General features: G+C 37.8%; 4 protein-coding genes across 5 annotated transcripts; 2 read left to right on the top strand and 2 right to left on the bottom strand.

The window, feature by feature from the left end:
* Nucleotides 1-18,962: 18,962 nt before the first annotated feature.
* LOC121974305 (dual specificity protein phosphatase 1-like) lies at nt 18,963-24,858 on the bottom strand. Its single transcript, XM_042525297.1, has 5 exons — nt 24,587-24,858; nt 24,343-24,478; nt 22,011-22,131; nt 19,632-19,777; nt 18,963-19,265 (listed from the first exon to the last, which is right to left on the bottom strand). Exons 1-5 carry the CDS (start codon nt 24,692-24,694, stop codon nt 19,258-19,260), a joined length of 519 nt encoding a protein of 172 aa, XP_042381231.1. The 5' UTR covers nt 24,695-24,858; the 3' UTR covers nt 18,963-19,257.
* A 406-nt stretch (nt 24,859-25,264) lies between these two features.
* On the top strand, nt 25,265-30,384 carry LOC121974304 (protein trichome birefringence-like 10). Its single transcript, XM_042525296.1, has 4 exons — nt 25,265-26,031; nt 27,058-27,447; nt 28,096-28,254; nt 29,546-30,384. The coding sequence occupies exons 1-4, from the start codon at nt 25,586-25,588 to the stop codon at nt 29,904-29,906; spliced, it is 1,356 nt and encodes a 451-aa protein (XP_042381230.1). The 5' UTR covers nt 25,265-25,585; the 3' UTR covers nt 29,907-30,384.
* Nucleotides 30,385-33,218: 2,834 nt separating this feature from the next.
* LOC121974307 (putative methyltransferase C9orf114 homolog) lies at nt 33,219-41,900 on the top strand. 2 transcript variants are annotated; one of them, XM_042525299.1, is made up of 11 exons: nt 33,219-33,483; nt 33,580-33,627; nt 33,923-34,096; nt 34,208-34,274; nt 36,413-36,477; nt 37,822-37,900; nt 38,485-38,600; nt 38,675-38,754; nt 40,090-40,159; nt 41,273-41,350; nt 41,443-41,900. In XM_042525299.1, the coding sequence occupies exons 1-11, from the start codon at nt 33,268-33,270 to the stop codon at nt 41,515-41,517; spliced, it is 1,068 nt and encodes a 355-aa protein (XP_042381233.1). In that variant the 5' UTR covers nt 33,219-33,267; the 3' UTR covers nt 41,518-41,900. The 2 variants fall into 2 exon arrangements, with proteins under 2 accessions (XP_042381233.1, XP_042381234.1); XM_042525300.1 differs by having other exon boundaries at nt 33,220-33,483; nt 33,926-34,096.
* On the bottom strand, nt 41,896-44,913 carry LOC121974306 (ABC transporter G family member 12-like). Its single transcript, XM_042525298.1, has 8 exons — nt 44,447-44,913; nt 44,274-44,353; nt 43,705-44,181; nt 43,500-43,625; nt 43,286-43,417; nt 42,662-43,219; nt 42,480-42,587; nt 41,896-42,406 (listed from the first exon to the last, which is right to left on the bottom strand). Exons 1-8 carry the CDS (start codon nt 44,682-44,684, stop codon nt 42,047-42,049), a joined length of 2,079 nt encoding a protein of 692 aa, XP_042381232.1. The 5' UTR covers nt 44,685-44,913; the 3' UTR covers nt 41,896-42,046.
* Nucleotides 44,914-72,089: the final 27,176 nt, after the last annotated feature.

Raw genomic sequence — 72,089 nt, forward strand, 5'->3', positions numbered from 1 at the left:
CATGGTAAGTTAACACAAATAAAATACCTAGATTACCTATCTAAGTATCCTTAATCTCTTAGTTAACTTAAATTCTAATCCTAGATTGCCCATATATCCCTAAGAGAAAACCAAAATCCCAATTATGGTTTTTCTCTAGGTTTCCTTAAATTGTGCCAAATAAGATTAAAATATTCTCACTTTGGCACACTTTACTCTTCCAAGGAGTGAATGATAAAGATTATCCCCTTTCATTTTCAAAGGTTCCCAAAACCTTGAAAATGCTCCTTGAGTGTCAATTTCCTCAAAGTTGGGTTAACTACCCTTCTTATTGGAGTTGACACTCTCTAACCCATCTATGGGGTAGAGAAAATGCTCCTAGGAACCCAATACCTACTTGAGCTCATTGGGTTCACTAAAAATTCACTAGGGATGACTTCCCTAGCAACCCTCCTAATGACCCTCTTAGGCTTTAAAGCCTTGGTCATTTGGGTCTCATCAAGATCAACTCTAGGGGTGACTCCCCTTGTGACCTTGGTGGTGATCTTCCTAGCCCTAGGTTTTGTTCCATAATCGAATGGAACATTATGATAGGTGGGCTTGACCATTTGGGACTTAGGTTTGTGACCCAAACCTTTCTTGTCCTTGGGCTTTGGTTTTTGACCCTTAAACCCTAGAGATGACTTCTCCATGTTTTTAAGAGCCTTTTCTAAATTATCAAGTCTTGACCTCAAGACTTGATTTTCCCTCTCTAATACCTCAAGTTTTAATTTGTCATTTTCTCTTGAGATATTCCTAGGCATGTGTCTAGTCTTTTTGGGATTTCTACCTAGGTTTTCCTTAACTTTAGAAGCGTTAATCCTAGGGTTGGTATTTCTAGTGTTATCCTTACCTAGGCTAACATGTTTAGCTCCTAAGCACATGTATTGGTTCCTAAAGTTAACATGCTTATCATTATTAACAATTGCAACAAAACTACTAGCATGAGTTTTATTAGAATTGCAATAATGAACCTTAGAGGTTACCTTAGGGTTTGCCTTAGCTCCCCTATCGTTGTGCCCGGTCTCTTGCCCTTGTGAGGTTGCCTCACCCTAGGCCAATGGCACCTATAGTGTCCCCTTTGCTTGAATTGGAAGCACACGATGTGCTCCTTGCCCTTGCGTTTCGGGACTCCGGCTTCCTTGACCTTTGGCGCCGGTGGAGTCTTTCTTACCCTCTTTGGACACTTACTCTTGTAGTGCCCAAATTCTCTACACTCAAAACACATTATATGCAATTTACTTGAACTTAAAGTGTTTGAGTTACCTAGGATTGAGGATGAATGGATGTTCTCTTCTTCATCCCTCCCGGAGGTAGAAGCTTCTTCTTCGTGCTCCGATCTTGAAGAAGAACTCACTTCCTCTTCTTCCTTGGATGTTGAGTAGCCCTCAACTCCCAACTCGCTCCCTCCATGATGTGAGCTACTTGGCTCACTAGGCTCCTCTTCATGGCTTGAAGTGGAACTCTCCTCATGGTACTTGGCCAAGTTATCCCACAACTCCTTGGCATTGTTGTATTCACCTATCTTACGCAAAATATTAGTAGGTAATGAAAATTCAATTGTTTTAGTTACCTCATTGTTGATCGTTGATTGATGGACTTGTTCCTTTGTCCACTTGTTCTTCTCTAGAGGCTCTCCTTCTTTATCCATTGGAGGAGTAAACCCTTCTTGTACACAAAACCAATTCCACATATTAGTCCTAAGAAAATACATCATCCTTACCTTCCAATATGCGAAGTTGTCGTTGTAGAAGGGTGGAATGGTGATGTCTTCTCCGAATTGATCCATCTCTAGCGCTTGTGCTCCCACGGGTGTGAATCCGATGAAGAGCGACCTCGCTCTGATACCACTTGTTAGGATCCTTGGTACTCGGCTAGAGAGGGGGGGTGTGAATAGCCGCCCCAAATCGCTCGTTTCTTTCTATAAACTAGGGTTAGCGCAGCGGAAAAATAGATGCAGAAAGAATACAGGAGAAGAAAGACAAACCATATAACGAGGTTCGGAGATGAACTCCTACTCCTCGGCGTGTCCGTAAGGTGGACGAAGCCTATCAATCCGTCGGTGGATGAGTCCCCGGAAACCCGGCTAATAGATACTCCTTGTGGGTGGAGAAACCTCACCACAATCTTTGCAACAGCAATAGAAGTACAAATAGGAACAAGAAAACAAGAACAGAAATGTAAACAACACTTGCTTGCCTTCTTGAAGTCAGCAGGAACCCTGGTGAAGCAGCAGCTTCTCGGATCCAAGCCTAGCTAGAAAACCAGCAACGGGAAGAAGCTCACGCAAAGCTTTAGCACCCAACGAGCTCAACAAAGCTCAGCAGGAAGAAGAAGCAAAAGCTTCAGGCAGAAGAGTACTTCCAGAAAGAAGAAGAAGAAGCCCTGTAGAAGCCCTCAGCCCCTTTATACCTGCGAAGAAGAAACAGCGAAGAGACTAGCCGTTGCATCGCAACGGCTAGGACACTGATCGGTCTGCAGACCGATCAGCCTAGGCGCGTGAAGCTTCTGTTTGTCACCTGATCGGTCCCCAGACCGATCAGGTGTCGCGATCGAAGCCCTGATCGGTCTGTGGACCGATCAGGGAACCTCCTGATCGGTCCATAGACCGATCAGTCTTCGGCTCCTCTCGCCACTGATCTCTTCCTGATCGGTCTGCCGACCGATCAGGACATGGGTGGATCGGTCAGCAGACCGATCCACGGTTTTCTTCTCGCAAGGTTGCGTTGTCTCCAGACCGATCAGATTGCAATCAGTGAGCCACTGATCTAATTCTGATCGGTCACCAGACCGATCAGGGCAAACGCAGTATCACTGGATCGGTCACCAGACCGATCCAACTCCTCGGTTTAGAGTGCCCTCTCTAACCTAGTTCGGAGAACGAGCTACCGAGCCCTCTCCGACTCCATATGCCAAGCTTCACTCACTTGGACTTCTCAACACCAGATGTCCGATCACCCTTGATCCATCTGGATTTTCCCTTGCCCGGCTTCACTCACCAGGACTTTCACCTTTCACCTAGCTTCACTCACTAGGATTTTCACCTGGCTTCACTCACCAGGATTTCCATCTGCCTAGCTTCACTCACTAGGATTTTCACATCACTTGGCACTCACCAGGCCTTTCCGATCACCCTTGATCCATCTGGCTTTTCCCTTGCCCGGCTTCACTCACCAGGACTTCCCAACTGCCTAACATCCCAGTTAGGACTTTCCACTGCCTGGCTTCACTCACCAGGACTTTCCAACTGCCTAACATCCCAGTTAGGACTTTCCACTGCCTGGCTTCACTCACCAGGACTTCTCCGTGCCAAGTCTTCATACTTGGACTTTTCCCGTGCCAAGTCTCCATACTTGGACTTTTCCCGTGCCAAGTCTCCATACTTGGACTTTTCGCGTGCCAAGCTCCCTGCTTGGACTTTTCCCGTGCCAAGTCTCCATACTTGGACTTTTCCAGTGCCAAGCTCCCTGCTTGGACTTTTCCGTTGCCAAGTCTCCATACTTGGACTTTTTCCCGAATCAGGTCAACCAGGTCAACCTTGACCTACGGTTGCACCAATAATCTCCCAAACATCTATTCTTGTCCCATATCAAGAATAGAACTCTCTCACGAGTGTCAAACATCAACATGCAACACAACTAGGTCAACCTTGACCTAAGGTTGCACCGACAATCTTCCCAAGTCAAACATCAAAATACAACTCGAGTCAAGTCAACTCGAGTCGGGTCAACCAGGTCAACCTTGACCTAAGGTTGCACCAACAAGCCTGACGTTGAGATAAACAAAACCAACTTCATCTTCTCGGATGATTTACCACCCCCCATCCACAACGAAATCGTGTATGAAATCCTAAAACCCTAAACATTCACATAGCAAGTTTTTTTACCCTAAAAAAGAAAGAAAACTCTATCGCACAAACTGCGAAAATTTAGGGCAGAACCCTCCCCCCTGTTTGAAACAAAAATAACAATACTAATAAAAATACAAAAATTAAGAATTTACAAAATCAATAAAATAAAAGAATTCAAAAATTCTAATTACAAATTAAACACTCATGCATCATCATCAACATCATCGGCGACATCATCATCGTCGTTGGCATCATCACCAATACAGGAGGAATATAACTTGGACCCAATCTAAATCGTTGCAAAAGAAAAGCTTGTTGTTTGCGCATTTCAATCATATCCAGATCTCTTTGTGAATTTTGTTGTTGAATTTCTAAAATTTGTTGATCCCTTTGAGATATTATGTCTTTCAAATTGTCAACCTCTTTAGTTAAGTTATGAATCTGTGTCGTTACTATGGGTGAGGTAGAAGAAGATAAAGATCTTCGTGGAACATTATGGATTCTGCTCATAAAACTCATTCCTATTATCCTTCCCTCTTTGACTCCCCCACTGGCCTCCAACCATAAATCTAAATTATTAGTAACAGACGGCTCAGATCCTTCAATATTATCGCCATCACCTGAACTTCTCTATGATAACACTAGCTCATCATATCTATCCTATGAAAAATAAAAACCTTAATTAGAGCCAATAGATAAGTAATAAAATCTAAGTTAAAAATTAAGATTAAATCAAACCTTAATTATTCTAGCTCTATCTCCGCTCCAAGTCTTGTCTTTTTTTTGAAAAGTACGGACGAAAGTGTCTATAAAATCAGGCTCTTTTCCCAAATCCTTAGACTAAAAATAATATGGTTAGAAATATGGTTGAGTCTAAGTTAGGTAGCTTTGGTAGTCCTCTAACTAATTCATTTAGTTTGTTTATATTTCTGAAATTCGTGTGTGGCATTCTTCTATGCCATAACTAAGTTTTTTCTTTTTGTGTTAAATAACACTAATTGAATAAGTGGTTAAGTTAATTGCATAAATGTTGTCTTTTCTAAAGCCTTTTAGACTTATAGTAGGATTATCTAAATGTTTGATTAAACATTCTGTTGATAAGAATTTAACCTTATACCTAGTGTCACACAATTAACTTATACTTAGGAGATTATATTTAAAATTTTCAACAAGTAACACATTTGTAATAATAAAATCTATTTTTAATTCAATATTACCTATACCAATTACCTTGAGTTTGCCGTTGTTTCCAAAGGCAACTATTCCTAGACTTTTGTATGTAAGTTGGGTGAACTTGGTGTGATCTCCAGTCATATGTTTGGAGCAACTACTGTCCAAAATCCACTTAGTTTCCTACAATCGGTAGAAATTAAGGTTAGTATAATTTTAGTCTTTTAAGATCATTTTTAGAGTTGTTAATTTTCAAGAAAAAAAATTAAGTTTAATTTTAAAAGGATTTTTAAGTTTTTTTTAAAATAAGTTTAAGTTTTGAAATGAATTTTTTAAGTTTTAAAAAGATTACGTTTAAATTTTGAAATGAGTCTTTAAGTTTGGAAAAAAATTAAGTTTAAATTTTAAAAAGAATATTTAAGTTAGCAAAAAATGTTAAAATGTTAAAATGAATTTTTAAGTTTAAAAAAAAATTAAGTTTAAATTTTAAAATGAATTTTTAAGTTTGAAAAAAAAAATAAGTTTAAATTTTAAAAAGAATTTTAAAGTTTGAAAAAAAAATTAAGTTTAAATTCTAAAATGAATTATTAAGTTTAAAAAAAATTAAGTTTAAATTTTAAAATGAATTTTTAAGTTTGAAACAAAATTAAGTTTAACTTTTAAAAAGATTTTTTATGTTTAAAAAAAAAAATTAAGTTTAAATTTTAAAATGAATTTTTAAGTTTAAAAAAATTAATTTTAAATTTTAAAACTAATTTTTAAGTTTAAAAAAATTAAGTTTGAATTTTAAAATGAATTTTTAAGTTTGAAAAAAAAATTAAGTTTGAATTTGAAAATGAATTTTTAAGTTTGAAAAAAAAAAATTAAGTTTAAATTTTAAAAAAGAATTTTTAAGTTTTTAAAAAAATTAAGTTTAAATTTTAAAAAAGAATTTTTAAGTTTGAACAAAAATTAAGTTTAAATTTTAAAATGAATTTTTAAGTTTAAAAAATTAAGTTTAAATTTTAAAATGAATTTTTAAGTTTGAAAAAAAATAAGTTTAAATTTTAAAATGAATTTTTAAGTTTGAAAAAAAATTAAGTTTAAATTTTAAAAAAGAATTTTTAGGTTTGAAAAAAAATTAAGTTTAAATTTTAAAATGAATTTTTAAGTTTAATTAAGTTTAAATTTTAAAAAGAATTTTTAAGTTTGAAAAAAAAATTAAGTTTAAATTTTAAAAAAGAATTTGTAAGTTTATAAAAAAATAAGTTTAAATTTAAAAATGAATTTTAAGTTTTAAAAAAAATTAAGTTTAAATTTTAAAATGAATTTTAAGTTTAAAAAAAATTAAGTTTAAATTTTAAAAAAGAATTTTTAAGTTTGGAAAAAAGTTTAAATTTTAAAAAGAATTTTTAAGTTTGAAAAAAAATTATGTTTAAATTTTAAAATGAATTTTTAAGTTTAAAAAGAATTAAGTTTAAATTTTAAAATGAATTTTTAAGTTAAAAAAAAATAAGTTTAAATTTTCAAAATTTAATTTAATTTAATTTAATTTAATTTTAATTTAGTTTAATTGTAGTTTAATTTAATGTTTAATCCTTAGTCATCTCACCTGATCTATGTTCTCAATCAGGGAATCTTATAATTTTGTGAGATGATTAGGTTTAAATTTAGGGTTTGGTTTAAAATTTGTGTTAGATTCAGATTTAGCTTTCGGTTCAACAAATTGATATTTTTTTAGATAAACTTCTGGGCTATGGTGAGTCACTTGGACATCATTAGAGTAACCATGTCTTCGAGATTTTCCAAATAGTCATATCCACTGGACTTAGTACAAAATCTTAGTATAACTGGTTAGGATCCATAAATGGTAGCTTCAGTCAGTTCCACTTAGCCAAATGCACTAGGTCGAAGTCATATCTTCCTAGACATGCATAGACTAAACTTTCCTGACGTACTATCATCCAAAACTTCACCAGTACCATTTTTCAAGTTTAAACTTGAGCCCCTTTCTAATTAGTCCTAGGTTAGTTTTGGAGGTGCCAGCTATTCTGGAGCCTCCCCTGAATTATTGGTCTTTTAATTTAATTTTCAGTTTTAGGTTGATGTCTATTTCTTTTATAGTTGTAATTTACTTGATGATAGTCTAAGTTTTGGTGAGTTTTAGAATACTTGGATTTTGAATTTTTTGGTCTAGTTTTGTATTCTGGCTTTTGATTTGATTTAATTGATTTTACATAATATATTTTGTCTTTGGGTATGTAAAATTGGTTAAGTCAAACTTGCGTGGTTAAGCACGCTTTCGGGACCCAAGCTTTACTAGTTGGTTTGTGTTGAGTTATTAATGATTTAAATGTTTTATTTAAACTTGACTTGTAGCCAAGTCTGGTTTTGTTATAGATTGCTTTTTGGTTATTTAAGATTAAATCTAAGTTCTTAGATCTTGTTGTAAACTTTTCTAATATTTCTTTTAAATTATTAATTTCTGTTTTTAGTGATAAATTCTCCTCCTCAAGCGTTAGATCTTGAGTTGATTTTGAATTTTTGATTTGTTCCTTGAGATTTTGATTTTCTTCAAGGAGCAATTCATTTTCTTTTTCTATTTTAACTAATTTATTATTTAAGCAAGAAATAATTTTAAAAAATTTCTTATTTAAATTTAGGTATACCTCTTCGGAACCTTCGGAAATAAGTGCGGACTCATGGCTCGATTCGAGTTCGGACCCGTCTTCCGATTCGTCCTCCGACTCCGTTTCTCGGGCCATCAGCGCGAGGTGACTTTGGTGCTTCTGATCTTCGGCCCTTGATTCGTCCGAGGAAGATTCGTCCCACGTCGCTTTGAGAGCCTTCTTTTTGGTCGTCTTTAGTTTGTCGTTCTTCAATCTTGGGCACTCGTTCTTGTAGTGGCCCTTCTTGTTGCACCCGAAGCACGTCACATTCCTTGGTTCGACTGGAGAGTTGATTTTTTGCAGGTCCTTCTTGCTAAAGCTCTTCTTCCTCCCGGTGAACATTTTCCTTACCAAGTTCACCATGTACTCTTCGCCTTCAGAGTCCTGGTCAGATTCATTTTCGGGTTCAGGCTTGTTCTTCATTCTTTCCTTGGAGGAACCTGCAAGCATAGCGATACCTTTCTCGGTCCCGGCGTTAGTTTGTTCATGTAATTCTAATTCACAAAATAGTTCATCTAATTTTAATTTTGATAAGTTTTTAGAGATCTTGTAGGCATCCACGATAGATGCCCACAAGGTGTTACGAGGAAAGACATTCAACGCATACCTGATTAAATCTAGATTTTCCATCTGGTGGTCTATTGCGTGGAGTCCGTTGAGGATATCCTTAATCCTCGCGTGAAGTTGACTCGCCGATTCTCCTTCCTGTATTTTGATGTTAAATAATTTATTTAATAGCAAGTCACATTTTGTTACCTTGGCGTCGCTTGTTCCTTCGTGTAGCTCGATCAATTTGTCCCAAAGTTCTTTCGCGTTCTGGTGTGGTCCTACCCGGTTCAGTTCTTCCTTCGTCAGTCCGCACTGAAGCGTGTTAAGTGCCTTGAAGTCGGTTGAAGCCTTCTTCTTCATGTCTGGTGTCCACTGTTCCAGGTCCAATGGAAGTCTGGAGTTGTCCAAAGGTGCTCTGTATCCTTTTGTGACGCTGAACCATTGGTCGAAGTCCTTCTTTAGGTAGACTTTCATCCTCTTTTTCCAGTACGAGAAGTCATCCCCGTTGAATAGGGGAGGACGTATCATGCTGAAACCTTCAAGTTGAGACATGATCACCTACACATAAGAAAACAACTAGACAAGGAGAGTCCCAAGACTTGGTCTTGGATTAGTAGTGTGGGAAGAATAGAAAAGAAGAAACTAAATCAGTGTTGCACCAATTTAGATTTAATTGCAATGAAAAAATATTTCAAAAAAGGTAATGATACCAGTTTGGAATTATGCAAAAAAAACTGAAAACCGAAAAAGAAACGAAAAAGTGAAAGGAAAAGTTTCACCCCCTTGTCTGATTGGTGGTTGCACCAAATCAGAGTAGTACCTGCTCTGATACTACTTGTTGGATCATAGAGTGTCGCTAGAGGGGGAGTGAATAGCGTTTTAAAATTTTTGTAGAGACGCGCAGCGGAAAGAAGAGAAGACACGGAGGACAAAGACACCAAGGTTTTTTACTTGGTTCGGAGCCTAGGTCGACTCCTACTCCAAGGCCCGTGGTCGTTGACCGCTTACGTTGGGCAATCACTATCAATTCATAAAATAGTTACAAATTGAAAGTACAAATGCGGAATAATGAAATGTAATACCGACAATACAACAGAATTGAAAAGGTGAGGTCGTCAGTTGTCGGAGCAGCAGGGCGTCGTTGTTCGGAGCAACTTATAGGAGCACAAGATGTTCTGTTCAAATTGTTGATTGAAGCTGCTTCCCGAGGTCCCTTTTATAGCCTCTTCAAGGCTTATCTAGGTCCTCGATTCTCGCGATCAGATTTGACCCGAAGCGGATAGGTCGACCGATCCCCGGTTCGGTCGACTAATCAGATGACTTCCACCTTATCTGATCTGTTCGCTCCGCTTAATCTGGGTAAACTCCTATCCCGGTTCAGTCGACCGATAAATAGGTTTGGTCGATTGATCAGTCTTCTCTGACCCGATCAACTCGGCCTGATCCAACTGATGATCCTCCTCGGTTCGATCGACCGATCCCCTGGTCGAACCCGGTCCATCTGCTGGAGCTCTGATCTGCTGCTTGGAGGTTCGGTCGACTGATCCCAGGGTTCGGTCGATCGATTCCGGTCAGTTCTAACCCTGCGTAAAAATGTTAATCTCCTGCAAAACAGAGTTAGAATAGAAAACAGAATAGATATGAAATAGTAATTAGATTCCGTCCCATGGAGACCGGAATCTAGTCAGGATCTCGACTTAGAGTTTCGAAATGGCTCTAAGTCAGATCGGCGCCTAAGTTCCCTTTTCAGGAACGCGTCCTCACAGTCACTTCCTCCAGTGACTTACCTTCACTTACCTGCCAGACATCCGGTTAGCCCTTCGACCCATCTAGACTTCACGCCAGCTATCCGGTCAGCCCGTCGACCTAGCTGGACTTTGTGCCAAACGTCCGATCAGTCCGTTGACCCGTTTGGACTTCGTGCCAGACATTCGGTCAGCCCATCGACCTGTCTGGGCTTCTCCTGCACACTCGGTCAGAGTGTTAGATCAACACCAAAACTAACTTAACCTATTTTATCATTCATCAAAACCTGGGTTAGACCGTTAGTGCTAACCGCACCAACAGAAGACACCCTCTACCTCTCTTTTATAATCCTTGGTGAATCTAAAAAAGGAAAGTTTTAAAATAAAACTTCCTTTTCTATCATGATATGGCCCGCCATAAACTTGTGCTCCAAGCAAGGAAAGATTTTAAACAAAAATTAAAATCTCTTTTTTAAAAATTCCTTTTGTGAATAACTATAAAAAGAAAGTTTTATAAATTAAAATATCTCTCTTTTAAATCCTTTTTATGGATATCTATAAAAGAAAAGATTTTAAAATAAAACTCCTTTTATATCATTGTTGCAAAAAGGGAAAGTTTTATCAAAAATTAAAATCTTTCTTTTAACTACAAATAAGGAAAGATATTAAATCTCTCTTTAGTTTTTGTAGAAAGTTATAAAAGGAAAGATTTTAAAATTTAAAACTCTATTTTAAAACCATGTGGATGACATCATAAAAGGAAAGTTTTTAACAAAATAAAAACTCCCTTTTATTTCTTTTTGTGACTGATCTAAAAAAGGAAAGTCTTGTAATTAAAATCTTTCTTTTTAAATCCTTTTGTGGGGATAGCTATAAAAGGAAAAATTTTAAACAAAAATAAAACTTTCTTTTCTATTCTCATGTGGTCAGCCACATCTTGGACACCAAGACATGCTTGGGTCGGCCACCGGCCACCTCTTGGCTCAAATAATAACTCATACCATTAAAAAGTTATTATTGAACTACCGCATCAATCCCATATTACAATATGAGCTCCTTCTTATCATGAGTGCGCTAATCTCCCTGTGTTTAAGATATCGAATGTCTATTAATTAAATGAGTTACTGACAACTCACTTAATCAATATCTAGCTCCAAGAGTAGTACCACTCAACTTCATTATCATGTCGGAGTAAGTCCACTTGCAGGGTTTATATGACAATCCTTATGAGTTCTTCTTGGTGATATCATCAACCTAGATCACTAGCACACAGTTTCCTTCTATAATCAACAACACACCATATAAATAATACCATTTCCCAACTTATCGGGTCTATTGATTTAACGAACTAAATTTCACCCTTTGATAAGTCAAAGAAATAAACATTAAGTATACGTGTTTGTTATTATATCTGGATTAAGAGTATGCACATCCATAATAACAGAGGTTATATTCTTTTATTTAGTCAGTATAAAAAGAACTACCTCAAATGGTCCTGCTCAATACACACATAGTGTAATTTTATAGTTAAGATAAACTAATACCAAATTACACTACAACCACTCCAATGATTTGTCCCATTCCATTTTGGTTGTGAGCTACTATTTATAATTTATAAGGAACTGATAACAATGATCTTCTGTGTGTGACATCACACACCATGTTATCTACAATATAATTTAAATGGACAATTACATTTATCATAAATGTAGACATTTGACCAATGTAATTCTTATTTCTAAATAAATGTTTATACCAAAAGCTAGACTTTTAGAATACATCCTATCAGTTACTCTTTAAGGACATGAAAATTTATTTTTCATACACCTTGGAAGGTGGTTAACTTTCTTTAGTGAAAATACTCAAGGTTGGATATTTGAATACAATGGAGAGTGGATATCTTCATTGTGTAGTTGTGAATGCTCAAGGATGGGAATTCAATGCAAATGAAGGGTATGAGACCTTCATTTGGATTGTTGGATTTGTCAATGCTCAGGGGTTAGCATTGGATACAATGGAGGGTATGAGACCTTCGTTGTGGTGTTGTGCACAATGAGTGAAGTTGCAAACAATGTTGGGTAACTCTTCAGGGGGAGAGTTTTTGATGTGTGCCAATAGGGGGAGAAAATGTAGGGTTTAAGTTAGGTCTTCATTACCTAAAGAGGGAGTTTGCCCTCTAGGAAAGGGGGAGAATGAAGGGAGCCCTCATTCATACATTGACATGAACAAAAAGTTGAGGTTATGGGATTAGCCTAACTTAAAGGTATTGTCAAACATCAAAAAGGGGGAGATTGTTGGTGCAATATTTCCTATGTTAAGGTTGACCTATTTGACTAAGCTTGAGTTGACTCAAGCTTGAGTTGACTCAAGCTTGAGTTGACTCAAGCTTGAGTCTTGATGTTTGAGTTTCGATATTTGACAATACATAAAGACTGACAATACGTGGAAATTGCAGGTGCAATCGTCCGATTGGGGAGATTGTTGGAGCAATTCCCCTCTGGTTAGGGTTTGACCAGATTAGTGTAAAGAAGAGTCAAGTAGGTCAAGATTGACCGGATACTTGACTGGGAAGTCCTGGTGAGTGAAGCCAGACAATTAGTGGTGAGTGAAGCCAAGTAAAAGACCTAGTGAGTAAAGCTAGGCAGAAGGGAAATCCTGGTGTGTGAAGCTAGGTGAAAGACCTGGTGAGTGAAGCTAGGCATAGGAAAATCCAAGTGGGTCAAGGTTGATCGGACATCTAGTGTTGGTGAGTCCAAGTGGGTTAATGTTGACTGGACACTTGGCACGAGAAGAAAAAGTCCATGTGGGTCAAAGGGATTGACCAGACACTTGGTGAGGAAGTCCTAGCAGGTCGAGGGTGACCAGATGCTAGACATGATGTCCCAACAGGTCATGATTGATCGGATGTTGGGTTTTAAGATTTTTGGACTTGATTAGGGCAAATCAACGTGGCTCAATCGATCAACCGATCGATTGAACCATGTCCAATCGATCGGTTGATCGATTGGATAGGTGCCGCGACAAATCTTCCTCCCAACCGATCAGTGGATCGATTGGGAAGTTGTCGCTGATCGCACAGAAGCCCTCCCAATCGATCGGGTGATCGATTGGGAGGCTGGAAAATCGCACGAGTGCTTTGAATCGATCGGGCAATCGATTCAGGCGATTTCTAGAGAGCACAGAGGCGCTCTGAATCGATCAATCGATAGATTCAAAGCCTCCCCAATCAATTGAGAGCAATTTAATCGATTAGAATCCGACCGTTGCGCAGGTTATAGCCGTTGGCGAGCGATTTTCTGCGCAGAACTTCGACTTTCTTCTCCACACGACTTGAGTGACGATCACAGCTTCTTCTCCGCTCTCACAATTAAATCTTAAAGGCTCTTGGGGACAAGTGTAGCCACACTTCCAAGGTTCAAGAGGCGACAACAAGCAACAAGTAAGCAAGAAGAAGAAGTTTTTGTTTGTATCCTTTGTATTTTCTTCTTGCGTGAGTTGTATTTGTTGTGTGGGTTTGTATAAGGCTTCTCCGCCTTCGGTAGTTATCATAAAGGAGTGTTTTTACTTAGTGGAGTGTGTGTCACGTGTGAATCCTTGGATTAGTCACTTCTTTTTGAGGTGGATACCAAGTAAATCCTTGTGTTAACGTTGTATTTTTACAGCATATTTGACATAGAAGCCAAAATGTAACACTACGTCATCTCATTTGCCCTAACCCATTTCTTATGACACTCAATCTCCTCTTTACTAGAATTGCTATTAGGCAAGCTTGGACAAATCTAAAAAAGTACAAACTTATAACCTTCAGCAGTTAAGATAATGTCCAGATTTCATTTACAATCAATGTAATTGAGACCAGTAAGTTTATTTTCTTTTAATATAACAGTAAGGGGATTGAAGACCATCCTAAGAATTACAAAATATTTGGTCAAGACTTTAGAATTAAAAATAATATTGATTTCTCAGACAATATTATTTAAACTCACCAACACCTCAAATACCGTGAATTTTGTATGTTATGTTAGTGTGGACGTATACAAATTCAAACATTTGTAAGAGAAGGGGTTTACCTATTAATTATCTTGTCAACCTAACTTTATGACAAATAAAATTACCTCAAACACCGTGAATTTTGTCTGCCACATTAGTGTGGACGTATACAAATTCAAACATTAGTAAAAGAAGGTTTTACCCATTAATTTTATTATCTTGTCAACTTAGGTTCATGACAAATTAATAGTTGGTTTTACTTCGGTCACACAAATAATAACAGTGACTCCGTTAGAGAGGATACTATTAAATGCACCTAAGTGTATACCATTACTTGATACTAAGTCCATTAAATAGGATAATGCCCCTTCAGTTGGAGAAGATCACACGAACCTAAATAATTTCCTATAATCATCCATAAAAGAAGTTTGATCTAGTGATCCGCAAACAAACTCATCCGTTGTGGAGGAAGGCACTCAGAGCCAACACGCAAGTTTGAATGCATCACTTACAAACCAGTAATGGAGATCGTGAAATTTAAATAAAATTTCTCTCCCACTTAGTTATTTAGGATGAGGAATTTTAACATGCAAGCACACATCACATGCACACACACACACACATCACAGCAAATAAAAAGCAATAAATATGGAAAAAATCATTTCCAACTATTATAGCCTCTTCCATCACTATCCTTCATGTGCCGTCAGCCCTAGCAGTCGTCAACCCTAGCCGCCAACCCTAGGGCTCATGTCGTCGCATCCATCGAGCTTCATTTTCCGCTGCGCCTCTGGTCCTCCAATAGTACCATGCCTTGCAAGGATACAATCCGCGACAAAAATAAAATTTTACATTTATCGATCCTATATTCCACGAGGGAATGTACATTTAATCTAGATCTAATAGAATGTAAAATCTTAATAACTAATACAGCTCCTGCTGTATTTAATAATTACAATCATGCACACACATAAAATGCCCTCGACATGTTCGAGGGTTCAATCATACACAAACACAATATTGCCATAATAGTTGGAACTAGGATGCCTGCAACCACAGAGTTAATCTATTTATACATCCTATTATTATCCTGGCTAAATATCATGTTTCGCTTACAACCCCGCGGAATGATGAACAAGGTCACGACTGTCATACTCCATATGCTCGCCGCAGCTATTGAATGACCTGGAGTAAAGGACGGATGGAAAGTTGCTTCCATCCATTTTTGGGTGGACGAAAAACATATCAAATTTGATCCACGGATGTACATAAAATCCATCCGTCCATCTTTTTTATTATGAGTAAACAATGGAAAATGTATCCATTGACGCGTAATCCATCCTTTATATCATCCGCGCTCCGAAATAAATCCATCCTTTATATCATCTGTGCTCCAAAATAAACAATGCCTCAGATTAATTACTTGGGAGAGCATAAAGTGAAATTAAAAAAAAAGATTTTGTAGTAAAAATGTTTTCGTCATTTACTTCATTTAAATTTTTAGATGGAAGAGAAACGCAATCCATCAACGGATAGTTTTAGAGCTAAAATCGATCACCACAAAATCAGATGGAAAATAGTGGATGAAAAAAATGATACATGTACCCCTTTTTATTCATAAAATCATACCGTATACTTAAAAAAATAATACATGTACTATTTTTAACTCATAAAATTATACCATGTATCTAAAAAATGACCCATGCACTCTTTTTTATTTATAAAATTATGTCACATGTATCCACCTTCCTCTATCAAAATAAATAAGCATTCAAAGGAAGAGATTTCTTCACTCTTTTTGTTTTTTTCTTCCAAGGATAATTTACCACCATAGATTTCTTTCCCTTCCTCATTCGCACTTTGGAGTAAATAGAGAATAAGAGTTCACCTTAATGCCTTACCTCTGCATCGTAAATGTGGAGCAAAAATTATTATTTTATTTTATCTTATTGAAGTAAAAGTTAAAATCATCACCTTAACAACTCCTCCAAGGTGACCCCACACTCTCTTAAAGTGGATAAATTATGAGAATATTTGCTTTAGCACAATAACTCTTTACTGGAAGGAAGTCATATTTTATTTTAACTTATTTCAGCAAAAGGTCATGTGTTAAATCAACCCTTACCCATTCATACAAATCTACCATGTAGTGACTAACTCAGTTATACCCTTAGGGTATATTTTATTTTATCTTATTTTTATTTTGCATTAAGTATCTAGTTCTTCGAATCCACTAATTTTGGGACGATCGACCTGACATCATAGAAAATTTAATTAATCTTATTTTATCTTTTTTAGTTGACACTAGTTATTCAACTCTTTGAATCGACTAATTCTAGGATGACTGGTCTGACCCTAAAAGAATTTTTCATCGACGACCAAGGTAAATTGGGAAGCGCCGAGGCCCATCTTGATGGAGTTCAGATCCTCTGGTTTGCAATCTCTGATCCCTTCCACAATTTGCAAGTCGAATCACGGCCAAAATCCAGCCAAAATTGGCTGCAATCTCTCCTGGATTCACCTTCTCGCCTAGGTGGCCGAAGGTCGCTGGCGGGGGCAGGTCGCCCCTGGTCGATGCTATACAGTCCGCCCAACCACCAATAGCCTCTGGCTGCTTGGCTCAACCCAAACTATAACTTAGGTGAGAAGGTGAACCTAGGGGAGATCACAATCAATTTTTATCAGATTCCGACTGCGATCGGACGTGCAAATTGCGGAAGATACCAGGGATTGCGAACTAGAGAATTAGATCTCATCTAGATGGCCAGCATTCTTATGTCCGCTTCTCACTAGAGGGGAAATCCCTTGTAGTGTATTGCAACTTAGACTTGAACCTTAGTTTTTTTAGTTATCCATTGAATGACCTAACCATTGCACCATAACTTGGGACAATCATAAAAAAAATATCGAATTAGGTAACACTAAACGTAGGGTGAGAAGGTCTAATCCCACAAAAGTTTCCTATCGACCGTTAAGGTAAATCAGGAAACGCTTGTGGTGGACGATCTAGAAGCCGAACATCCATGGTTACATACTCTATTTGGAGAATTTTTTTTATAAATGTATCATAACTGAGGATAGAATCATAAATATTTGAGTGACAATTTAGTATCCTTCCATTTTAGTGTAGTCATGGAGTTATCTGGGGCAATTTTAGATTATACATTAGATTGACTTAGTAAACCAGCTCTATCGATTGTTGTGGATCCTCCGTGAGTGTTGCCCTAAAGCATGATCATCTGGGGTGATGATTGATTAAATCAAATTAACCTGAATCGATCAAAATAAGTTCAATAGGTTAATTCATTTTTTTTTAAAAAATATTCAATTCGATTCGATCAATAACTATACACGACTGATAAATCAAACTGATTCTATTGTTTAATATCAATTGTCAATCAACTGATAATGTCTTCAACGGATTGAAAAAAAAAAATAATAATAATAAATTGAAATAATGATTTTGGATTTTCATGGTAAAATTTGGATTCAATTTGTCAAAAAAAATAAAAAATAAATTTAATCAATTGTTCGATCCATTTGATTTTAAATTGATTGCTCATCTTTATACATAATAAATCAAATTATTCAGAACATTTTGTTATAAAATTAAAGATACAATTCTATATACCTCATGTTAAATTACGGTGTAACAGTGAAACACTTTCAATTCTCAATTGATCAAAAACACTGAACACTTTCACAATTAGTCGAATATTCACAAAAATAATTAATCATATTAGATAGCGTTGATTAATAGGATAAATTGAGAAGTACTCGAGACGGACGTCTTAGAAGCTTAGCATTCTTTAATTATAAGTTTTATTTGAAGAAATTTTTTTTTATAAATGTGCTATTACTGGGAGTTGAACCATTGATACCTGGGTAATAACTAAGCACCCTTTCGCTACAATCATAGTCCCAAGGGCTATTAATCGGATATTTATGAATTGATTTTTAGTGGAAAGATAATTCTAAAATTTTGGTTTCGGATAGACAAGTCATTTACCTTTGTAAATTTATTTGGATGACTAATTAAAATTTTTTTATAGACCAAATTGATCATCGTTAAAATTAGTTGATTCAAAAAAATTGGATAACTAAATTAAAAAAATACAATTTAATACGGCTCAAATTTAAAATTTCCTCCTTTTTCAGTTGTTTCCTTTCCGTTCGTTTGGATAGTTTTTCCCTTTCCGTTCGTTTGGATAGAGAGAAAAGAGCTTCCGTTACAAATTTTCATAGATCGAAAAAATATATAAGCTGTTCCGAGAGGTAGATACTGGATAAAAATAAATATATAATGTTCAGTCCTTTCATTTCGGTTCTTTAGGATAGTCTATAGATAAAAAAACAGAAGGAAAAAACAATATGTTCTTTAGGATAGAGAGAAAAGAAGAAAATCATTATAAAATCTCAATAAAAAAAGTGATAAATCGAAGATTGAATTTGAGAGACGTAAAGTTTAAATATGGATCCAATCTATTGAGGGTTCTGCGGAATCATAACAAGTCAATTAGGCAACATTAGTTACCTTGACAATATTATTGCTGTGTTTATTGTATAAAAAAATAACATTTTGAAATCTTAAACTTAATTACACCTTTCGAGTAATAAAATCTTATTTTTACATAAACTTTTTTATCTTCATAGAAAAACTAGAAACACTGTTAAAAACGACGAAAAATACTCAACTATTTTCATGAACAAGCAAGACACGGTGTGTATCTGAATTTACATCGAAAAGTGTAATTTTGTGCATGCAATTGATTTGAATGAAAATTTTATTATATAGAGCAAAGACATTAGTTAGATACAACAAGTTCATGATGTGGTAACCTTTATTGAACCCTAAAAATTTGATGAGAAGATGGAACTTCATCATGCATTAATGCAAATATATACGTGCTGCATATAAATGCCATAGAAAAAAAGTTACATTCTAGTTAAATCCCAATAACACCTTATTAATTGCAGTAAAAACACACTATGAGAAATAAGTAGCCTCATGAGCCACAAACTGATAAAAGAAAATACCAAAGTCAAAACTGTTCCTGGTGTAAAATAGAACTGTTCCTGGTGTAAAATAGAACGACTTGACGATACATGAGATCGCTAGTTTGTATTACGGTGTAATTACAAAGTAAATCATAAGAACAACTGATCAGATGCGAATACCAGCTCGTGAAGCTCTATTGGAAATGCTATGCCATAATCGTTGAGCAAAGACCAGTAAGCAAAAAGCGACCTAGGCTTGCTCTTTTTGTTCAACTCGGATAGAAATACCTCAATTCACTGTTTCAGAGAACTTTTCATCAGCTACTTTCGGTTTTGGATCAAAGTAAAGAAATCTTGTATCAAAATGAATCATGCAACCAATAACTCGGGATTGCCTTGAGTGTCTGAACTAATTGTACAAAAACTCTATCCTGACAGTTGTCTATTGTTCTATCAAACATATATTGGATTGAAACAGTCAATAATAATACCAAAAAAAAAATCAACATAAACCTATCTTTTCATAATCATTAGTCATGTTTAACATCCCAAATATCATTAAGTAAATATATGACCATTTTGGAAATATTAAACACAATTTTTAATTCATAATATCTTCAAATGCAAAAATAAAATAAAAAAAGGAGTAACATTTACTATTACCTCGAAGGGATTTCTCAAAGTTCTCCAATTGGGTCAGAAAACCATGATTAGGAGCTACACGTGGGCGTTTGCCCCTTACAAGTGACAATGCCTCTCGCAGAGTAATATGATTCTTCTTCATCAAATAAGCAAGAACAATAGTAACACTGCGAAGAAAGAAAACTAGTTACAAGCTAGTTGATTGCATGGCAACCATAAACATAATGTGTAAAAATGTCCAAGTTTTATAGAACTTGCACATTACACTAATAACTATTTATTAAGAGAACACTATCCTTAAAGTGCTAAAGCACCAATTGTCTACTAATGGTTGACATTGTATATTCTTTCAAGAAACACAGATATAATAACCATCCTATGTGCAATTCATAGTTGAAACACAGTTAATGAAGATAATTAATTTTGTAATTGATCATCTTGTGAGTAAATTGACAAACTGGCCTAATGCAAATTGTAGGCCTTCCAACTTGAAAGCATAATAAAGACATTGTTGGCATGACCAACAAAAAAAAAACTGTGATATATCCCAGCTAGATCTCAATCACAATCAATATGTTCCTTAATTTTGGAATATTTTTGTTTCATATTATTCAATCATTGTTTATCTAAAACATATAAAAGCTTTTGTCTATTGTGTTTGTCTCTTCAATCAAGATAAAGCGATAGATAACATACGACATGATTCATGGTTATTACCAACCATGACAAATGAAGAACACAACCTTGTCTTAATCTCATAATTGCAAGAAACTTAGCAGAAATTCTTAGTTCCACTTACTGGATCAATTTGACAATGCACATTATTTATAGGAGAGCAAAAATGATATTTCTTAATATTCATTTGATCTATTTTTCTTTAACCCCACCACACTAGCAGTGTCAAGGAGAGCTATCACAAATTCACAAGTTCTTCTAGATCAACAAAAATTATACCCAAAGCATTCTTATCTGAATTTGTTAATTACCATCTTAGTTAATAATTAACTTCTATGCAACATACCAAAGGAAACAACAAAAATGATAAGAGAAAAAAACAGAATTGAATTTCCATATAAGCTTATAATTAAATATAAACAGGACAAGAGATACTTATGCTTCTATACCACATTTCTAATGTCACAACGTATATCCTTTAATTTTCTGTTGACATGTCTGCATCTTAATGACTTGAATGTTAGTCTACAAAAATATTTATACATGTGGTGGATAAAAGAAGGGGATTCCTCTTCAAGTGTGACAATGTGACTAAAGATATAGAAGATTTGGCAAGTTTAAAAACCGCTCAATATTTTAGGTCTGGACTCATAACATCACACATCCTGACAGTTGGTAGTGGAAAGTAATATGAGAACTTAATAGATTAGATTACATTGTTAAGCAATCATATTAGGAAAGGTTAATACAAGAATCAACAAGAGGGGGGATGAGGGATTGGGCAACCTCAAGAAAATCAAAAGAATATTCCAATTGAGCTTTTATAATATAGGTAATGGTGCCTCAAAATTCTAATTTTTTTCTGGACAAACAACCATAGTCCCACCCATACTCTAGCAGAAACTTTTCCAAACATGTCTCTTGACTTCAACAATCAACGGACTAAGGCAAGGCAAATGTCTCCATAATCAAGTAGTTCATTTCAGGTATCAATCGAAAAGTAGACAAACTGATAATAATTGCATATTTTGTAGAAGGGCAGAAGAATACACTTTCACTCAATGTGATTTCACAAGACATACATGCAAATAAATTTATAAACTCTTCTCTGCAGCTCTATGCTCAAGATGAATGAAGAAAGGCAACAACCAAAGGTAACAGAATGACTATACATTGCCCTGATTTGCAGCTGATAAGGACTGGCCAGAATGACAAAATCTTCAATGACATAATCACTAGATCACAACAAAGGTCCAAACCTTTATAGTTATCTGTCTCAAGTAGTTCCATCATGTATGAGTGCAAAAGATAGGCATCTTAATGTTTCTTTTCCACTTTCCCCTCCCCCCTCTCCCCTCTCCCCTCTCCCCTCTCCCCTCTCCCCTCTCCCCTCTCCCTCTGATATGAATCCCTAATTCAGTCCACTGAGCTTAGTTTTCTTCAAAAAGTTTTAATTTACATAGCAAACTCGTGATTATTAGAAATTCCCTTCCTGTAGATCTATTAGGTACTATAAAAATAAGAATACTAATAAAAACAAAGAGTAGACTGTAATTTTAAGTGAAATTTAGTTTCCTACCAAGTAATAAAAACATGAATTATTCTATAGTCTAGTTTACTATGTAAACTATGTAACTCAATATCATTATTCTGCCTTCTCTTGGATATAAATTTCATCCCATAGATTACAAGACAATCAAAGAAAGAAACAGAGGGGGAAAAAACCTTCTAGACATCCCTGCAAAGCAATGAACCAGTACACTACCACCTGAGCTTCTGGCTTCATCAATGAAATTAAAGCATTCATCAAAATGCTTATCCAATTCCGTCCCCGGTGTGTCAAACACTGAAAATACAGAAGAATGTATAAACTAATAGAATGTTCTAATAAAAATAGTGCAATCAATGCATCTGTAAAGGAGAAATATATGCAAACATGAACATGTTAGTTTCAGGAACTTTGTTATTCTAGTTATTGACCTGATCACCTAAATATATAGATTACTGATCATTAGTAAAGCACCTTCTTTTGTTCGTCTCAAGAAGGATTGCACCTTCATACCTAGAATGGCCTACACAGCCTTTATCAGAAAGGCAGATCAGATTATGTTTGGGAAGAGATAATTAATAGTCAAAGACAAAAAAAACAGCTTTTCAAGGTAAGGTTTGTCTATGTCAATTTGGCCATGAATTTGTGTACATACATTTGCAAAGTATCAATTCAAACAAAAAATTAAGTCATATTAAGCGACAAGAAAAAATTTGATTTTTTTTTGAAGAATTATTTTCAAATAGTAAATAAAAAACAACTCTACCCACAGTGAATAAACTATTCCATGGCTGGTCCCAAGCTTGGATAAAGGAGGGTTTGCCAACCAATGCCAAACAAAGATAAATATTATGTTTGGATCCATCAAACTATTGAGCAACTCAAAAAAAAAAAAAATAGAAGAACAATCTAACAACAAAATGGGAAACCGTAAATTACCAAAAGTTGAGTCAAACCAAAGTAATATAATGATTGGTTGTTATAATGCAGGTCGGCCTTGAACCTCATCCGTCAGATAAATCAATTTGTCAAAGCACCAAATACATTCACTAAAGTATGAGTATTGGGACCTAGATTTTCCTTAATATTAATTACTTAAATTTTGGGCCATCAACAAGAAGAGAACATAAGCCAGATTGAAATTCTTTAGATAATTAATAAATAAAATATTTGAGTCAATTGTTTGAATAAATGTTTTTATAAACCTTTTGAATAGGTAGATATATGTGATAGGCTCATCAAATCATTACAGTAATCATGATTATGTGTTGTTTTCATCAAGTCACATCTGTCTCAAATACCATTTTCTAGAATATTGCAATACTCATGCTTTGGTAGTTGTTCGATTAAGATGAGAAACTGATTTGAGCATGCAAATGGTTTAGCAAGCGGCTAGAAAGGTTGACTTAGAAGGGGTGTGGTTCAACAGTCTTATGACTTGCAGAATTGTCACCATCGGATCTCAGTGCATACACTCTAATGCTCAAGTCAAATTGGATTTGAGTTGGAAGCCAAGCAAGCTTGAGAACAAGTGTTATGGATCTCCAAGATGATAGCTTTGGTTGGCAATTTAGCTGGCTTTTAATTGACCTTTGTGAAATGACCTTGGTAGTCCTCTTCCAATTGTCAACATGGCCTAGACAAGAGGTCTGCAAGTATCGCAAGGTGGAAGGATTGTGCGCATGGAGGGACTCCTCTTCAAATCGCTGAGATGGTGGGCTTCCTAGTAGCAGAAACACAGGAGTGGTGGGAGGCCGCTGCAGGCTCCCCCCTAGAGGGAATATCTAATTGGAAAGACCCTAACCCCATAAAAGGGCTCTAGTATAATGTAGAACTTGGGGAAATAGAAATAATTTTGTATTACTTCTCAATGAGAAAGATAACAGCATATATATGAATTTAAACCCCCTAAATTTAGAACTTAATGTGGGACTAAACTCACCAGACCAATAACCTTCTTAACTAATACAACAAAGATAAAACAGCTACTTTCATATTGCATACTCTTGATGGAATTTCACATAGTTCCCATAATTAGTGGAGTGGTAAGATATTAGATCAGTAAAGAGAACATCGAGAAGAAAAAAACTTCTGCTGAAAAATAAAAAGGGAATAAATTCTATGGGAAACAGTAGCAACAATGAAGGAAAGGAAAAGTAAACCATAAAAGATTAAATTGGAAAGATGGAAACATCCAAGAAAAAATTGAAGGGACGGAACACAATGAATGCCTGAAATGAAAAAAATGGCACATCAAAATCATGGCTACAAAGTTGACCTGGATGAACGCGCAAATAAAGTAGAGAATTCAAGCGAGAAGGCTCGCCAATTAATGCTAAACAGAGAATAAGTAGGAAGTTCGGAATGTCTCCAAACAACAGAGACATGCAAGATTACATTTTCAGGTCAGTACTCATATCAAAGATGACGATACGAACATAATAATCCATCAATTTTTAGTTTCCCATACAATCGATAAAGATAAATTGCACAAAGAATAAAACGAACCGTCAATCTTCTTATAGATGAATTCATCAGGGAATGCTGGATCCAGCGACTTCGCGACCGTCAATATATGAGTGATGTTCAGATTCTTCAGCGCTGGCTTATTGAGAGCAGCGCCCACCGATCCCAAGAACAGACCCTGGCACATCAGGAACCGATCTTAGACACATAATAACATATCAACTGTGGAATTCCAAGAACAGATGGTCAACTCAATAATTTTTTATTCTTATTTTTGCTCGTTTACCTCCTCGATCTTGCACGGGACGTTGTCCTCTCTTGAATATCTTGCAGCACATAGTGCCTGGACGCAGGCAAGGAGCTTGCTCCTTCGAACTTCTTCATCCTGCGACATGTTCGATCAAATGCCAGCAATCACTGCTAGAAGATAAAATAATCAATCGAGCGGAATCGAGAAAGGGACGAAGGGAGAGGGCCAAGATCTACGAAAGAGAGCGAAGGAGGAGGAGGAAGCCGAAACGGTGATGAGGATGAACAATCGAGACGAGTCAGAGTCGTCCAAGTGTGTGGTTGTCATTAAAAGTAGCAAAGAAAATTAAATTTCATTTTAAAATAATAATATAGTCGGCAGAAAATTAATAGAATAATTTAACATCCAAAATATCGTTTAAATTGCCTTTTTTTAATAAAAAAATAATTAAACAATTTTAATCATAAAGTAGCTTTATTAAAGCTGCTTGCTGTTCTAAAGTTATTAAAGACATTATTCTACGAGCTTAGCGACTTTAAAAAATATTTTAGATATTAAATTATAAATGAAATCCTATTATTTTAATAAATTTTAGAAAATCCTTTAAATATAAATGCATTGCCTTGTACTTATTTAAAATAATAATAATAATAATAACAATGACTAATTGGGCTTCCCCGGTTTCAGTCCCCGCCATAAGAGACAAAACAAGACGAAGAATTAATAGCTAATCGCCATGGCAAAACACCACGAGGAAACGAGGAGCAGCAAGGCGACAGCATCAACACTGTCCAAGGCTGCTCTGTAGTCCTTCCTCCCCCTTTTTCCTTTGCTTCAGCTCCAACCAACCTCCTTCCACTTTCATCTCCTCCGTTAACTCCCCGATTTATTTATTTATTTATTCACAAAAAGGAGCGATCTTTCCATTATCGATTTCCCCATCTAGGAATCCTGCTGTCACGGGCAGATTGCGAGCGCTGGTGGAGGTGTACCGCTCCGCCTCGTCTACTAGGGTACTCTCGCTGCTTTTCCCCCATGTCCGCTTCCAGGTGGAGGGCCGGCGATGGTGGAAGTGGCGGAGGACCGGCGGAGGAAGGTATGGAGTCACTCCGGCGGCTCGTGAGGCGAGTGAAGCCTTTCGAGCATGCTGGCCTTCTGGGTTTCCTTGTCTTAACTGCTCTATTGTTCGTTTTGCTGCTCTACTTCGCCCATATGGAATACGGCTGGGGTTGGATTAGCCGGGGCGAGGGAGGATTGCGGAGATCTGTGACGGTGGTTGGCGGCGGGGGGAGAGGGAGAAGCCTCGACGGCGGGGAATGCGATTGGTTCGAGGGGGAGTGGGTGTGGGATGAGAGGTACCCGTTGTACGGGTCCAAGGATTGTGCTTTTATGGACGTGGGGTTCCGTTGCTCGGAGAACGGAAGGTCCGATCAATTCTATACGAAGTGGCGGTGGCAGCCCGCCCGCTGCAGTCTCCCCAGGTTTTCCAACTTCTGTTTGGTTTTCCTTTTATTTTGTTCTTCTCATTCTCGTTTCAGATGTTTTACTTCGATCACACTTTATAGTGCCAATTTAGCATCTAATGCTTGCCTATTAAGATATTCTTGTGCCATACTGCTCTTTCAACCGCATTCTTTCATGGCTTTCCTTTTGATGCTACAAAGCTTAAGTGGAAAGAGAAAATTACAATCTTGAATTAAGCTTGCCCTAAATTTGTTGATCACATTGCCTATCTAATACTCAAATTTTAGAGGATATAATAATCACATGTTTCAATTTTTGAAGTTGTCCTCGGTGGATTATTCACTCGAATCATTTGGAATATCTTTACATTTATGTGTTTGAGTCACTGAGAAGGTAGAAATAGGAAGCAGCAACTCGTCTTCTTTCTTAGTAGTTACTGCCCTTTTCGGTCAGCCAATTTATGATCGTTGCATGTTAACCTGGGGTAAGTCTTAATGACAACAGGTGGTGCCTCTTGTTTGTTGACATTGGCCAGGAAACTTGAGCTGTTTTAGCCGTAGCTGGAGAGAGGAGTAAAATCTTGCTTGTTTGTGTTTGTGTTTGTGTTTGTTGACTTCAAACTTATTTAATTGTTAATAGCATTCCAATTTGCCCCTTTTATACCCACCTTTATGGTTTCCTACCACTCGTTCTTCAATGCTAACTATTCATCCTGAGCTGCAGGTATGATTTAGAGCAGGATGACTAGCTTAACAGTCAACAAAAATATCTGAAAAAACAACCTTTTAGAAGTCCTTGCTGTTGCTGTTTTCCTTTGTGCTACATGTTGTCCAAATTGAAATCAAGAAGCATCCTTGACCTCCACCTTAAAATCAGATGCATCAAAGTAATTAGCAATGAAACCCCGGAATTCTGCAACAATAGGGTAGTTGCCCACCAATTTTCTCCAATGAGATCTACCTGGGCGTTAACCATTACAAGAGACTATTTTTAATAATAGAGTATTTATTCTACTACTACAATTTTCTATAACTCATTTGTAGGTTTAATGCCAAGAAGATGCTAAAGAGGTTGAGGAACAGAAGGTTGGCTTTTGTTGGTGATTCCATTGGTAGGAACCAGTGGGAGTCCCTTCTTTGTATGCTTTCCATGGCAGTTTCCAACAAAACCTCAATTTATGAAATTAATGGTAACCCAATTACAAAGCACATGGGCTTCTTGGTGTTTAAATTTGAAGAGTACAATTGCACAGTCGAGTATTATAGGGCACCGTTTTTGGTTCCTCAGAGCCGTGCCCCACCAGGTTTACCAGAGCAAATTAAGACTACACTCAGACTAGATATCCTGGATTGGTCATCTTCCAGGTGGAAAGATGCTGATGTGCTTGTATTTAACACGGGCCACTGGTGGAATTACGAGAAGACTCTCAGAAGGTAAATATGCCATTGTGTATTTTTGCCTGCATAATCCTACCAAGCTTCTATTGTTATTAAGGTGGATTTTAGTCTACAAAGAACTATTATGGCCTTGCCTTGTTGTTCTTTCTTATCCAAGGAATTTACTGTTTTGTGTATATATTTTTTCTGTTAACTTGGAAGGAGAATGAAGCCAATTAATTTAGGTTCTTAAAGTCCAGCATTAATCAATTCATTTATTTTATTTTCTTGAAAACAAAAGGGCTGCCCCTTTTAAACTGTTTACTTGTTTAGTTGAAGGTTTTGTAGACTTGTAGTTATTTGATAATTTTTATTAAAGATCAAAATAGACTATTACCCGATTGGTGTATCATCTTTAGTCACAAGCCTGCTTTTGTTTGTTTACATGATATAAGGTCTGATTTTCACATGTACGTCTTCCCTTTTTGTACAACCTAGATTGAAATCATGAAGTATGGTTAATAGATCTGCATTAATATAGTCCTTCACTCCATAAAATATGTTTATACATCAAACTCCTCAAGCTTTAAATTTTCCACTGTAAGTAATATAAGACTAGAATTGCATCTATTAGGTCCTTCCTGCGATTGTTAAGCATGAATACTTGACTATTATTTCACTTATGTACCTAGTTTTCTTTTTTAGTGGTTGCTATTTCCAAGAAGGGAGTGATATAAAGATGGAGATGAGTGTTGATGCTGCATATCGAAGATCAATTCAGACATTGTTTGAATGGATCCATAAAGAAATAGATAGGAACAAGACTCATGTTGTTTTTCGCACTTATGCTCCTGTTCATTTCAGGTTTGTGCTGATCAACTCTTTTCTTTAAAGACTTTTTTGTCTTAGGACTAGTTCCTATCCCATCCCTCTTATGTACCTTCCCGTGAGAATTGATGAAAAACTATATTAGATTGCTGATTGATTTACACTTGTATTAACTCATTTATTATATATTTTGACATCAAGCTTGCTAACAGTAACCTAACTGTCATTTGGATTGAGCACTCAAATTGTTTTTATCAAATAACTGTATTTGTGTGGTTCATTCCTCATTGTGTAGGAAAATAGTTGAATGCTACCCTTTGAGACATTATAAATACATAAGATCACAAACATGTGGTATTGCAGTCCAGGTCAATGTAACTTCTGGATAGATGACAAGATACATACCACTATACCAGTGTGATTATGATTAATTCAATCAATATGGATAAATAGTTCTTTCCATTCTGATGGATTTCTTTGTTTGATTTCCATTTTATGTGTTGTTGCTGCTGTCGTTGTCTTATCTCTTTCGCATATATATATATATTGAGTTAATTATTTGCATAGGCTCACGTAGGTTTGAGTTGGGTTCACGTCACATAAGTTATGGGTTGATAAGTTTTCATATCTCGATAATCTTTTTCATTTCTGTTAACCACATTGCCTATGCATGTAACTGTGAATGAGATTTCCTAATGTAATTGCCATCTTTAGGTTAGGCCTTCATTGGAATTGAGATCTGTCAGTATTTGTTTTTGGCTGTAACACTTTTTTTGTTAATACAACTTGATGTTTCATGTTCACTTTTTGTTTCTTCTTGTTCACTTCTAGAAAACACTCCCAAAATTCACATGATTAAGGCTTTCCTCTCCTCTCCAGAGTAGGAACCAATCAGTTGTCATCCCAGAAGAACCTCTGGGAAGCAGCTTTTCTTTTGCAGTTAGTTTGCCATCTATGTTTTTTTGTCTTCCTATTATCAGATCAAGAGGCAAACTTAGCTTATCTTCTAAGCAAACTTCCTAATTGATTTGGAATTCAAACTGGCAACATGTAAACAGCTGATGAATATAGTGAGGACCTCATGCTATCATCTTTGTTTGGGATAGGAGCTATCAATGACGGAATCAGAATGTTTTCTCTACATCACTATGCTTCATCACTTCGCCTTGCTGGAAATGAAATTGATTGCATTGTTTTGGTATTTTGTTTCTCATTCTTTTTTGAACTATGAACTTTCACGTTTAGCAAGATAATCACCACAAAGATGCTTAATTGATGTCTTGTCTAGTTTACGCAATTGTTCACTTATTGTGGTCTATGATTGCAGGGGTGGTGACTGGAAAAATGGAGGGAATTGCCACTCAGAAACATTTCCTGATCTAGCTTCACCTATGATCCCGGAAGAAGCATGGGCACATTTATTGGAACCATTCAAAACCTTCCCACTGGAAAATCCATACACAACTCAGGATTTTGAGTTGGATCTGCTGAATGTGACCCAGATGACAGCTCGAAGAAAAGATGGTCATCTGTCTGTTTTTTATTACGGTCCCTCGGCTACTGCTCCCCGCTACAAGCAAGATTGCAGCCACTGGTGCCTACCTGGGGTTCCAGACACATGGAATGAGCTACTCTGTGCTCTCATCCTAAAACGGGATTCTTCACTCAGTCGAGATACCACTGTTTAAGCACTACTGTCTACTGCCTAACTTGCGTGGAACTCATACAGGAAAGGTTTGGCATTCCTTCTGCAGACATCGTCTTTTCCTATGACCAACTTCAGGTCCAAACACGGTTAGATCCCGCCGCATCAACTGCATAACTGATTTGCGATCCAAGAGGCTTGCGGATTAACTTGATAGAACTGCTATTGAAGCAAATTAAATGTAAATATTATAGCCTATCTTGTAAATTGGTGATATCTGTTCTGATTGTAAAGCAACAACACATTATACAGAGGTACACAATAGGAACAGAATTTTTGAAAAACTTAGGTATGATTCTGTCAACACCTTATGCTTGGAGCTTGAAAGCCCTTTTTAACTAGCTTCATTTATTTTTCTGTTTATTGTATTACATTTGAAACAGAACCTAAAACTCCAAGGTAGGATTTTGTTGTACATCATTTTCTGAATATGGATGAGTAGAGATTGTGTTTGTTCATAAGGTGCTGAAGGTGCATTACATTTATTATTATTAGTTGCAGTAAAAAATGTTCTAAATCCTTCAAAGTATTATATATATTCCTCATTCCTACTGGCGTTTTACACATCACAATTTGAGGGCCAACAACTCATTGGAGACTCCTACCATTATTCCATCAGCATGTGTATTTCTCTGATATGTGATGATGTGATAAAGGGGATTCATTAAGTGTGAGTCAAACAACAGAGGTAGCAGTCCACGGGAAGATCAACGGCAAAGGGCCGGACGTTGAGGGCTCAAGTGGATCTCTTTAGCAGTGGTCGATCGGGTATGTATTTGCTCGATCGACAAAGGGCAGGTCCAAGTGAAGCACCCGTTCAATTGAGATCATCAGACGGTCGTCACAAAGCAAAGGAGCGTGCATATGACCGGAGCATTAGTTCGATCGGGCGGAAACAAACTATTGAGACTTGTCGTCACGCGGAGGAGCAACTGAGTCCTGCCGAGCAGAGGAATACTCAGTCGAGCAGCTATCCGACTCGATCGAGTAGATGGATCACTGACACAAGACTTGGTCAACGAACGGATCGTATGACGAAAGTTTTTACTGTTTGGGCGTGGATATGCATGTCCTGTTAAGGTTTGGTGTTGCATTTTCCTGACGTGTCCTTTTATAGGACAAATTGGAAAAAATGCCCACGATTAATTGGAGAACATGCTCACATCTAGAGAAAAGTACGCACGTCGCACACCAGAATATTATATAAAGGGGGTTTATACACTGACGGAGATACGCATGATTTATTATTCATGTTTATGTCTATTGTTGCTCCACCTTTTTCCTTTTTCCGGTTTTTAACTTGAGCGTACGCTAGGAACACTTTTCCTGACTCGACACTGACGTTTCTTGTATTGCAGAGCGAAAAGGATTCTATATCCAGATTCCAATTAATGCAGTAGTTATATCCCAGCTTGCTATCTTCATAAGTTTTGGACATGGTCGATATGTTTAATGCTTCGGACTTTAGATCAAGAAAAAGAAAAAATTGAGTAGAAATCGGCGATGAATTAATCATAAGATTAATGGCATTTGATACGATGAATTAATCATCTGTTTAATTACTACAGCCATTGCCGTTTCCATCCTCGACGACCTCATTCATTCGTGGCGTCGGGCGCCGGCATCTGCTGGTCCGGCGTGGCCTTCCGGAGCGGCGGTGCAGATTGAACGCGACAGAGCTTCACCCTGTGCAGCCGGCACTTGAACGATCCAGCGTGCGTGGGCGGTGCGCACACGCACTTGGGCGCGCCCGCCGACCAGGACGACCGCGGAGCTACCTGCTGGCCCATACGGCGGTGGCTCCCCTCCTTGTAACCGCCTGCTTCTCCGGCGGCAACGAAGGTCGATGCCATGCTCTCAAATTCGTCCGCAACCAGGTTTTCTGACGACTAATTAACTACAGGCGTCAAGACAGACTGCAGTCTGGAGTTTATATAGGCATTAGGCAAATTACGAATCTCAATTCCACTGTAAAATTATGAAATAAAGGTGCCACTGCAACTTTTTGTTAAGGCCACCGAACTGATTAGTGGGTGGTGCGTCGAAAACACGCGTCGCGGCGGCAGATTTGAGATATGGCCGGTAAGTGGTAACACAAAAGCTTGGTCGGTTTGTCGCAACGCCTGGGGTCGCATGGGACGGAAGTTGCACCACATCAAACTCATCCGTCGTCATATTTGACGGAATTTGGCTGGATAGAAAGGCACAGTGATTGTACGAACTATTTATACGGCACTATGCAGTCCATAGTTTAATCCGGAATAAAATTTGACCACTAAGTACAGCCGTCAACGTAGATGGGATTCGTCGAATTGATCCGTCTCATCAAATTAATTAAATGAGTTGAGTTGAAATTTTATTAACTCAAGTCTACCGTGGGCTAACCCACATATGGGCTGATCCATGCGAATCGGCCCACGATGAACTTGTGTTAATCCATGGGTTAAGAAATATATGTTTATGAACGTGAAGAAGGACACAATATGATTTAAGATATGAAAATTTTTCTAGCTGGTTGTCGACTTTATTGATCATGAGATTGAGGTTATAGATAGTTGAATCTATTTTTATTTGAAACATTAAAATTTGCTTATGTTTGTCAACAACTATCAACTCTTGCATAACTCATAATCCATCTATCTCATCTTTCGCTACCTTGTTCTTCCTAATTATCTCTCGCAAACCATAAATCTCTTCTTCAAACAATGTTTTATGTGAATTTATCTCAAGCTATAATTTTTCATTCTCCTTTTAAAGATTGCATATTAAGCTATAGAAGTTTGCCGAAGATATGAAAGTTTTTTTAATTTTTTAAAAAAATTTATGAGTCCGCGGGTTGGTCCGTCAAACCCGCAATCCGCCTTCGAATGAGTTGAGTTGGAGATTTCTCAACCCGTCAAGTTGAGCGATCGGCCCGCCTCACCCCACTAAATAGTTGGCCCACCACAGGCTGACCCATCCCACCGGGTTGATCTGTTTGACAGCTCTAACCACGAGTTTGTTGATTCAAGCTGAATCGAATTATAATTCAGTTCAAATTATTTAAACCTCGTAAATAATTAAATAAAATATTATAAATTTAAATTTGACTTAAAAATTATCAAATATGTTTTTTAGCCCATTTGAAAAGCCCACGAATCGTCCATTGGATTGCAGTCCTAACTGCAAGAAGAGCTGCCGTAGTTGGGTCCGTACACCTGTTGGTGTAATTTAAACAGGTCGGATGTAATGGGCTGGGCCCAATTCGTCGCTTCATTATCACGAGATACAGCCCGACCCATTGCAGTCCAAGTCAAAACGGCGCCGTAAACCCCTCCAGTCTCGGAGCCCTATCGCGACGAGCGATGAAAAACGACGCCGCTACGGAGAATGACCACGTCCGTCTACGCGATGGGAGCGACAGCACCGGAGACGGCGTAAGGAGGAAGAAGAGGAAGGAGGGGAAGAAGGGGAAGGGGGAGGAGAAGAGGAAGAAGAGGAAAGAGAAGAAACCGACCGTCAGCATCGCTGTCGCAGGGTCTATTATAGACAACGCGCAGTCTCTCGAATTGGCGACACTTGTATGTTTAGTTGTCTAGCTGAATTTTGTGTATGATTTCTTCCTGGAGACCCTTCCATGACAATCCTCCTCCTTTTCTCACTTCTCTCATTTGTAGCTGGCTGGTCAGGTCGCTCGTGCTGCCACCATCTTCCGGATTGATGAGGTTGGTGCTGCTCTTTCGAATAATGTCTCTTCTTCAATTCTATGAATCCCGCAAAGCTTGCATTTTTAATTTAGTAGCAATTCCAAACTACCATCCTCTCATGGATGTTAGTGTGGCTCGCTTTTGTAGTAGGAATCTCTGTTCCACTCCACTAAGTTTATTAAAAGAGAGATTGGTAATCCTCCGGATTTTATAAAACTTGAACTTCAGCATTAACGAAATACTCTTTTTGATATTATTCGGATTTTTGCATCCGCTAACTACTCTTTCCTGAAGTAGCACTCTTTGTTTTAAGCAGGTTGTGGTGTTTGGTAACAAGGCATCAGCAGATGACGATTCTATACACCCTGTTAACAATGAGGAAAGCCAAAGTGGTGCTTTGTTTCTTGTGAGGATACTACAGTATTTGGAAACACCACAATATTTGAGGCGGCGTCTCTTCCCAATGCATAAGAGCTTAAAATTTGTTGTGAGTGCATATTTCTCCTTGTGTAGATATTGCTGATGCCCAAGATTCTTCATTTCACAATTTGAAGTTCTTGGGGCCTAGCCTTAATACTTCTTCTATACTTTGGTTTAGGGATTGCTTCCTCCGCTAGATGCTCCTCATCACCTCCGGAAACACGAGTGGTGTCCTTTTCGAGAAGGTGAGTTTTTTCCTCCTTGATTGTAAAATCGATGTGGATAACCATTGACCCATGTAACTCCTAACTATTATGAGTTAGTGTGGTTGGGTTTGATTGAGCCTGGTGATGCCAAAATGATATTTGCATGGTTTGCTTTTTTTTTTCAAGCTGCACTCAATAATCTTGCTTGCTAGGGAATTGGTGTAATTGGAATCTATCGCTTATCCTCATTTGAGTTTTAGTTGTGCTTCTTACTTACGATACCTTTTTGACGTGTATGAAATTTTTTAACATGCTCTGTATGAATTTCAATATGATAGAACTTGTAGATAATTAAAAATCTATGATTACCCCTACTAGTTGCCATCCAACACCAGTTAAATTTGCCATTATTGCACACTAGTTTTATATTGTTTTTGTGCACCCTCAAATAGAGTTGCAAATGAGCCAAGCTGAACCAAACTTTGTGTTGTTAAGATTGTTTGGAAAGGTAATCAAGCCATACATAAAATGAACTAAGCTGTTGAAGTTTGTTTTTTTAGGCTGAACTTGGTTCGAGTTTGACTTTATCTTGATTCGTTTTGATGCTATCGAACTCTTATTCGAGCTTGAACTCTTGTTTACATTATTTGTTTTGAGAGCTTCTTTCTTTATTTATAGGATTATCTATCAATTTGATGTGGTTTGTCCATGGACATCATTCATGAACAAAATTTACAATCTTTGTTCATAAACACTAACGAGTTGAACGCATATGTGTGCTGGATTTGCTTGTTTATTTTATTTAATTTGTGTGTTAAACAATCTCTGTTCATAAACACTAAAGAGGTTTATCCATGGCATGCATCGTGTGTTGTGTGTCTTGTGTGTGTGCATGGGTGGGTGCGAATGTCCGGGGGGTGAGTGCATGCGCATGTACTATCCATGGTTATTATTTCATTTTTTTTCCTTTCTTGTCTCCATGGTAATGTAATTTCTTTGTATGCTATTGGGTTGTTGTCATGACTCAAGATGATTGAGTGTTTTTGTTGGAGTGGCTGTAAAATTCATCATAAATTTGTTCCCCTCTGTTTCTTATAATTTACATGGTGCAAATGTTCACATCAGTCTCTTATTTTATAAGTAATAACATGAAGTCTACTATAGAATGTTTTATCCTTTTTCTCTCCTAAGAGTTTGGCTAGTTGGGTCACTTGCAAGTGCATATATGGTCAAAGCATATCACAGCAATTGCAGAACAGTGTAATCAAAATATTTAATCTCAATCAAAATAATGTTACTTATTAGAGAATTTTCATGATTAACAAATCCTCAGTACCAGGTGACCAAAAAAAATTGAGATTTTACATAATTATCAAAATGAAAGAGTATCTTAAGTTTCTAATGTTGATCTGTATTTTTTCGAATAAAAAAATAACTATTCCTTTATGCTTATAATACCTTTTTGTTAATCAAGAATATTTTATTGATTCTTTATAAACTAAACATGCAGTAAACTTCTTCATATCTCATTTATTTCAGGAGATGTGAAGTTGTTATGAATTGATAAACTACCTTGATTTGAGTAATTCAATTGAAGATTAAATCAATATGCAATTAAAATATGCATATGCAGCTTTATGACATTTATGTGTGGCCGGTATTGTATTTCCATATGTGGCCACACTAAACAGTTCTCAAAACACTACTTTGTCCTGACCTCACCAGTCAATCCGCACTATATAAAAATCATATGTTCTTAAAATATCTGGTTTTTTATAGTTCAGTTTTTATTCCCTTAGGATTAATCACATGATATTTATTTAGGTCTGCCTTAAATTCAAAAGGAACAACTACTCGAGCAATATCTTAGTCTTACCTAATGCCAGTAAGGATTTAGGAACAAATGGTTATGGAGTGTATATCCTTAATAAAGTCTCCATATTAGCTCTATTTGGATGGTTCAATATACAAGGTCCACTATATTGGTCTGCTAGATAATAGAGCTGTGAAGGTGGAAATAAAATCTAAAGAGCACACCTCTGAAGTTTTTTATTTTTCATTTGTGCTGTGAGACCTCATTGAATATGTATGCACTTACTTGATGCTTAGAATTTCTATGTATGTATGAACTAAGATTGTGACTTATAACCTAAACAGAGTTGCTCAACCTAATGCAGGTGTCACATTGGATGCTAATCCTTCAAATTCAGAGGGCACCTCTGTAGATGTGGGGTTAAATAAGGTTCACTCTCCAAATAGAAAATTTCCTTGGAACTTTCCCTGCTTCATGAACCCTTAACATGCTCCTATTTTCGCAGATGTTTACCCCTTTAGCTTACATTACATTTGTTGCGAACTACATAAGTTTTTTCTTCAATGTTCAAGAGTGCAAAGTATTCCTTTTACTTTGTCCTGTCCAGTCATATGGATCTGCAAAGCCGTTGATTGTGTTCGTTCATATCAAACTGTTATGAGGACACAGTCTTTCAATTCTTACCTGCAGGTTATGCTACTCTAATGGTTCTTGATGTGTCATCGAAGTATATTAGTAATTCTATTAACAGAAAACATCGAAGGGGAGCCTTAGCGCAATGATAAAGTTGTTGCTTTGTGACCAAAAGGTCACAGGTTCGAATCCTAGAAACAACCTCTTGCAAAAAGCAGGGTAAGGCTGCGTACAATGGATCCTTCCCCGGGACCCTGCATAGCGGGAGCTTCGTGCACCGAGCTGCTCTTTTTTTTTTTTATTAACAGAAAACATCGACTATTTACTTGGAAGTATTGGGACGTCATCATGATTGTAATGTACTGCACTTGAGATTATCTTCCTTTATGGGATAGTCAATGCACTTGTAAACCAGTATACTTTTTATGCATCTTTTCCTGAATTTGATATGGATAAAAACCATGCCAAAGGCTAAATTATCTGAATGACTATCATATTAGTTTGAAATGAATCTAATCATATTTTTGGAGTCTGCTTTGTCTTGCTTTTAGTTTAATGCAAGTGAAGACTTGCATTTGAATCAATAAGATAGCAAGCTATCTTAGACTGATTGACAACATAGATTTTAAGATGCTATGGTCCTTTTGTAACAAAAGGTGATTTCGCTCATCTAGACGCCCTACGCGGCTCGCTTCTTATGTGAAGGAAGGTAAATCACGGAGTCAACTTATAGCTGACCGCCAAGTGGCTAGGGGATGAGAGGAGTTTTTTTTCCGAGGGCATGTACCTGCCCTGCCCCATCGTAGCAAATTTGCCACCCTCAAGCCAACTGGACACCCCCGTGGGGACAAGATGCTATGGTCCATGAACATAGATAAGATCATTGGATGCATTATAAATAGCCATATTATTATTTTGAATCATCACGAGGAAAAATTTCACTTGTTAGGCACCCATTTCGTGTGTGATTGTACTGATTAAGCACAATAGGATGTATTGCCAAATTTTGTGGAAATAGCTAGAGTTCCTCTAAGTTGTTTGGTTTCTTCTAAGAAATAGAGAAAAAGCTCAATTACTCTTCCATATGAATTACTCATTATTCAATGAATGTGATGATTGACTCAAGGAATGCCTTTGCAGACTATCTTGGTTGAGGGAGTTTTAGAACCTGGAAAACGTGTCACTGTAGCAATGGGAGAAAATCGTAGCACTGAACTAGGTAATATGAATGTTTCATTTTCTTTCTCTAGTCTAATTATATGTATATGTTGGCTGGATAGGAACTGTTTTTTTTTCCTGAATAATATTTAAATGCTTTCTATTCATTTTTTTCTTCACTTCAATAATTTGTCATGTAATCTCATTTTCTTGGTTTGCAAGTTGCTGGAGGTGTCCTGCAGTAACAAATCCATAAGTCTTGGCAAAAGTTTTGAATGGGCTAAGCTCATTTTCTTATGAATTAGAAAACAAACTCTTTGTGTGAGATGCTTTCTGGCATCATTCTCAGATGTCTGAATAATGATGAACAGGGGTTGCTACCAAGCTTAATTCGTGTTTTTCTTCTTTTGGAGTAAGCTGAGCTTGACATTTGAACAAGAACTGATTATCTATTTTTGGTTGTGCATTTAATGATTGTCCCAATTGTCTGAGGCACCATGATTGCATGTTTGTTTCATTGTGCAAAGATGCACTGTTGGTAATGTTATTTGGTATTTTGTTTCTTTGTTTCAAGTGCTGCCCTAATTTGCAGTAGTGAAGTTTTTAGGCTAATATCTGATTGTTAGACCAATTATATCTGTCTAGATGGCTTTAAGAAAGTTGTTTCCTCCAGTCAAAGGGACCAAATAGGTATTTATTGGGGGTACAAAGTTCGATATGCTTCAAACCTCAGTAACGTCTTCAAAAATTGCTCCTACAAGGTATGTGACATGTCCCTTGCTTCTGATTTCGATGAGAACCATGCTTGCATGAGAATATATTTTCTAATTTGTAGCATGGATATGATCACATTATTGGAACTTCAGAGCATGGTCTTGTGGTTAATTCGTCAGAGCTTGAAATTCCTTCATTTAGGTAACATTTGTATTGATGTACTTCAGTAGCTTTTCTCATTATCTGACGGTTTATTGTGAAGTTCAAAATTTCATCATGTTGACTTGCTTGAAAAACATTCAAAACACGTTCTTAAATTATTTCTTTCTTTAACATTTATAGTTGTTATGTTAATGTCTGCAGCCTGCATTGCTCTCTGCATTGTTATATTTGTCTAAGATATATTAACTTGCGTAGACTAATATTTGTGGGATACCATATCGTGCTTATGAAAGAACCTTTCCACTCGAATGAAGCTATATCTAAATTTTAAAGGTTAATCATGATTGTTTAGAATCATTTCTGCTATTTTAAGATATATTTCTTGCCCTGTCTCCTTATCATGGCGTATCTAGCAGAGATAAAACGCTATGCATCTTGTCACAGACTTCTTAACTTCTATTTTCTGGAGATTTTCCATTGTTGTTATGTTTGTCTAGATTAAGGAGCAGGCTGTTTAGTACATGTGTAATGGCATATTAGCTGTCATTTACATTGTTATACCTGTACTGTCTGAAATCTGGAAATATGAAAAAGATGACTTTAAACCAAGTGTGTTTCTTAGGTCAACCTAAATATAAACAGTGATAGAGGTACGAGAACTGGATCATGTTCAGTGGTGTCTGATATTGAGAGAACTACTAAAATCCTCATCTCCTACAGATAGACAGGATTAAATTTCTTACCATTCTCACCAATTGTGACGAATACATGATACAAGCTTGCTGTAGAGAGAATTGAAAGTACTCACTGAGCTCGATTGTGCCTTCATTGTTCTGGAGGGATTCATATAGTTATATCCCTCTTTATGCTCAGGTTCTTCCCGTGTATAAATCAGTAACTAACCGAAGATGGTTAAGTATGCCTGTAATTAACTTCTATTATTTTGTCTTCTATATTCTCTGCTGTAGAAGAACTTCTGCAGCTCTATCAAATAAATATATTAAAAAACAATCTATGCAGGATTGGTGTTATAAGTTCTCTGATCGTTAACAATTATTTAAATTGCATTTTGATAAATAATCAATGTTAGATAATTGATTTAATAATGACCTCACATGCGTCCATGTATATGCTTGCATTCCACTAATGCCCTATGCAAGAATAGGATCGAATACACATGCTTTTTAAATCCTGGATGATTCCTATATCAACAAAGTTTGATGGTGAATCTTTAATTCATTATATTTTGAACAGAGAAAAATATTGTATTGCTGGTTCCAACTGCTTTCAATTGCTTGCATCACCAGTCTCTCTACAGCTTCATTTGTATTTCATCAATTTCTCCTCACTAAATAATCAGTGATTTTTTAACAGGCACTTTCTGATTGTGTTTGGTGGACTTGCTGGTTTGGAAGAGAGTATAAAAGAAGATGATAGTTTGAAGGTATGGATAACCAAACTGTGCATATGACCAAAATATCTTGTCTAGAATCTCTATTTGCTGATATAAAACAGAGTAAAGAGGACGATATCAATTGAAAGAATAGGTAGAAACTAAACGGGTCAATGAAAACTTCCAAACCACTAAGATCACTTTTTATTTACTTATTTATTTTTGCAACCATCCAATTGTGATTTACCATGCATTTGTTTGTTTGGGTTCATTATGTGAGCTTGGAAGGTGCAGTTTACTCGTATAGCAGTATAGGCAGTTTTGCAACTTTTTTGGTCTGTAGGCTTGCACCACATGGTCAAATTATGGTAAATTTTGAGAAAAATATAAGGGTTTGCTAGTTTCTTCAGCAGTAGAACTCAATATCTACAAAAAATGACTTGTTAATATGACATTTCATGGATACATTGATGGTGCATTTGATATGTGGAGTGGAATTGATAAAAAAATGTAGTTATTCCTAGAAGATGGTCAAGATGCTTTGAATAAAATTGACAAGGAATGAAATAATTATTCCTAGAGAATGGAATAGATAAGGAAGGAAGAAACTGCATGATTTTCTTAGACTACTAAAATATTGATAAATAAATATTTCATTTGCCATGTTCTGTTTACTTGGCTGTTTGATCTTCTCAGCCTGGGGATCAGTCTATTCAGTTGGCTTGGTTCCTCCAGCCGGCCCAATCCACCTGGCTTGCTAGACTTACTTGGCCAGACTGATAGACCTCGCCAACTTGTTCGATTCCTTTTGATTGTTCAAATCTGCTAGGCTCGTTCAGCTAGTCTAGTCCTGATTCATCCAGCCCACCTAGTTGGCTGGCCAGCCTGCCCCATTCATGCTACTCAATTTGTCTAGTTCGCTTGGCCCTTTCACTCCCAGCCAGTTCTACCTGCCTAATCTATCTAGCTTGTCCAATTAACTCATTCTTCATAGCTTGCACCTTGGAATGTTGAAGAAATGAGGGAACAGGTCTACTGAAATTGATATCTACACACCATAAATGTGTATATTATGCACCTGCACTTATGTAGTTTCTTAATTTTTCATGGTGATTGTGATAAGAAAGTTGAATGATGGTTCTCTTATCTTTGATGATTTGCCAGGGAAAAGATGTGCATGATGTATTTAATTCTTATTTGAATACATGCCCTCTTCAAGGAAGCAGAACCATAAGGACTGAGGTATCAACCTAACCAGAAGATTCCTGATCCCCTAGCATCATTAAAAAAAAAAAAAAAAACCTTCTTTGCATCCTGCTGTGTTTCGTTTTCAGGAGGCCATCTTCATCTCCCTACAGTTCTTCCAAGATCCAATAAAGCGAGCACAGCAGCAATGCAATGGAAAGTAGTTCTCACGAAGCTATTTCAACTTGGTCGAAAATACATACCATTCGACTTGGAAATTGTTTGGGGAGTTGGATTTTGAAGTTCCAAAGCTCTTCGGAGAAGGTTTGAGGTGAATGAATATTCGGCAGATATTTTTCTCGCCACAAACTATGGTGCCTGATGGAACTCATGAAACAGCAGAAAATGCATTTTGGGGGAATCAAAATCATTCGTCCCGGGAAAAAGGAATCAGACTTGCCATGAGTTGGATGCTTGTGATGCCAATTTAAGTACATGAATTATCCTTGTAGAGTTTTGTTACTTGGAACTCACTAGTCATGTGTCGCAATCATGCATTAGCCATGTTTTCTTTTACCTTTCTATGAGCACACACATTAATATGCAAGACCCAAATGACTACTCCAGGAACAAATTAACCACTTCAATTATTCCAACATATAACCTTGCAAGATCATGGCAATGCACAAGAATCACACATTGTAATCAATCACATTATTCATCTTGTTTGTTTCATGAAATTCGTTTGCAGTATCATGGAAGAGGAGAGCTGAGGCCTTCCTGCAGAGCCATGGGATGCTGCGGCTGGTACCTCGATGACACTGAACTCAGCCTCTTCCTGAAGGAAGGTTTCTTCGTCACTCGCTTCGCACTAGCTCTCGCATACAACATCTGCACATACGGCGATGCCTTCTCTCTCAGCTTCAGAATGAGAAAGAAGACGACTCTGTATGAAATGAGCAGCACAAACAGAGCCATCAAATCTAGCCACTTTGACCGGTTCAAGCTGCTGACGCCCATTATGTGTTCGATTATATACTCGCCACTCAGTTTGGGGGCTCCAGGTACCAGCGGGTCAAACTCACGTCCTATGAAGTCATTCTTGAGGTTTCCCTACACACAGAAGCTCACCATGTCAAAATATTTCAACATGCCTGCCTCCATAGCACAATGACTGGTCTCTCACCTGCAATGCCCATGAGCCGTAGCTGAGAAGAGAAACTGGATATCGCCAAAAGATCTTGGGAAGTTCCGGCAGTAACCGAAAGAAACCGGCTGTCATCATCATAATTCCCTGAAATTTAGAACACAATCGAGTGTCACACACTGCCTAAACATACATGATCGATCCTAAAAAGGGTTGCTTACAATGAGGCCAGCTCCAGTTATGATCCCCATCAAATAATTAGGCACGAGAGACGCCACAATCATCATCAGGCTCTCTATGTCAGCAATGCCGCCGTAGAGACTGATGGTATAGTAAGCAAAGTGAGAGAAGCCCTTTCTAAACTTCACCATGTAGAAGGTTATTGAGCCACTGGCGAGAGCTATGGCAACCAAGAAAGGTGCCGAAGACAGGAAGTTAGACAGTATGAATACTGCAACTCCGTAATGGCCGTTTCGCCTTTCGTGCTCGAAGACCTTCATCTCTTCAATGAAGGATGGGAAGCCACCAATGGACATGAACGTGAGGAAGCCCGAGACGAAGCCCCCACAGGAGGCTCTTGCTAGTATGGCTCTGTAGCTTGTGCCGACATCGAAGAAAATGGTGCCCACACACACAGAGACCACCATGTAAATGATGATTCTTAACCAATAGTAACCAATGTCCCTAGTCATGTTCACAGAGGATCTCTTTGTGAGAATTGTGAGCTGTTTCCACCAATTGGCCTGGCTGCCTTTGTCAGATTGAACACTGAGCCCTCCCTTAAACCAAAAGAAAGAGATTACTATTGCCAAGAGGTGAATTTGAGTTGTAAATAAGGAGCTTACTATCTTGCATATCTCTTGAATCTGCCTTTGGGTGTGCCTGGCATACTCTGAGCTCCTGTATTCATCAATGAGAATTACTTTAACCTGTGCAGTAGCTAATGTTGACAATGGATCTGAAGGTGATTCTGTCTCCTTAATGAAGAAAAGAACACCATAAGATCAATATGCAGGACAGAAAGTGTGGAAGCAGTGTTATCGAGATCAATATGCATACCTCATGTATCCTCATTGAGCCTCTAATGGTGGCATTTACGCGATCAAAATCAGAGTTTATACATCTGAGGAAGTGGTCTGAAGGGTTTCTTCTTCTTGGGCAGGGAAATCCGACATCTGCAAAAAACTACAGCACCAAATCAGAGCTTAGATGTTTCTCCGATCATCCCCTCTCCTTGAACGACGATATTCGTTAAAAGTGTTACCTGGGTGGCCAACTTGGCATCTCCGAAGAAGACGGCCTCTCCGCCGGACAAGAGGCAGAGGTCATCGAGGAGGCCGAAGACCTCGCTGCTGGGCTGGTGGATGGAGGAGACGATGGTCTTGTTGCCGTCCACCGCGATGTGCTTCAGCGTCTGCACCACGAAGAAGGCGGCGGCGCTGTCGAGCCCGGTGGTGGGCTCGTCGAGGAAGAGCAGCCGCGGCCGCGTCAGGATCTCCAGCGCGATGCTCAGTCGCTTCTTCTCCCCGCCGCTGATCCCCCTCATGTGCCAGTTCCCGATCACCCGGTCCGCGCACTCCTGCAGCCCCATCTCGAGGATCGTCGCCTCCACCACCTCCGCCACCGCTGCCACCTCCGCCTTCCTCCTGCCGGCAGCCGGCAGCCGCAGGTGGGCCGAGTAGGTGATGGTTTCCCGCACGGTGAGTGTCCCCAGGAACACGTTCTCTTGCCTCACATATGCCTGTGCCGATCAGTAACAACTCTGTTCTCAACCAGTGGACAAATTTATTTCTAAATCGTACGTAAAATTTATAAACCGCACAACTTACTCACCACAGCTCCATAATCCAGCCTTCTCTTCCTTCCGTTAAGCAGCACGCTGCCATGTAAAACGACATTGTTTCCGAGCCTCCCTGACGCCCAAACCGACCGACAGAAAAACTCAGCAATCGCACCAAAATCAGAGATCTCGATCGGCCAAGAATTAAATCGGTTGAGCACCTGACCTGCTAAGGAATCAAGAAGCGTCGACTTGCCGGAGCCGGAAGGGCCCATGATGGCCAGAATCCGGCCGGGCACCGCGTAGCCGCTCAAGTCCTGTATCAGCTTCTTCGGCGGCCGGCCGCTGCCGTAGTTGGGCAGCGCCGCAGTCAGGTCCTCCCACACTAGGTAGGCCGCCTCTGCCGCGGCGGGTTGCGGCGGCCGTGGAACCTCCCGCGGCGTGGCGCGCACTTCTATCTCCATCAATGATTATCTCCTCCCGCTGCCACCGGAACGAGCTGAGCGTGCTCTGCTCTACAAATATTGACTTCAATCAGCACAGCCCGGTGTCGCGGTGCGTGGGCGATGGAAGCGTGAGGTGGAGACGCGCGAGGGAATTGAGCTTGTGGCGGCAGCGTCGCCATCAATGAGCGCCGGAATAGGTTGTTGGGCGCTACTTATTGTCGTCGAATATTTCTCCACCCGGACAAACATTTAACACTGCTCCCAGTCAGTAATCCATTATCGACTACATTTATCCAGAGTCTAATTGACTAAACCTCAATTGACTCAATTCAACTCCAATAAGTCAGAAGTTGTTCAAACTTTTTTTTTTTTTTTTTTTTTTTTTTGCTTTTTACCCTCTTTTGAATACTACCTTGCTAGGATAAACAGGGGTACATGGGAAGCAAAAAGAAAACAGATACATTCACGGCTAGTATTTGCTCCCCAAGTGCTCGTTCTGAGTTTTTGTTTGATTTGGTAATATCTTCTGATCTTGTTTTTGAAAGTATGAAGTTGAAAAGTTGGGAGCGGGTGATTTCACTGATTGGATATAAAGTTCATTCCACTTTATAAAATAAATGATGTTAGTGTTAGATAAGGGAAGGAGTATTCGACGTTGGTCCTCTGACACTCAAGTCAGTAATCGGAATGTGGAGAAAAACGGAACAATAGTAGCAAAAGTAGAACTTAGAATAACGCGTAGCTCCACTAATGATCAGCTCCGGTCCTTCTATAGAGGAGGCCCGGGGCGGAAAAAAAAAGGTCCAAAATAAATTTGGGCTCCAACTAGCAACTACTCAAGACCTCAATTACATGCCTAAAAAGATAAAAGTAAAAGACAATATCAAAAGATTCTGAAATATGAATTTGAGTCCAACTATTCAAGGCTCCAATTACATGCCTTAATATATAATACTAAAAAAAAATAATTAGGTCCTCTCAAATTATGAGCCCGGGGCCATCACCCAGTGCCGCCCTCCTCCAGGGTCGGCCTTGCTAATGATGAATCCTTTTTATATAGAGCTCTATTGGGCAGCGTGTGTACTTCTCGAGACATGAGCAGCACGCTCTCCCATGTGTCCCATGAAAGGACCTTGTCAAGAAAATACCTCTGATATCATACCTTAATAAGACATGCATATCCCTGACGTAACAGTCGAAGCATCTGTCGTACGATTCGCTTGTCAGCGGCACTCTCTCCCAAGAGGATGTTCGATAGATACTATAGTAGTCACGTTGCTTGACCGATCGGGGTAGCTGCTCGATCGGAACTCCGCTTCATCGATGACTAGGTCCCGCTACTTGGCGGAGCGGGGTAATTGCCAGGCCGGGACTCCTCCGCTCTATCGGTCTCTGTGGTTCTTCTATGCGGTGACAGTGTAGTATTAACATATCTTCCCCCATTCAGACTAGCTATGTGACCTCCCTCGGCCTCCTGCTGTTTCATATTGAGCGTCGACTGTCTTGTGTATCATCCTGAGCTAGAATGGGGATTGGATCGGACCCATCTCCTACTGATTGAGGCCTGATCACCCGATCAGATATTATAATTGTCCTCTATTCGACCCTTTAATATTTGAGTGTTTAAACATTTTGACTTGACCTCCACCTAATAGTAACATAGATTTCCCTCCATAATCGCATCATCTTCTTTTTGTTCTTTATTTTTATGCTTTGCTTGATTTGGTTTTCCCATTTTCTCACGCTCCGGCGGCCGCATTGGAGAGCTATGGGTACAACTTCCGGTCGGGGAACGCGCGCGACCCATGTGGATCGTGTCGGGTCACTTCGAACCGACAGAGAGATGCAGTTGGTGGAACGCATTAGTGCCAATGAAGGCTGCAACTAAACTGTGGAACATTGTCTCTCTTTCAAAACAAAAAAACATGCTAACAGACAACCAAATAAATTTATTTAACTATTCTAACGAAAATTATAAATTTTGTAAAATGTAACAGAGTGAAGAATAATATCAATTCTGGTATTTTTAAAATGATTACATGAGTTGCATTTTTTTTAAAAAAATACTATGAAGTATGTATATATATATATATTTTAAAATTCCATAAAATATAATTAATTATCATAGTGATACAATGTATCATTATTTTTTTGCAAAATAAAATATAATTTATAAACCCACTTAGTAATTTTAAACAAAACTCCGGGACAGTAATTAATTAATTATATATTATTTTCTCTTTAACTCATGGAATAATAAAAATCTATATACAAAAATATAGTATAACTAATAATGTTCTAGGAATTATTCGGTATGATATACCAAACTCTAGATCTCATAATGTACTTAAAAAAAATTGTGGTAAAAAAATTCATATTTATATATTATCAAAATTTCAATATAGTATAAATTTTATATCATTTTTTTATTAAAAGTTTAGGTATGTGTATAGTATAACAATTTTTTTTGATATAAATCTTATATTGATACTTCATTTTTACTCTTTACAATTCTATAACAAACTGTCACATCAGTTTTTTAAAAATAAAAATCATATTAAATTTAAATTTATTATAATAAATAATCATGGTCCTATACAAGATTCTTTGTTGGTGTTTAGTAGCATCAATATTTATTCAATAAAATTTTCAATTAATACATGCATCTGCTCAATTAGCAAAAATAAGGCTCATTTATTCTCTTTTGTCATGGTTGTCCATGTTTACTGTAATCCAGTGATCATTATATATTTTCATTTATTATCATTTTTTACTATATTATAATTAACATAATTACTTTAAAATTCAATAGCAACACTAAATGAAAATAAATGAGCTATAAGTTTCTGGTCTTTGGATATCTTTATTGTCTAAATATTTTAGATAGTATTTAAGAATATGACTATACATACACATATGATTTTAATTATTAATAAATATATAATCTTCATGAATAAATAAAATAAAAACCAATTAAGAAAAGGCTTCTAGAGGTGTAAATTAATGTATTCGGAATGAGATCTCTACCATAATTTAACATAATTTCTCTCACCTTTGTGGTGTGATTTGCCAAGTGAGCAAAAAAAAAAAAAATCAAGGTATATCAATAAAGTTGACAACATAGGTAGACAAAAAAGATCAAGATGTTCCATAAAAATTCAAAGCATATTTTTTTCAGCAACAAAAGAAAAGGAGTCAAGCCTCACATCCATTAGAAATTATGACAAATCATTCAACTAATCATCTTGAAATATACGCAGAATAACAGCTAAATCAGTATAGGAATCAATAAGATGGACAGGATGGAAGTCAATCCATGATTGAGATAAATATAAACTTTCTTCCAATGAATTCAGTGACATGGAAAAGAACATAGCAATTAATATAGATGTCAATTTAATGTCTCTGAAAAGGGCGACAATATAATCTGTTAGTAACAAAGCAAAAGCATCAAACTCTATATTGTGGGTTGTCCTTCTCTTGTACGTGTAAAAAATATGGTCACTGCTTTATATATTGGACATCAATGGACACTGACGGATAGTAAACAGTGAACTCATCTGCCGTATCCCATTTATTTCTCTAAATTTGTACTTCCTTATAAGATAAGAATTTAACATTAAAAATTAAATCTAATACAGTGATCTAATTAATAGTTTAATCATAAACTAAATTAATTGATATAGCTACATGATCTTGTCCGAAAATGAGAGGATGAAAAATTAGGAATATGGTTGCGGAGTTGATTGGATGTACACCACATCCCGTTTTGCAAAACAAGCAATGTCAATGTCGAACCAGGGAAAGAGTCCCAGCGTTGGCCATCCAATACTCAAGTCAGTCACCGGAAGTGTAGAAGAAAGCGGAGCAATAATAACACAAGCGTAAACAGTGAATAACAAGTACCTCCTTCGGTGCTTGGACCCTCCTTTATATAAAGCCCTGGTGGACGACGTGCACTCTCCTCGAGGCAAAAACACGTTCTCCAATGTGTCATATGAAAGGACCTGTTAGGAAAGTACTTATGACACCATACCTTAACAGAGCATGCATATCCCTGACAAGACAGTAGAAGTTTCCATCGCACGATCCTTTTGTTGACCATGCCTCGTGTCAGCGACACTATCTCCCAAAAGGATATTGAGAGATATAATAATGGTCCCGCTGCTTGGCCGAGCGGGGTAGTCGCTCAGCCAAGACTCCTCCGCTCTGTTGACCTCAGCTGCTCTTCCTTGCGGTGACTGAGCGTAGTAGCTTGCTCCTCCCGATCAGACAAGCTCTTCAGTCTCCTTAGCATCCTGCCGTTCCACACTGAGTGTCTAGCTATCTTACCGTATTATCCCGAGCTGGACGGTTGGCCCGCTCGGACACTGATTAACCTCGACCGACCGTTGTAGTCTCCTACCGATTGGACACTGATTACTCCAACCGACCTTACTAATTTACTCCGCTCGGTTACCGTAGGTGAGTCTTTTGACATTCTGACGTTGACCATCTTGACTTTGACCTCCACCTTAATAGTTGACCCGTGCAGGATGACCCCCTTTTATCGCTGCATCACTACACTTTATATGCGAAAACTTATTGTCTTATATTATATATGATGGGCGGATAATGTAAATAACCTAAAGCATATAAAGGACCGAGGTGTCCAAAGTGTAAGATATAGAGACTTAATTCTTCTCATCTCATCATAAAAAAGAAAACGGTTGCATCTTCTTGTTCCCTTTGGAAGATCAATGTAACCCCCAGGTCTTTGATCTTCATATTGCTTAATAGCAATTCTACGATAATGACTTTGAATTCGAGTTGGATTTCGCAATAAAAAACTTTTTGAAATTCATGCATAAAGAACAACTCGGATAATTACATTATTTCTAACTTCATGTACCGTCTTTTAGGGGAAAGGCTGATTCATAGGTAGCAATAATCAACTAACAGCCATACTGAATGGATTTAATTTTTTGATTCCCACATGGATGGATAGAAATAATGAATAGCTAGTACCCATTTTTTGCCCTCACAACACGCTTTGAAGATTATTGATGGTGCCTTCTATCTGCACTTGTACTATGAAAGCTTAAATGCCGTCTTGTTGGTTGCACACTTGCAAAATACACACTTTCAAAATACACACTTGCATACAATTCTTATTTAATTGTAAAGTGAGTATTCAGTTAAAATCAAATTTAGTCAGAAATTAAATTAACTAAATTATGTTTTTTTTTAAAACTAACTCAATAGATCAAATTTTAAATAAAAATTAGACAAATCAAAATAATAAAATATTAATCAATTCGGTTGCAAATCGAATTAGTTGTTTTTTTTAATTAGGGTCTAAAATTTCAGTTCAATTTTAATTTAAAAATTAAGGTCTATAAATTTGATTGAATCTAACAATTTAATTATTTAATCTATTAGATTTAATCAAATAAAAAAATTTAAAATCTCAAAGTGGAAATGAACTAAACGGATTAATCTATTTTTTTAAAAAATAAAATTTAAAGAAAGCCGAATCACATTTTTAAATTTCATTGGTTCGATCAATTTATCCGATTTAACTAAATTTTTACACCCTTAATTATCATCACCTTCCATTTCAATATATTTAACGAGAGCACATGCTAGTTAATTAAATGAAACTACTAACCATGTGTATGATTGTGCACCATGCATATGATTGTGCCCCTAATTTAGAGAAAAAATTTCTACAAATACGTTATAACTAGAGATTGAATCAATAATATCTGGATGACGACCTAAATATCCTACTGTGGTACTATAGCTTCGGGGATGGAAAAAAAATTGTATGAAAATAGTATATGGAAAATAATAGAGACAAAAAAATTGATGAAAATTCGAATAATTAAAAGAAAAAAAAGGTAATGTATAAGCAACCTTTAATTGTTTAAACCTAAAAAATCATGTCCATTGATTGTAATGAATATCTGAAATAAAACTCACGTAAAAGAAATGATGATAGTAAAGAAAAATTGTTTGAACGAAATGGACAGCTACATTCAACAAATAAAGACCTTGATTAAAAAAACTTAACAGATTTAAGGCTTGTGGGGTCGCTCTATTAATTGGACTGCTCCTATGCCGGTGCTATAAAGTGAATATATTGCAATATAGTTGCAGCTCCTATATAATTGGACAAGTGTTGCTGAAAGAAATTATCATTGAAAATTATTTTAAAAAGAATTGAAATATTATTTTATAAAATAATTAGCTTTCTTTATTTTGTTATTATGGAACCCAAAGGGTCTCAAAATTTATTGCAAAATTAAACTAATGGTTGTCGGCATGACCAAAGACTCCTGTCATCAAATACATGAAAAGCAAAGTGGAAAAGGAAGATTGTTCATCAATAAGCTTGTTGCATGTGTACCTTCTCACAGCTAATGTTGGATGGAAACAATGTGGCTAATTAAGTGATTTAAGCCAAAGCAATATAGGAAGACCCTAAAGAAGAAAATTTCCCCCTGCCTATAAAAATGAAAAGAAATAGTATCCAAGAAATTTCTCCTTTCTCTCTTTCAAATGATATATTTTGATATTCATGTCATGAACATCAAAATGTATAGATAAGACTTAAATAAAATAAAAACAAAAAGAAAATAATCCCATCTATTAATTTAATTAATAAATGATTTAAAACAGTAAAAGTTATAATAAGACTCATCAACAATCACACTACTAATCTACAGATCAAATGTGAATGTCTTATATGAGAATGACATAAAATATAATTTTTCTATGCTCATTCTCAAAAGTCCTCCTTACGACTCAAATTGAATTTAATTTAATCATGTTTATCGATACTATATGTTAAATCGTAATGGTAAATCATGATTCATCCTTATGACTTAACATATAGTCATAAATCATATTTATAACTCAGAATTTGATAAAATCAAATAAAAATTTTAATAGAAGAAATAGCAAGAATTGCCATTTTTCTAAAGATTGATCTTGATATCACCAGATAATTATATCTAGAGAATTTTGTTCTTTTCAATTATTAAGTTTGTTGATATTAGTTGAACTTTTTTATCTTTAAAAAAAGCATAAATATTAGTTTAAATATTTTTTTAGCATTTTGTTAAAAATATTAATATAATTTAAATGATAAGAATAGCTACAATTTTTTTTTATTTTTTAAATATAAATATTTTAATTGGTAAAGGTGTTTAACGTAACCAAATAGCTTGGCACAATCAAGTTAGTTATTTTATATTTTTGAAATACAAATTTAAATGTATATTTATTTTACTTTTTAAAATTTTTAATCACTCAAACCGTCACAGATATATAACTTGAAGGATAGAAATTAATTATAGTTAAATAAACATTTGCTAATTAGTTTTATGCGATCAGTTTAGATGATTACCCTAAACCATTTGAAGTCAAATTTTACAAGAGATTTTGATTTTTTTAAAAATGGGAGGAAGAACTTATTTAATAATTTTAAAATATAGAGATATCTCGAAACTCTTTTTGATTTGTTTTATGTATTTTTATGTTTTTTTAAAAAATGATGTTTTTTTAATTAAGTTTACCATAATATAAATTAAAGTACTGTTTCTTTCTTTATAATGTGATTATAAGGGATTAAGAATACGATTTTATTCTTTTATGGAATTCAATAATTTTTTTTCAATAAATTAAGGTGGGTAACATAAAATTGAGTTAGTCCATTAAATTAAATTATATTACCTTAATATCTAATGTGTACTTTTAAAAGAAAGCTTTATATACAATTTTTAATTATAAAAATTTAATCTATAATTTATGGCTGGGTAAAATAATGAAATTTTAGTATACCATACAATATTGTATGAAATATATTGAGCTATACCGATTTAACAGTATATATATAAAAAATTTTGATATAGGATTATACCATATCAAACTTTTTAATATCGTTATGAGATTTTTTAAAAAAAAATTAATATGACGTACTGATATCAAAATTTTACTATATCTGATATAAAAATTATAATATACTAAAATTTTAACAATATGAATTAATTTTATATCGAATAATTCAGTATGATATAGAGTATACAGTTTGGTATTCGATATATCATATTAATTCACCCCTATGATCAACCTAATATATATATCATTCCATATATTGCAGCAAAAAGGTGAAATCCTCGCCCCAGGGCCCCCACGACCGGACCCACGGTCATTGTGAGGGAGGTAAATCGCAACACCCGAGCTAACATGGGACGGACCGGGTGGGATACAGGGATAGGGGAATTATTTCCCCGTTGCCACTGAGTTTCGACCCGGTGGCCTCATTGCAGCAACTTCCGCCCCATGCCATCTTGGATGACCCACGGGGTCATATATCATTCCATATATGCTCGTATACACACTTACTTTGCAAAGAGAAGATGTCCGTCTGAGTTAAAGTAATGTAGTATGTATGATAAGAGCATTCACATTGGTATTAATATGTGAGTGTTATAATATTTAAATGTTGTTATAAATTAATATGGACGAGTGTTATAATATCACACATTTCCGGTGATCTTGTTTGAAAGATGAGTAGGATGGAGAGAGTCGGTGGCGAGGATGAGCACTTTGACGAGGTGACGACTTTGAGGAGGGTGCGTTGCAGGCTCTGAACCTTTAAGTGAAGCGAAGGAAGGACTGAAGGTTGCCGAGGGTAACCTAAGCCCGCTCACACGTAGATAAATCACACAAGAACGTTATCACTTGGGCGCCCCCGGGGCGCCTCGCCCAGCGGGGGCCTTATCGCAATGGTCCGTGTACTCGGAACAAAAAGTTTATCAAATCTCAATGTGTCGCAATCTGTTGCGACCTGGGATAAAATTTTATTCATATCCAGACACTTGAAACGCTTCCAAGCGCCTCGATCAGGGTAATAAATACAACTATCCCAGTAGTTCAGAATCACTTGTACACGAGTTGCTTTAAGTATTCTACTACTTTGTGTGTTTCCAACGCTTGTAAGAGGCTTCTCCGCCTATGACGAAAGGAGAATTCGATTAGTGCTTCAAAGTCTTAGATTAACAATCTTCCCGGTTGTAATCAAGTAAAATCGGTATCCTCTTTTTTTTATTAGTTTATCAATTTTTTTTTATACAAGTGTCTTATTATTTCAAAAGATCGAGAAATGTTCTATTTTCTTTTTGAAGGGCAATTCACCCTGCTCTACCGGCCGCACGGGTCCTAACATTACAAGCTCTGAACCTTTAAGCGAAGCGAAGGGGGGAGTGAAGGTTGCCGAGGGTAACCTGAGCCTACGCACACACAGACAGAGCACATGGGAATGTTAAAGCCAAAATTAGGGAAGAGATCCCTGGCGCAGTCTCTCCAATGCTCAAGTCAGGAGCAGCATAAAGCGAAAAGTGCGAAAAGAAGATGAATAGTAGTATAGTAGTATATGCGTGTATGTGCACATACTGTAAGAAGAAGAATAGAGAGAGAGCAAGAAATAATATGAGAGTAATAAAATCTATTGTTCATTGATGTTTGCCCTAAGGACAATACAATATATAATGTTCAAAAAACACTTGGTCAATTGACCAATTAATAATTATAATAGAATTATTAGAATAATCCAGATACTAATTTGATTTGATTTTATGATTTGATCCGGTCAATTATGGTGCAAATTGCTATAACTAAGAAAAACACATTGTAACGAACGAGAGTTAAGTTTATGTTTAGAATAAGGACGTAACCATGGATAACATGTGCAACCAAAAATTTGAAGGAAAGTGTAATCAGGGGTTTGATTATAAAGTTTTTCAAAAGGATACTAATGATTGAGCAATAGAGTAGGAAGTCGATTTATGAGATATACTGCAGTACTAACAGCTTCATCCTAAAATTTACGCGGAACCGATGCATGATGAAGAAGAGCTAAGGCAGTTTCAACTATATGTCTATGTTTTCTCTTAGCAGAGTCATTTTGTTATAGAGTGTGAGGACAAGAAACTCGATGAATAATTCCACAAGAGATAAGATAACGATGGAGAGCTTGATATTCGCCTCCCCAATCTGAATGAAAAGAGATTATTTTACGATTAAAATATCGTTGAACTTGAATTTGAAAATTACATAATATATCAAATAAATCAAATTTTCTTCTCATAGGATAGAGCCAAGCATATTTACTAAAATGATCAATGAAGGTAACATAATATTGGAAACCTTGATTAGACAAAATAGGTGCAGGGCCCCAAACATCAGAATGGATTATTTCAAGGGAAAATTAGAAACATGATCAGATGAAGAGAAAGGTAGCTTATGACTTTTAGATTCCATGCAAGCCCTACCTGAATGAGATGGAGAGGAGGTAATGGAAGTAGGTAAATCATACCTATTGATAATTGATTGAATAATATGAAGGGAAGGATGACCAAGTCGAGCATGCCAAGTTGGTTTATTTATGCATTCACCAACAAAAGCTTTGATTGAAGAACTCTGAAGATAGTAGTGGTCATTTTTTATTCTCCCATAAAACACAATAGCATTTAGAGCTGTCTCACGGGCCAACCCGTGGGGGGTCAACCATTTGGCGGGGCAGGATGGGGCGACCCGTCAACTTGGTGAGTTGGAAAATTTCCAACCCAACCCAATCCAAGGTGGGTTGCGGGTTTGGCGGGCCAACCCACGGGCCCATTAATTTTTTTTAAAAAAATATTTTATATTTTCAACATTTTACTTCGGAAAGGTTTCATCAATCAAATGTATCTATAAACATATATTTTAAATATAAATGGATACAAAAGAGTACTTATATTGGATGAAAAATACTATTTTTTCAAAATTATAACAAAGAAAGATAATAAATTAACATAAAACTTAGTTTACATGTGTTTCTCAACCCGCGGGCCAACCCAAGCCCATCGCGGGCCGACCCGCGCGGGGCACGGACCTAGGCGGGTCGGTTCGCGGTAGACTTGGGTTGATAAAATTCTAACCCAACCCGCTTAAAATGTTTGGCGGGGCGGGCCAACCCGACGGGCCCAACCCAAATTGACGACTCTAATTGCATTTGCTCCTCTATCCTTTATAAGATAATGGTTATGATGAAACTCAAAAATGACATTGTTATCAAGACAAAACTGACGTATAGAAAGTAAATTTTTAATGATATATGGACCATGAAAGATATTGCGCATGTGAAAAGTTCGATTAGATAAATGAACATATGTGTTTCCAAGATTAGCAAGTTGCAAACCTGAACAATCGCCTACTTGAACCGTATCTGAGTCATAATATGACATTACGTCTATAAGGATATTATAATCTGATGTGACATGATAAGTTGCTCCAGTGTCAATATACCAATAAGTAGATGAAAATTTTGGGATTTTACCATAAGTAGGCACAGACGAGAGGACTTTAGGATATACTTGTGAAATAGATGGTTGTTTTGAGGCTATAGGACTACTAATGAAATTTGAGTCAAATTGACTAGAACATTGGATATCAAAATGTCCATTTCTGAGACAAATTTGACATTTACTCGAGATCAATCAAGTCTTTTAGGGCATAGATTTTCAGTATAACCAACAATGTGACAAATCTGACATCGGTCTAAACTTTACTTTTGACCTCCTTGATGTCGTTGAGTATTTGACATCTAAAGTAAAAATAACTTGTCTGGCGACAGCTGTTGGACGACGTCACAAGAAAGAGCTTTTACCTTGGTCGGCGGCCGTAGGAGAAAAACCACAGAGACATAATCGTTAAGGAAACTTTTTTTTGGAAAGAAAACAGAGAAGAACAAGAAATTAAAACACATAGGAGAGAAAAAGAGGCTCGAGGGAAAAAATTAAAAAGGGCTTGCCTTTTATTGGATCTCCGTCTCAAAAAGTTGAGGAAAAATAAATCTGATACCATGTAAGAAGAAGAATAGGGAGAGAGCAAGAAATAATATGAGAGCAATAAAATCTATTGTTCATTGATGTTTGTCCTAAGGATAATACAATATATAATATTCACAAAGTACTTAGTCAATTGATCAATTAATAAATAATAAAATTATTCTAAGAATTATAACAGAATTATTAGAATAATCCAAATACTAATTTGATTTGATTTAATTTGATGATTTGATTCGGTCAATTCTGGTAATTCTCTTTTATCTCTTTTACATACCCAACCAACGGAGAGAACTTCCCTTTTTTACTCTCTCATAAGCTCCGTAATCATAAGAAATCAGAGAATGTCGGGTATTAGGATATGTCGGGTAATGGATGAAGCATAGCGGAATCCTATTAGGCGGAGAAAGATTCCACATTATGTCTGCGACAGAGTATCGAAATATTCCATGATGTATAAACGCTATTCTCTAACAAGTAGTTGTGATTCCCTGACAGAGTTGTCTCCTACCCATAGTCCGACTAGCTAATTAAGAAGCCGGCCGAGAGTAGACTAGGGTGATGCCCAGGAGAAATTAGGAGACTGAGCCTTGGAAGTCCGATTAGCTAAGGAGTCAACCAAGAGTAGACTGGGGCGGTGCTTAGAAGAAAAGTAGGGACTGAGCCCTAGGAGTCCGACCAACTAAGAAGCCGACCGAGAGGTATATCAAGAGTTGTGCCTATAAGGTAGGAGAGATGTCTTACCAGAACTTCCCAGCTTTGATTGTTGCTTCCCTTTTTGGACTAGGCCAGGGACTTTCCAGCCTCGACTGTCATCTCTTCTTAACTTTTGATTGTCATGTCTCCTTGATTATTGAACTCTCTATATTATCGGGGTCCTCCATCATGGTGGCAAATGGCGAATACGCTCGCCCCCAGCGCTCCCGCCAACTCGTCCCAGGGCCAATAAGGAGGAGGTAAATCACGGGCGGCTACTAGCCTTTAAAATAGTAACTAGCACATATCATATAACAGTGTTCAATTCTTTGAATATGGTTAATGGGTAGATTTTATATTAAAAAATAAAAATTAAGAAAATAAATTTTAGATATAAAAAATAAAAACGAATGAATAAATAGTAGAAGATACAAATAATCAATAGAAGATATAAATAATCAATGGGCTAAAATGAATAGGAATATGTTAATAAAAGGGACATGTTAGATAAGATCTCAAAATTAGAAGAACTACTAATCTCAAAATTAGAACTACTACCATACTTTACTTTTTCTTTGTTTTTAAGTAATTAATTAGTTATACCTCAATTTTAACTCATCCTTCATAATTAATCCAACATGCCAAAATCGCTCCTCCATCTCCGGCTTCAACGACAACGGGGACAACATCAACTACAGCTTCTCCTGTCACGCCCCAGAGGAGTCCCTGTCCGAGAAAATTTCGACAGCATTTTCCCTGTACGGTGGACAATCTGAAACTTTTCTACAAGCACTAAATACCTCAGCCACATGCGGCTGGAATAATAACAACAAAATAAACCATCACCACGCAGTTTATATAAGTAAACAGAAAGATAATACCCTGACTCGAAATTAACCCCACTACACTCGTAAAGCTCAAATCCGATGAACTCACCTCTTCTGCCGTCCAGACAGGCATATAGTAGAATAAATCCAAATCCAAATCCATCGACATAATAAAATCCAAATCATACCAAAAGTCCATCAAACGGAAGGATTCCATACAATATCCATATGTAAAATCTAAAACAAGACTAAAACAAAGTCTGATAGAGAAAAAGCTAAAATAAAATATCCAAGTATCAAATCAACCAAGTCTAAAACATAGTCAAATGAGAAGCATAAACAAAACCAAAGATAACTATAGCTGATGGTCTGCAGGGGACTAGCAACTGGAACTCTCTCTCTTGACAGCATCATCCTGAAATATAACAACAATGGAGGCGGGGTGAGTCCAACACTCAGCAGGTACAATTGATATGCAAAGTAAAGAAATAACACCTAGCACTAATCATGCGTACAGTCTCCTGATAAAATAAAGGTAAATGCAAACCGAAGTAAAACAGGAGAGAAACTGTACTAACCAGGACCTGGGTATAAGGACAAACAGTCCGAGTGATAGGGAAATCCTGTATGCATGTCAAACATAGGCATCCAAACAATATGCAGCATATAAATGCAGCAAACACAAACACAATCAATAAATGCATCATGCATATGATGCCAATGTCATGGTCACCCCTGACGCCAGTCAGCCAACTCACAACAAAAGTGGGACAGAGTGGGTAGGGCTGTGACGACCGTGCACTCTGCATCACTACCCCTGATGAGTGACCGAGTGGACGGGATGCTGTCGGAGTACACACGTACTCCTACCCCAAATCATGAATGGGGGAGCTAATGCTCATCTCCCGATACACTATGACGGGGAGGGACCTCTAACGTGCTACATGTCACACTACCCATGGCGGACCAACGGAGCACGGAAGAGCCGGCGTGCTACCACGCGTGTCACGCTACCCATGAGCGTCTGGCGGAGCGAGCGGTGATGGCGGCAAAGTGCTCAACAATAATGGAGCAATCTATCGCACAGCATGCGATCATGCAAATGGTGCATGTCACTAAGCATGGTAATATACTAAACCAACCTCTGGACATATAACAATGGGCACCATAGTGAATAAATCATATCAAGGTCTACTGATCAAATAAGGTATCAACCCTAGGTCCTGACATGGTAAAACATGGTTATATCACTATCCATGAGCATGTGAAATCAGATAGGTATCAATACGAGATGTAAACAAACAATCAATCAAGCAGGCAACAGGTAATCGAGTAGTGATTAACCGAAACAAATGAGGAACATAATTAATGCAACTTGTTAATTTCACTACTTTGCATATCAAAGACAATAAGTCAAAAGTACCCGCCTCCGATAAAAGAAAGGTCCAATACCGACTCCGAGATACTCGTCTTGCGTCAAAGTCCTGCGGTATCAAACAAAATGTCTATTTTAGCTGATTCTATAATATAACAATTAGCCAAACTAATTTCTAATCCCACTAAACAATTAGGGTTAATTTCATTAACCCTAATTACACAATTAAATAAATTCTAAACCTAAGTTAGCAATTATTGCTAACTCAACTAGCAATCATCTACACCGAAAAATCAAATTCCTCCAGAATACCTCAACCACAGTCATTGTGGGTCAATAGCAAAGATCGTTGTTGATGGACCTAGAGTGGCTGCTGGACTAAAGGTCCTCCACAGCTAAGACCTCCTGTTGAAACTTCACTGCCGGAATTCAAGAAAAGGTTCACTGATCAAACCAGACAACCAACATCCAAAATTAGTGAACAGATGAACTCCAAAGAAAGAATACCACTAAAATCCCGCAACACAACACAATCTCCCTTACCTCTTCGTTCACAGCTAGGGCAGATAACAATGAAGACAACCACTGTGAAAGCAAAACTAGGGCACGACACTGGTGAGGAAGATCCATGCGATCGCCGGCTGCTCAAGCAAGGAACAAGGCGGTGGTCGGCAGTGGCGTCGGAGCCGACTAGGGCACTCGAGATGGAGGAAAGCTCGGCTCTGATGTGAGGTGATCGGAGATAGGCCTCGCGGTGGCCGGCTGTGGTGGCGGCGCGAGATGCTAGGGCAGAGGCGTCGGCAGGGCTGTGGAGGAGCGGCGATGTCGGCTCTGTGAGTTGCGGCCGGCGGTGGATTTAGGGCACGCAAGTTCGGCGGCTGGTGAGAGAAACTCGGCTGCGGACGGTGGATGGAATTCGGCTAGGGCAGAAGGGAGAAAGGCAGTGCCGACTTCCCTTGGTCCGGGGCTTATTCATGCGTGGGAGAGGAGGAGGAAACCGCCGGGCCGGCGGTTAGGGCTTGGTGTCGGGCTTCGGCACGTGCGGGAGGGGAAAGGAAATGGCACGGGTTCGGCGTCGAGGGAAGAAAAAGAAAACGGGAATTAAAAATAAGGAAAAGAAAAAGAATTAAATATATAAACTTTTCCTCACTTAAATGGGGTAGCCTAAACAGGCTTTTCCGGATCCCGTTTTTATCCCCGTCAACTCGTCCGTACGAGCTCCGAAAAATTCCCGAAAAATTTCCAAAAATTCCGGAAAATTTTCTTATTAATATTCGCCTATTTTCCGATATTTTACATCTCCAGTGAACTCTTGCCGTCGCTGGGGCCTGAGAGCCAATATCAACCGGTCGGCGCTTGTTTTTATTTGCTTAAGGCATGGTAGATGTTTTTAATCCCGCTTGTTATTTAGGATTTGCCCGCTATGGTGGCTCTAGTTCCTTATTCTCTAGTGCAGAGGTGTAATTAAGTGGAGATGGGAGGGCATTTTGGTCTTTTGACGGGTTAGGGCTTTAAGGGGGAATACTGTAGCATGCAGGGGAGGGGGGCTTGGTTCGTGGTGAGGACATCGTCGCCAGGGAGAGTCTTCTCCCCTCTCACGATCCTCACCGGCACCGACGCCGACCTCCGGCCTTCGCCTCTGCTCCTCTCCTTCTCCTCACCATCGACCGCCACCTTTCTTCCTCTCCCTCTTCTCCTCGCGAGGCCAACCACCGCTTTCTTCTTCCTCTCTTCTCCCGCTGGACACGCCGCCGCCGCCATGAACGGAATGCTGCCTTCGTGATAGCTAGCTGCCGCGCCTCCTCTTCCTCATCTCCTCTGTCCTTCTCCTCTCACCGCTGCCAAGGGAGGGACGCACGCCAGCACCGCCTTCCCCACGCCAACGACGTCGAACCCACGTCCGTCAGCCAGTCATCACTATCCCTACTCCTTTGCTCTCTCCTCTCCTCCTCCTTCCCAGCGGCCATCGCGGTCACCGTAGCCATGTTCTCCGACGCCTCCCTCTACTCCTCGCGCACACTGTGCCTCCAGGCCGATGCCGTCGTAAAACACTGTTGTAGCCCAAAGAGGCCTTCGGCGTCATCGGTAGCGGCCTCCTCCTCCTGAGCTCGCTGGCACGCCGACTGCCTACTGCCCTCATCATCGTTCATCCGACCGCCTCTGCGGCGGACCACCTCCTCTCTCCCTCGTAGCTCGACGGCAGCTCCAGCGAGCAGCCCCGCGTCGGCAGCTCCAGCGAGCAGCCCCGCGCCGGCAGCCCTTTCTCCCCCTCCGCGTCGACGCCGTAGTGTAACCTCTCTCTAGCGTCACAACCCCTACGCCAACCCCCTCCCTTCCGATCCCCATCTCCAGTGATAGCCCTCGACGGGCCCACTATCTTGGCCGACCTGCTGACCCACGGTTTTCGCCGGCCCACGACCTAAGCCAACCATACAACGTTACTGTCACTGTCGGCAATCCACGTGTCGATTTCGTCCTTGTTGTAGCTTGTGTTGTGGTTGTGTTCCGACCTTCGAGCCGTGGCTATGTTCCGGTCTTTGTATCGTCCGACCTGTGTGCCCATATTTTATTCCGGCCTGCGTGCCGATCTCGTCTCCCGGTCTGCGTACCGGCATCTTATCCCGGTCTGCGTACCGCTATCTTATCTCGGTCAGTGTACCGCTATCTTATCTCGGTCTGCGTACCGGTGTCTTATCACGGCCTGTGTGCCAGTGTCTTAGCCCGGCCTACGTGCCGCTATTATCTCCCGACCTGCAGCTCGTCTTCCGACTCCATGCTGCATCCTGCTTCGCATCGTCAGATCCCTCTCTCCAGCTTGATCAGAGTCATCTGCTCTACCGGGTCACGACATCTCAAGTCGTGTCCCATCCGACGGCGCCCCCCTGGGCCAGAGTATGTTACCGTACTCACTCTCTATTTATTTTATTATTATTTCAGTATTAGTCTGTTACTTATATGTTCGTTGTATCCGCTTCGAGCCTCGGGGTATCAGGGGCCGGGAGGACCGGGTCGCTGGCTGCAGGGTAGTGTTGACCAGAGGACTTCCGAAGACTTGGTCAACACGGGAGCCATCTTAGCACACCCCCCTCCGGGACATTGCGATTCAGTCAATGTTCTCGCCACCTCACCCGACAGTCCATCCGACTCAGATTCCGGACAAGATCATCTATGTATATATAATACTCTCAATTAAGTAGTGTTCTTGGAATTAACTTGCATAAACTGATATATTTCTTCCAAAACATTACACATAGGATTGAGAAGGATATCCGATTAAACTACTTCTGGACTCGATGCACAAAGTTAGTCTCTGTAAGCTACCATCCAAACTCTTCTTTCTCGACGATTTATAGATTAGAATGCATGCCTTGTATTTTTTGCTGCTCAGGTGACTGTCTTTGCCGCGCATTGGGCCGGGTGCTTCAAATATCTAATGGCCGATCGGTATCCGAACCCAAGCAGAGCATGGATAGGTGCAGCGATGCAGGACTTCCGATCGCAGAGCATGGATTGGTCCATGACGACCTCAACAACCACTGGCTATGGAGATTTGCATGCGGAGAACGTACAGGGGGAAATGTTGTTTGACATCTTTTACATATTGTTTGTTCTCGTGCTGACTTCTTACATCATCGGCAACATGACCCACCTCATCGTCCAGTGCACCAGTCGCTATATTGAGCAATCTCCCAAATTAAAGGGATTAATTCTAGCCTGCAACTTGTTCTTCCCAGTTGTGCAGCAAGGCAGCAAGCATACCTCTTCCATGGAGTTCCCTTCCACTTCCTCTACCAACTCGATCGTTCCCGAAATGGAGGCTGAGTTTTACCCACAAAGACAAAGGGAAGATGTTATACTACAAAATGAGGCACCGACTCACCTCTAGGTATTGGTATCCGGAGCAGTCGCAAGTATAGAAAGCTTTAGTTCATTTCATTACACATTCATCACCAAGTCCATGTAAGTTGGCCTGATTGGTTGTTTGACTTTGATTACAGGATTTGAGTGTTGGAGATTTGTGAATGGAGAAGACCGGTTACAGGATTTCATAAACTGTCTATCTGTAGATGAGATTCCTTTTTTATAATATCATTTTAGTATTTAGGCACGTATCAGAGCATATCCATGGTTTTTCAAAATATTTTAGAAAAAATAAGTTAAAAAATATCTCTGACCAAATCTTTGAGGTGACAGGTGAGAAGCTTCTAAAGTACGATTTATTTATTAGACATACTTTGTTACCAGTGTCATTAACATTTAAAAGGGTACAATGAGATATGCAGTTAGGTCTCATTATAGGCCAATTAGATCTCGCTCAGACTAATTGCCCCTGTTCGATCGTGTCGTTCAAAGCTACTTGCCTGTCTCCTTCTCTACTTCTCGATTGTCAGTGGTGACCTTTGTCCGACCGACCATGTGGCTTGATCGACGAGGACTGATTTGTCATGGATTGCCGCTTACTCCAGTCATCACAATCAGAGGATAGTCGTTCGACATCCTCGCCCGACCGACTGGGACCTCCCAATCATTTGATCCGATATGTTGACCAAGGCCTTTAACTATTTTTTACCTTGACCTCTATGTTAACAGACTTTTTTTCCCTTTGACCCTCCTTTGATGGGATCCTTCTTTATTACCGTATCAAAACTGATTAGGTGAAATTTTGTAGCATGTCAGCCACATCCATTTCTCTTTGGGTATTAAATTAAACCAAATTTCTATTTGGTGTTGGTTGGAGATATAAGTGGCAAGATTGTAGCTGACTTTGGCTGTGGCTGTGGCTGTGGTTGTGGTACTTAGTATTAGCAAGTGCACTTTTGGATAGAGTAAGCATCACTTGTCATATTTTTTTTCTTTCCACTTATGTATCTCCCTATGGGTGATAGGTAAGATATTGATTTTGATAACCTTTATTAGTTGCATTTGCCATGATTTTGACATTAGAGGCAAATATGGTGGGTATGTAGAATTTATTATGTATATACAATATAATAGGAATCAAAATTCAAAAAAATCATGACAATCAGACTGGATGCATGTCCAAGGAAACTACATGATTGAAAACTAATTTGAGTCGATCTTGGAATGCTTTAAAGCATGCCGAAGCACGGTAGGTATTAGGACAGCACATTAATAAGTCAAATAGCTCGAGTTAAAATGTTTAAAAAATAAAACATTAACCTTTCATATTTGAGATTTGCACCTTCGGTAGGAGCTAACAGCATGAGACAAAATTTCCGGGGTCATGGTGTCACGATAGGATATTCAGATTATCTCTCAGGTATTCACAGTTCGAACTCCAACTACGATGTATTTATAGAAATTTTTCCTCCAAATAAGGGGCGTAATCAAAGGATGTTGGACTTCTGGACTGGCTGTCACGTGTGCTTCCCAATTTATCCTGATGATCGATAAAAAATTTCTATGGAACTAAATCGATCATTTCAAAAATAATCAATGAAACTAATTATTATTATTATTATTTTTTAAATGAGATAAACATCAGAAAATATTTTATTTAAACGGATGGATCTTATCTATTTGTCAAATCAACAGATTGTGGTTATGGTACACATAAACAGTTGTTCACATAGTGCCTGATGGCATATAAATGATTGCATGATATGATATTTGCATCACTAAGGTGGGATACAGTTAAGTTCTTTATATGTTTGTCATGATAAGCACACTTTCAGAATTTGTTTATTTATTCACGTGGTTAATCTTGGTGCTAATAATTATCCATGTTACATGAGCTTCATCATGTAGGTGTGTGATCCATCTGGCAGTGTATACAAAGGTTACAATTTGCACAAAAAATAGAAGAATACCTCTCTTCTGAAGAACTTAAAAATCCTTTATACTCTTGAGCAACAGATTTGAAAGAAGATCTATTTGTCGCTTGGAGTAAATATCTTCCGATGTTTTTTTGTGAAGAAAATTGGTTATTGAAAGTTATATATGTTGGTGCAGCGGAGTGCCGATAAGAGAGAGGTGAATTGCTGAAAACAAAAATTAAACTATACCCTCCTCGTACTTTCAACTCAGTTAGTGCAATAGTTAACAAAATAATAAATCAATAAAAAGAGACTCAGGAATTAACCTGGTTACAACCAAGGAAGTTGTTAATCCAGGGCAGTAGAAGCGCACTAAAAGAAACTCTCCTTTGCTGAAGGCGGAGAAGCCTTTTACACTTTCAAAAGCTCAGAACTATTGCTAGGAAACACTACAGATTGAATGCTTGAGTTGTTCTTGAATTCCTAGCTCCAGGGGCCTTTATATAGGCCCTGGAAATCTTATCCCGAGAGTCCAAGGCACCTCCAATAGGGTTCAAGGCGTCTCCAACTCGATCTGCGGATAAAACATTATCTGCAGTGCAAACGGTCAAACTGGCCTGCTCAAGGCGCCTTGAACAGGCTTGAAGGCGCCTTCAGGGGCGCCTTCAAGCTTGTTTAAGGCTCCTTCAAGCTACAGTAACTTTCTGCTACAGTAATTTCCAGCTTCGTTTGACTCCTTTTCTTCTTCGCTTTGGCTTCCGAAGCTCCGTTCTTTTGGGTGATTGCGGCCAACCGGAATAGGGCTCACCCGAACCCAATTCCCGGCCTTCTCCTCGAGCAGCCTTCCGTCTCGGCTTAACGTCCCTCGAACGCCGCGCACGCTCTTCACGCCCACCGGAGTACTCTTCCGTAGCTCTCTCGTCCTTCGGACGCACCGAGTCCGTCGGCTCCCTTCCCGTGCCGTCCTTCTCGCTAGCTGCGTCTTCCGCTCGACTTCCTGTGCTCCTAAGCTCCTGCACACTCAGACACAGGGATCAAATACAACGCAGGACCTAACCAACTTGATTGATCACATCAAAACTACCACGGGGTCCAACAATCTCCCCCTTTTTGATGTGCATCAACCCAAGTTCAAGTTAGGGACAACATAGACATAAATAGAAATTTTAAAGGTATATTACTAGACTAACAGGCTAAGTATAATTTTGCAATAAATAAAATTGCAACACTTTTTTAAAAAAAATTTGCAATAAGCAAACATTTAAATTTTATTTCCCCCTTGTTTAACTTCCCCTTGAACTTATACCTTTCTCTCCCCCTTTGATCACAGCAAAAATAGGGTTAAGAAAATATGAAACAAATAGGGTCAAAACGAATTTTTCCAAACAAAATTTCTAAGGCAAATTTTTGAATATTCAGAAAAAAATTTTCTAAGTCAATATGAATTTTTTAAAAAAATTTCTAAGTCAAAATGAATTTTTCTAAAAAAATTTCTAAGTCAAATTTTTGAATTTTCAGAAAAAATTTTCTACCTCAATATGAATTATTTAAAAAAACAATTCTAAGTCAAAATGAATTTTTCCCAAAAAAAATTCTAAGTCAAATTTTTGAATTTTCAGAAATTTTTTTTTCTAAGTCAATAAAAAATGTCTAAGTTAAGTGAATGAACTTTTAGAATTTTCCAGAAGAAAATTTCTAACCCAAAAAATTAAGTTAGAATTTTTTAAAAAAATTCTAAGGAATTTTTGTTTATTTTAACAAATATTTGATAAACTTTCAAAGTATTATTTAATTTTTGTTTAATGCTTTTTCATAAAGTTAATTAAACATTTTCTTTCAATATTTTAGCTTCCAGGTCGTGGCGAGACACTAGGCCTTCTTGGTTATTGGAGCAACAACCACTTCCTTAGACAAAGCTTCCATAAAGAATTTCAATATTTAATTTTCTCATTGTAAGCTTTTAATTTTTGAAAAATTAATTAAGCACAGATTTTGGAACCCAATAGAGGTTCCTACCTACAGGGTTATTCAGATACTTAGGGGGTACATAATTTTTGGGTATTCTTCTAAGTTGACCCTGATGGTTTCTAATGTACCAGTTCAATTTTCCATAAACTTTAATTTTTGAATTTGGAAATCTATTTAAACATGTATTATTTCTTAACTTCTCAATTTCTAATTTTAGATTTTTATTTTCAGATTTTAAATTTTCATTTTTCTTTTTCTAATTGATCTAATTCTTTAGACAAAGCTTTAATAAACTCAAAAGACTGTTTAGAGTTTAGGGAACGTACCTTACTTACCTCATCTTGCGATGCTCCCCCTTCATCATTGCTTTCTCCTTCTGATGTTCCTCCCCCTTCATCTATGCTCATTTCTGAGCTAGACGTTTCTTCTAGCTGATGGTTGGCCATTAGTGCTAGTCCCGAGAATTCTTCGACTTCTGAGTCGGAGGACGACGAATCATCCCACGTGGCCTTTAGATTGTGTTTGGGTCGAGTGGGCTTCTTGCTCCTTTCCTTACTTTTGCTCTTCAGTTTTGGACAGTCATCTTTGATATGTCCTTCTTCGTTGCAATTGTAGCAACGAACCACCCTTTTCTTTCGCTGGAGCTTTTTCGACTGCAATCTAAATTTGTTAGAATTTACAAATTTATTAAACCGTCTTACCAGTAATGCCGCTTCGGATTCGTCGATCGAAGCTTCGGAATCGGGATCGTCCCTCCTTGCTTGTAGGGCGACGTCGAGGTTTGACTTCACTACTTCTTTAGGCTCTGCAATCCGAGACTCGTGAAGTTCAAAGGTAGAAAACAAACTTTCTAAGGTACTTACCTCAAGGTCCTTAGAGATGTAGTAAGCATCTACTAAGGACGCCCATTCCGGAGTCCTCGGGAAGGTGTTGAGCGCGTATCGGATGGAGTCTCGGTTCGTTACCATTTCGCCGAGATTTGTCAGTTGCGTTATCAGCTCCTTGATCTGTGCTTGGAGTTGCGCTACCTTCTCGCCGGTGTTCATTCGGAGATTCGTTAGTTGTGTTCGAAGAATGTCGCACCTCGCTAGCTTTGCTTCCGAGGTGCCTTCGTGGAGCTCTAGGAATTTCTCCCAGAGGTCTTTTGCGGAGTCGTAGCTTCCGATCCGACTTACCTCTTGGGGCGGAAGAACGCTGAGCAAGTGAAACTCAGCTTTTCCGTTCGCCACAAAATCCGCCTGCTCATTCTTCGTCCATTGGAACTCTTCTTTGTCTTTAGGGGCTGAAAAACCGTATTTCATTGTTAGTAAGATATTGAACTCGATTTTGAAGAATACCTCCATTTTTCGCTTCCATATAGCGAAATCTCCGTCGAACTTCGGGGGATGGATGTTCGCGCCGGCCATTGTCTTGATCGTAGTGCTTCAGTTGGCGGTTAGTCCTTTTGAGGCGATCAGGCTCTGATACCACTTGTTGGTGCAACGGAGTGCCGGCAAGAGGGGGGTGAATTGCTGAAAACAAAAATTAAACTATACCCTCCTCGTACTTTCAACTCAGTTAGTGCAATAGTTAACAAAATAATAAATCAATAAAAAGAGACTCAGGAATTAACCTGGTTACAATCAAGGAGGTTGTTAATCCAGGGCAGTAGAAGCGCACTAAAAGAAACTCTCCTTTGCTGAAGGCGGAGAAGCCTTTTACACTTTCAAAAGCTCAGAACTATTGCTAGGAAACACTACAGATTGAATGCTTGAGTTGTTCTTGAATTCCTAGCTCCAGGGGCCTTTATATAGGCCCTGGAAATCTTATCTCGAGAGTCTAAGGCACCTCCAACAGGGTTCAAGGCGCCTCCAACTCGATCTGATGATAAAACTTTATCCGCAGCGCAAACGGTTAAACTGGCCTGCTCAAGGCGCCTTGAACAGGCTTGAAGGCGCCTTCAGGGGCGCCTTCAAGCTTGTTTAAGGCTCCTTCAAGCTACAGTAACTTTCTGCTACAGTAATTTCCAGCTTCGTTTGACTCCTTTTCTTCTTCGTTTTGACTTCCGAAGCTCCGTTCTTTTGGGTGATTGCGGCCAACCGGAATAGGGCTCACCCGAACCCAATTCCCGACCTTCTCCTCGAGCAGCCTTCCGTCCCGGCTTAACGTCCCTCGAACGCCGCGCACGCTCTTCACGCCCACCGGAGTACTCTTCCGCAGCTCTCTCGTCCTTCGGACGCACCGAGTCCGTCGGCTCCCTTCCCGTGCCGTCCTTCTCGCTAGCTGCGTCTTCCGCTCGACTTCCTGTGCTCCTAAGCTCCTGCACACTCAGACACAGGGATCAAATATAATGCAGGACCTAACCAACTTGATTGATCACATCAAAACTACCACGGGGTCCAACAATATATATTTTAAAGATTGAAGAAAGTATTGTGTCAATGATATAGCATGGAGTTAAATGTTATGTGTTATGAATATTTTGAAATGAAATATGAATATGACGTATTGATTTGGTAATCGGATAAATATTATGTGTTATAAATATTAATTAGACTTGTAAAGTGAAATATGAATATTACTAATTGATTTAATTTGAGTATTAGGTTTAAAAATCTAAACTTATAACATGATATAGAATCATTTTTTAAATTGGTAATTAATATTAGCCACGGTTTTTAACCGCTTCTATAACTAGCGTATTCGATTTTGAACTGCTTCTAAAAGTCATGCCTTTGAATTTGCATAGTAATTTATAGGGCTGATTAAAACTGCTTCTAAAAACATCCTTTGAACTCGTTAACCTCCTAAAAGTCATCCTTCAAGTTAGTCCATAGTAATTTATAGAAGCGGTCATGACCACTTCCAAAAGTGTCCATTTGAATTAATTATTAAACACTTTAAGTATAGGACTTTAAAACTGCTTCTATTTTTTTTACTATAGTTTTGTTTATTAACTCCCATGATATATATTTAGTTTGACCTTAGAAGAAGTTTTAGGTAGCGAATTAATGATGGCTTCTTTCTATGGAAATAGCCAAACTTATGAGCTTACTAATTTACTTTTCTAGTTCTAACTTTTATATATAATCACTTTGTACAAAGATCATAAATTCAAATTTCATTTTGTGGGAAAAATGCATGATTTTTGTGTCTTTAAGGAGGATATTTTTTCCTTCAATTTTGGATAGAAGTTATGTCAGTAAAAACTAAAGGTGAATCTCAATTCCTCCCTTCATAAGAAAAGAAACATCCTTTAAAAGTGAAAGTCCAATGCAATTTATAGAAGGATAAAGTGAGTGTGGCACATGCATGACAAAATTAATGTGCTTTTAAACCTAGACAGGTTGGCCATGGTCTCCAGCATGAATAACACCACTTTGGCATTGGTGGGTTGAATCTAGCTAGTGGAGATGCGGACGTTGATGGCGATGAGGAAGACGGTGATGAAGGCTAAATAGATGATGTCGTGGATGATAATGGAGATGCCGCTAGTACAGAAGTTTCCGAACTCGACCACCCATCTGCTCCTCGGGATCTAGAACAACAACCCTGACGATAGTAGCACAAACAACACTACTGCCACTAGTACCGACCTTAATTGATATATCCAAACTTCAGTATGATATATCAAAATTTTAATATACCGAAATATTGATTTTCAATATGGTATAAGTTTTACATAGTTACACTCAAATTTTGATATTAGTGCTGTATACCGAATACTAAATTATTATATTGTATACCGATATATGTCATGCCAAACTATCAAATTCCAATATCAAGAGGTGGTGTATTATATTGGTACATATTAGAAGGTTCAACTCTCAGTTTTTCTTGACGGGTGATATGATTTTCTTTTGAGATTTGTTTTGTGTTTCGTCTGCCATTAAAAAAAGACAAACTATGGTGTTTGATTTCATCCGTACGAAATTTAATTCATATGCATGAAAATTTACTCTCTGAAAGATTTCACAAACAGTGAACAGCTTGCAAATTTTAAGTACCTAGACTTACCAATTCTTTCATGTTTTGAATGAAAGATTAAGGTCGATTAATGTTGACTTACAAGTACCTAGACTTCACAAATTTCTAGGTATTGAATGAATCTTTTTTTATGTATTTAATTATTTTTCAATATATCAAATTTTCTTTTACATAGATAATAAATAAATTAATAAAAATATTTTATTTTTTTTAAAATTTATTGGTCAAATATAATTTGACCAATGATTTAATTAAATTATAGTCAAATATATATTTATATTTATTAAAAAATAATTAAATATATATTAGTTATTATTTTTTTAAAAATTATCGGTCTAATATATTTTTTTTAAAAAAAATACCGGCTAAAATAATGGCCAGGGAAATTATTTTATGGTCAAGGATTACTGACCAAGACATGACGAAATCTTTTTTTTTTGTTTTTTTTTTTTTTTTTTTTTCTGATAACACATATTATTAGCAAAAAAATAAATATTATCAATAATTTTTATTGGCCGATAATCCCACCTTTTCCTATACCGTGACACCATCACTAGTATTGCCTAATCAGTCATCGCTGCTTGAGGTGAGAAAAGAGAAAGATTACCTTAGAGGCTAGAAAAGAGGAGAAATATGAGATGAGAAGAGAGAAGGAAAAGAGAAACTGAAATGGTCTTTCAAGCACTTCAAGTTTTTTTTGATTGAAATGAAACTTATTATGATTAGAGCTGGTGCTCATTGGGGTGGTCTCTTTCTTTCTAAGGTTTTGATTTAAAATGTAAATCCTATTATAATTAGTGTTGATTAGTATTGTATCTTAATAACCTCATATGTATTAAAAATTTTAGTAAACAAAAAAAATCATATTGAATTTTTACTATACTAAAATTTTGATATATCGTTTTCGGTATGATATAAATTTTATATCATTTATACTCAAA

Source organism: Zingiber officinale, chromosome 4B, assembly GCF_018446385.1.
Source record: "Zingiber officinale cultivar Zhangliang chromosome 4B, Zo_v1.1, whole genome shotgun sequence".
Taxonomy (NCBI): Eukaryota; Viridiplantae; Streptophyta; class Magnoliopsida; order Zingiberales; family Zingiberaceae; genus Zingiber; species Zingiber officinale.

What these genes read in the sequence shown, in the direction of transcription:
- LOC121974306 (XM_042525298.1), bottom strand. Translation starts at nt 44,684, where the DNA reads ATGGAGATAGAAGTGCGCGCCACGCCGCGGGAGGTTCCACGGCCGCCG. An exon ending in GCTTCTTGATTCCTTAGCAG is followed by an intron (nt 44,354 to 44,446) that starts GTCAGGTGCTCA and finishes TTTGGGCGTCAG; the next exon opens with GGAGGCTCGGAAACAATGTC. An exon ending in TTCAAGAGATATGCAAGATA is followed by an intron (nt 43,220 to 43,285) that starts GTAAGCTCCTTA and finishes TTTTGGTTTAAG; the next exon opens with GGAGGGCTCAGTGTTCAATC.
- LOC121974304 (XM_042525296.1), top strand. Translation starts at nt 25,586, where the DNA reads ATGTCCGCTTCCAGGTGGAGGGCCGGCGATGGTGGAAGTGGCGGAGGA. An exon ending in GCCCGCTGCAGTCTCCCCAG is followed by an intron (nt 26,032 to 27,057) that starts GTTTTCCAACTT and finishes ACTCATTTGTAG; the next exon opens with GTTTAATGCCAAGAAGATGC. An exon ending in TATGCTCCTGTTCATTTCAG is followed by an intron (nt 28,255 to 29,545) that starts GTTTGTGCTGAT and finishes CTATGATTGCAG; the next exon opens with GGGTGGTGACTGGAAAAATG.
- LOC121974307 (XM_042525299.1), top strand. Translation starts at nt 33,268, where the DNA reads ATGAAAAACGACGCCGCTACGGAGAATGACCACGTCCGTCTACGCGAT. An exon ending in ATAAGAGCTTAAAATTTGTT is followed by an intron (nt 34,097 to 34,207) that starts GTGAGTGCATAT and finishes ACTTTGGTTTAG; the next exon opens with GGATTGCTTCCTCCGCTAGA. An exon ending in CTTGAAATTCCTTCATTTAG is followed by an intron (nt 38,755 to 40,089) that starts GTAACATTTGTA and finishes ATTTTTTAACAG; the next exon opens with GCACTTTCTGATTGTGTTTG.
- LOC121974305 (XM_042525297.1), bottom strand. Translation starts at nt 24,694, where the DNA reads ATGTCGCAGGATGAAGAAGTTCGAAGGAGCAAGCTCCTTGCCTGCGTC. An exon ending in CATCTATAAGAAGATTGACG is followed by an intron (nt 22,132 to 24,342) that starts GTTCGTTTTATT and finishes CTGTATTTTCAG; the next exon opens with TGTTTGACACACCGGGGACG. An exon ending in TTTGCAGGGATGTCTAGAAG is followed by an intron (nt 19,778 to 22,010) that starts GTTTTTTCCCCC and finishes CTTTCTTCGCAG; the next exon opens with TGTTACTATTGTTCTTGCTT.